Consider the following 72089-nt stretch of genomic DNA (forward strand, 5'->3'; position numbering starts at 1 on the left):
ACAAATCAAGGGTGGTATTGACATAAGAGGAGTAAAGAAAAGGGGTTATCAAACGTGAGAAAGGAATTCTACAAAGAACCTGGTCAAAGTTCTTACAAATGGTAGAATTCTAGTGAATAACATTCTTAAAAGTGAAAAAATGCATTTTTAAGAGCACGTGTGCCAAAAAGCTGACAGTTTTAAATATCCAGTAATAATATAAAATTTATTCTCCCACTCCAACATAACCTTAATATTAACGGCCACCTGCGTACTAACTGCCATTTTCTTCAATGGCTCGCGGCTGCTAAAAACAAGTTTCCCTGTACGTACAGAACTCTCCACTTGCCTTCATCAGCACTACACAAAGACTTCACAACAGGAGTGGGAAATTAGGAGCATCTTACAAGCAGGCCTATAGCCAGAGACATTTTAAATCAATGATACTGAAGTCCCTGCAGCATCTTTTCATGGTGGCTGAATGTGAAATAAGACTGAGAGAATGAGGGCATCCCATTCAAACGGGGTAGAAGAAAAATTTGAATAAACTGCACTGCCCTGAATACCCCAGTCAGGAGAGAACTGGAATTGACGAAGGAGAACAGGTGTAGTGAAATTAATGCATTGTTAGCCAGTAGTTATACATATCAAGATGCATACAGTAAAAAGAACACATGAGAACTAAGAGAGAGTAATTTTAGGACATGTTATAATTGTGGTAGGAGAGGAGAGTAGCATGTTGAGTGATCAAAGATGAGGACCGTGGTATAACAGAGTAAAGTAATGAGACAGCTGATCAGTCAGTCAGTCAGTCAGTCAGTCAGTCAGTCAGTCAGTCAGTCAGAGGTATGAAAACGAGGTCAACTGAAAAACATGTGTGTAGGAGAGTCCTCTAAATGAGCTTCTCAATTTATAAAACACTACGCATTGCAACTTAGGACAGTGACACACAAGGAGCTGTATCAAACCGCCCAGTCTGTACTCACCAGCAATACAACTGCCATACCCTTTATATTTCCTTGGCCAAAAAAACAGATTTAAATAAGAGATTCAGAAGAGACATATGAAAGTTCCTTAATTAATCAACATAAAACTGGGCTCAAAATGCTTGTGAATTGTGAGAATGTTCCTATCCTCTTAATACCTGAATCTCATACTTTAGCATTGCACTTGATGTCAGCTAGTTAGGAAAAAGAGGTGTGAATCAAGAGTTCAACCTCGTTCACAGCAAAAGCAAAGCTTTGCACTGTTAAAGACGCAGAGAATATTGGAAATCATACAGCGGGAAGAAAATACAGTATGAGTAAATTTGCATTCACAACTGGCAAAAAAGCAAAACTTTCAGACTTCAAGAAACAAATAGTAATCACTGGGCATTTCAGAGACAAAAAGAAAATATGCAGACACCAAAATTAAGCCATGCAATCATGTGAATGAAAAATGGCAATACGGATATGCTTATAAGTGAAATGTTTTTCGACCTTGCTGCTAGAGCAGCGTCTGAAGATTATGGCAAGAAATTTTAACCAAAACTGATATTCTATGTAGGATTCATTTTTTGTAAACAAAATGCAAAATCAAACTAATTTTTTATTTTGAGAATTTGCCCATGGTGCACCATTTTTTTTTGCATATACATGGTATGATACGCAGGATGAGAAAAAGCTTTTGCTTCTGGGACAACATTTTTGTATTGTGAAAGTCCTAAAATGTACCGAGATGATTTAGATTTCCAAAATGGTTGCTGCATCAAGGGTACTAATGACATTGATTGACTTTAACGACCTAAGATTTATAAGTAATAATGAAACTAATAATAGAAATTATAATTAAGTTTAAGGTAATCAGTCCTATCTACTCAATAAAGTGGATGAATAAAGTTTGACTAGCAAAAAATGTACGATATCTAATATCCACAGTAAAGGGAAACAGCCACTTAATTCTATGGAGAAAGTACACAGAAACTTGTGTTCAGCTACGATGTATGACAGCTGGTACTTTAAAAGAGGCAACACTTTCAAATATGCAGTAGGAAATAAACCTGGTGTCTCACCTACACCACACATTAGATCATAATTCCCTAACCTACTTCAGTACATAGAGCTCTGCACATGCCATGCTGCAAAGAAGAGAGTTGCCTGTGAGTTGGCAGTCTGCATGAGAGTTCTCAAAAGAGAAACAGCACAGTTGGATAAAGATCAAATGTGCCTGCAGCTGTACAGCGTGGCAGTGTCAGTGAAGTCTTCATGGTGCACGCGAGGAAATTCGTATCATGATTGGTTCTGCACCATCTGATGTAGTTGCAGAAATGGCAACGATACAACATTGCACAAACCCACTTGAGAATGCTACAAACACGAAGGGGAGGCTTTCCTATGCCGTATTATTGCACAGGATGGGACAACTGTATGAGCCGAAAATGAAATGCCAATCAAACGAATGGTGTCATTACAGGTCCCCACAAATATCAGCAATTTGCCAGAACCTCCAGCCATGTGGAAGAGGAAGATTCTGGTGAATGACTGCGATGGCATTATCCAAACAAAATGCACAATATTACCGTTCATCTTTGGAACATAACCTGCGAACAGCATGAGACACACTGCAGAGACTCCTCCCATCACTTTGCAGGACGTGGGGCAGCTGATGGCCGAGTTAAGCACTTTGTAGGGTTGGTAAGTAATATGATATCCCTCCATACTTCCGGGACTTAACCTTTTTAGTGCCAGGCGAAAATGTAAAGGTGAGGTCTAAAAATGCCGGTCTGTTTTAATGAAAAATGTAGGCTTATGGAAAAGAAAAAGAATGAAACTCCCCTGTTTTTAAAGATATGAAAGTGAAACTTAATCAGGGAGTGCAAAAAAATAGTCATCTAAATTCAGGATAACTTTCAGATCATGATGAAATTTATTCCTCACGTTATTAATTAATTTAAATAATTTATTAACGAAAATAAAAGTTGGAACATTTGGTAATTCTTATTACCACACACTTACAAATGGAGTAAAAACGAATACTGTAGGGAACATACACACAATACAAGAACCAAGAAACGCATTTGGTTTCTTCTAAAAATATCTCCAGGGGTGTCAAAAATCCAAACTTCTAAAATCTAGCATATTGAAAAATACATTAACAATGGCAATCACAGACTATTAAATGACAAAACAGAAAATAAACAGCCGTATAGCTGATGAGTGGTGAGTAAACGGCTGACCTCTCAGACTTCGTAGACTGCGATTCCGATCTTGGTGACAAATCAAGTGCCGATTTCGCCTCAGACAATGAACTATCTGCTTGGAATGTGACTGTACATAACCAAGCAAGGGACAGTGATGATGTTGATACTGATAGTGACTGGGAACAAAGGAATGTTGAACAGGACAATCCTGCACAGGCTCCACAATATTTCCTGGACTCGTTAGTTCTTTAACTTCCTCCTCTCTTTCACTTTGACGCCATGCTTTTATGACTTGTGCATAGAAAGTTTATATTCAAAAAGTAAATATTGTTTACTACTCCCCCCCCCCCATCCCTCCCTCTTTGGTTGGCAGTACTGCATAAATGAATGTCCCCACTTCCCTGTAAAGTCAGCAGTCAACAAAACTTGTGCATACAATACTAATCTCATACATATACAGAAAGACTGTGTTAAAGGAAGATATTATTTTAACATAAGAATACAAGAAAGAATTTAAGCAAAACAATCCCACATATTCAGATTCAATATGCACGTGGCAGTCCATGTCCTGGCATTAGACCAGCTACTCAGTCTTGTGCTAGTGAATACAGACATGGGGTAAACTATACTTTAAATCTATTAGATAACTACTATTAACTAGGGCTAGGATTTTGATAAAATACTGTTTTCTTTTTCTGGCAATAAAGAAACATAGCTGCTTTAATATTTAAATGTTTTATGATAAATGGAGTATTTGAGTATTTTAATACACATGTAGGGTGCATCTTTTTGTTACTTTATTTCATTTTGGTGAGAAATCCCCTTTAATGCTTTTTTAAAATTTCCATTGATAATCCACATCTGCAATGAGAATTCGTAAAAACAATGGTAAACCATTTAGAGGGTGTTTCTGGACAAACTAACAAGGCTGTAAACGAAAAGAATGCATTAAAAGTTTTAAATAAAAATGTATGATACTCATGATTTGCTCCATAATATCCAATGTTCTATCAGGAGAACAATTCTAACTTGAGGCAGGAGATAACTGATTCAACAATGAGTGACACTGTGTATTTTCAAGTATGACCCTATTGAGACAGAAAGGACATATTTTATGTATAACTTTTATGTATAAATGCACTGTTAGCCGACAATCATCAGAAATTTCAGTTTTGAAGGCTGTATACTATATACTGCAACTCGGGTATGTGAAAATGGAAGGTAACAACTGGGACAAAATGCTGGAAACTATATCAGTTAAAAAGTAATTTCTGTAAAGTAATTTAGTAAAAAAAAAAAAATGACAAAATTAAACGAGTAATGTAGTATACAGTCTCCTACGTTGGTACCAGAATGCAATCATGAGTATGACAATTGAGGAGCGCCTGAACAGAAACAGATAAATCCACTTGTGCAGTTATTACAGAAAGCAACAAACACCGATCACTGTGTGGTTGCACACACTATGAAAATAAGGATCACACCTTGATACAGTAGCAGGAAACACTATTCTGAGAGTTCAGTCGATAAGATATCTATTTCTATTACCCACATATTAAACACAAGAAAAACGAGATATCTGGTTGTGATCCAACAGCTTTAGTTATTGGATTTTGCTTCGACCGCAGAGGATGTATCAGGTTTTGATGAAACATCACAATATGTCCACTGTTCAGTGCAATGCAGCACAGCAATACTACCTTAAGCAGGAGGTGTATCAACCCTGTCATTTGTTCCCAGTCCAAACAGGTTGAGGCTCTGTAGTATCTACACATACATGGCTGTGATATAGTGAGGTATAAAATGGATGAAGGACACACTGCAGTTAAAAAAAAAAAGGGGGGGGGGGTGGGAACCAGCAATGGAACGAGCAAACCAGTATGTACGGTACACTAGTCCGTACAGTATTTATTGGGTTGCATTGTATTGGGTTTGTAAGGATTGCTTATTTGTAGATACCAGGACACTGATCCTCTTGGATTAAAATTTGCACTGCGGGTATTTATTGGATTGCATTGTACTGATGGGTTTGTAAGGATTGCTTATTATTTGTATATACCGGGACACTGATCCTCTTGGATTAAAAGTTTGCACTGCCTTGCAAACATAGTTCAGCTAAACTACAATGTTCGAGAATATTAACGACTTATGTTCTTCAAAATAGGTACAGACTGTAAAGACTTGTTTCTTACTTGTTTAACTGCACCATATGCACCATGGCAGCAAATACCACCTTCAAATACCATTAGACTGAACCAGGATCAAACTTGCCAAGTTGGGGTCAGAAGGCCAGCGCCTCATCCATATGAGCCACTCAACCCGGCCCACATATTACCAAATGGATGAAGGAAAGAACAAACCTGTACGTAAGAAATCATTTTTGAAGTTTTTTCCTGCAAAAAGGGATAGAGAGCAAGGTGGGGACCGGAAGTTCATAAAGTCAGCCGAGTCAGAAGGCAAAATTGAGAGAATTTTCAGGGAAACTCCCAGTAACCGAAAGCTACTATAACGGGCGGAAATCAAAACGAATGTCTTTTAACTTAAATAAAGGGAAATTAAGGGAACTATACAATTCAGTTCCCCCACATTTACAGGTCAAAATGTTTATGTTTCACAAAGTATTTATGTGCTCTTTTTAATGTGTGTTTTCAGTCACCTTCCTCTTATGCTGGTATTACCTGTACTGTACTAGCACACAGAATAAAGGATGAAACCGATCCTCATAGGAAGAGTATATCAATGATCCAAAAACAAGTACACACAATATGTGCCAAGGCATTTTATAACTTGTGTAAAAGCAATGATCCTGATTCAGAGTTATTCTGTTTCGACTTGCAACAAGTCGAACTCCTTTCCAAGAGTCATTTTATGTACGACAGATCAGTTTATACACCCTCTGCTTTGTCAGAATGGACCGAAGAAATCCAACATTTTATCAATGGATCGAGAACATAGGAAGCAGAGAGCCTATGGAGGTTGGCATCACTTTGATTTGTTGGCATTAGAAGGAAAAGAATGGACGTGGAGGTCAAGACAGAATCTCCCAAATGATAAATACACTCAAAGTTTTAGCTTGTCAACGAATCACCCACACAATTAAAGGAAATAAATTTGACATTTCCAGTAAGAGTCCATAGCTTTCTGCTGGCTGACCATGTGCTTGATCATGCTTAAGAAACACATTAGGGCAATGCTATTTGTTACACAGAAAGAAGAATATGAAACAGAACACAAAGAACACCGTACTGTACTAACTTCAGGAATGAACTATGTATTACAAAATATTAAATCCCTGGGAGAGACCTACAAATATCTCCATGGGATACGGGATATCACATGAGTCAGCTTAAAGAAATCAACAGTCATTCAGGGAAAACGACAGAGAAGACAGACAAAAACATTATTCGCATTAAACTTCAGCGGAAATAACAAGCACATTTCTGTTCAGGAAAGGAAGTGGTTTTGTATTTTAAAAAGGTACCCAAAAACTATCCACAGGCGTTTGAGACTGTACAAATACAACACAGTCTCAAAACAGCAAAGAAACAGGATGTGCAATGTTAACTCGTTGAGCAATTAAGAAAGGACTGGGCGAGTGTTGCTGTTCTGTGGTACAAAACCTGCTTGATGATTGTGAAAACTACAAAGATTCAGGAGAGAAAGTATATGAAGATGAGCAATGTGATTGGTTGTAAGATGAGCTGCCTTCATTAATATAATTAAACGTGTTTATTGTCAAACTGCACTGTGTTCTCAAGTGTGTATTCCCTTACTAGACCACCTACTGTATATCCAGGGCAGTCAGATCAAAGTCTGATTACTCCCAAACAGATGGTTCAAAACCAGATATCTCCCTTTTCTTCTTCCTCCTCCATTGGATGCACTGGGTATTGTGCATATATCTACTGGAGGGGCAAGATGTTCAGCATTGGTTTCTATATTTTGATATACTAGCACTTTCAGGACTTGAGCAACAACAAAGCTAAGTGTTGTTTTTAAAGCCTCTAGCAAGTGCTTTGCGGCAGTTAACAGTTTTTGATCCAATTACACATTTCAAATGACAATGCAAGCTGAATGTAGCATGTTTTGACTAAATATATATATTATGGCAACATGCATTTCCCCCAACTTTCCTGTGAATGCAGCAAAAGTGGTTGTATGGTTTTGTTCTGATGCTCCTCTATTATTAATTACTGTTTTAAAAATATCAGTAACTCTCCTACCAAGTAAATTTAGAACATAAAATTTATTTTCATGTCATCCTTTTGTAATTTTAGGGCACCGAGGGCATTTTTTTTTTTTCTTCATAATTTATAGGTCATCAAAATCCTAGCTCTATTCACACCACAATCAACATATTTACATTTTGATCATGTAAAAGGAGAAGTGAATATACTGTTCTACAATCCTCGACTCTCACATGCTATCAGAGCAACATCCTGCACTCACAAAGTCAACAACTTATTTTCAAATCATAATTTTTTTCTCGGTGAAGTATCAGGGATTAAAACTACCCAAGGCTTCCTATATTTATTTATATATTTGAGCTAAATTATCGCCACATCTTGGAAAAAAGGTGAAATTTAACATGTAGTTTCTCCCACTGATATTCAAAATTTACTAACCAATTTGTTTCCATTATAATCATAACAAGAACATCACCTCTCTGATGTTAAAAAGAAAAACTCCCATCCATGGAATAATAAAGGCAGCAACAGTACACAACTGTGACACATAAAATGACACTTCTCCATTCGTTTCCACTAACACAAATAAAGATGTGAACAGGTTTCTGAATGTATTCAGGTATCATCCTGCTGGACGGTGCACTCCATATGATGGACCAGGTTCCAATGGGACAACTGAAACACACAATGATCCTCAATATTACAATATTATACCACATGACCAGAGACTCAATATACTAAGACAGTAAATGAAATGTCGTATGGCTTTTAGTGCCAGGATATCCCAGGACGGGTTCGGCTCGCCAGATGCAGGTCTTTCTATTTGACACCCGTAGGTGACCTGCGCGTCGTGATGAGGATGAAATGATGATGAAGACAACACATACACCCAGCCCCCGTGCCATTGGAATTAACCAATTAAGGTTAAAATCCCCGACCCGGCCGGGAATCGAACCCGGGACCCTCTGAACCGAAGGCCAGTACGCTGACCGTTCAGCCAACGAGTCGGACTACTAAGACAGTGAAGTGTCAAAACAAGAAGTGATTATCAGAATACCAAAGTAAGGACACTACAGAAATACAACATGAGTTTATAAGCAAAACACTGATCTTTTATGTTGTTGACATTTTTGCACTACCTTATTACACTCATAACTGGCGATATCCATCGAGTCTTAAGAGGTCATTCCAATGACTGGATTTTCTAATTTCAATTTACTTGCCTATGCTCAATAGACAAATTTCATTCAGGTAAAGTGCATAAATATAATTACAGCTACACAACACTAGTCTAGATACTCTAATAAACACAAAATATTCTGAGAGCAATCATCAGCAATTGAAGACCCTGAAAACCTACTTCTCTAAAGTTTCTTAACTTAAAATGTTTTGCTTGTAAACACAAGATATAATATAGTATATAATTATATATTGGGTTTGTGGGGGGGGGAGGGGGGGGGGGTAGGTTGCATTGGAGAAAAACATTATTGGCATGAATACGTCTATGTGGTTTGCAAGCGGCTCACAAAACAATATCAGTGGTGAATTAATTGTTGAGGCTCACAATAACGAAACTCCCTGGAAGAAGCAGATGCCCAAAATGATCAGAAGTGGGAACTAAATAATTAATGAAAAAAGAAGGAAGAACGCATCATCAATATTACACCAGACGCAAGACTGTGAAATAATAACAGGAGTTACTGTTCCAAAGGAAAGCAAGCTTAATAAGAATTGACAACTAGGAATTAGTAATATTTTCATCTGCATTAATAATAAGAGCCACATTGTGATAACTGGATTTCTTCATTTCGACAATTACTTATAAATTGTATAATTTTTAATTTATAAATTGACCTTTTTTCATGAATTATTTAGAAAAGAGAATATTCATTAGGACATATTCTCTATGGAATATTGTACAAGTGTTTCCTTGACGACTGCTTTCAATTGTAGAAATAATTTATATATTTTCTCTTGAGATTTTTTGTTTGTTTTAATGTTGTCAATCTCATGTTAATTTTAAGGACACTTCTTCCAAAGCATTACTTTGTCAATTTATGTATTTTTCATCTAAACAGTGTTATGTGGCAGAAGATGTTGATAATATACAAAACATGTACCACTTTTAACCATTAAATTGCCTTAGGCAATTCACTGTATCAACTAGGTGGAAAATAAATAAATAGTTGTGAATCTATTGAAGTGCGATACGGACCATGAAGCTAATTTTATGTAATCTTCTAGAGGTGCCAACGAGACAATTTATTATTGGGCCTTTGAGATATGTCTAACTGTGCAGGTTTTATTAACAAGTCTCCAATAATGAAGTGAGTAAACAAAAATACATAAACTTCTAATGCAGCCTCCATAAGAAAACACATCCCCAATAGTCACGAAGTTCTTCACACAAGTAACTCCTGCAACAGAGAAAATGAGTATGGAAAACTGACCCACCAGGAAGCTGGATCAAGACATGTTGAAACAAGCCACTGGAAAAATTTGGAAACCTCAACAAAACCACGGGGAATACAATAAAATTCACTCATACAGCCACCAAACTGAAGATAAGGCGGCATGTAGTAATATGGAAATATGGTTCAGCAGGGAATGCTATATGGAAAGAAAAGAAATACAACGGACTCTACGTAAAAGCCAAAATACAGAAGGCGAGAACACCTAACCTACTAGGCAGAGAAGAGAAAAATATACATCTATTAAAGAGGAAAAGAGTAGACCACATGGAGAAACAGACAAAGAAGCTGGCAGAGGAAGCGAGGGCTGATCCGTTCCTAGCACTTAAGAAGAAAACCCCACGCACTACAGGATAAATGTCAGTGGAAAAATGGAAGGTGCATTTCACAAGTATTTTAAATAAACAGCAGAGAGACTAAGCATAAGATATCTCTACAACAAAGAATTAACATATTCTGCCATTTCACTGCCCTAAGATGATAATTCAATGGAGCTAAAATGGTCGCAATTGCCGATATCGAAGTTAAACATAATACATAAAATCAGTCATTCATATAAAGGAAATACGATATAATGCAAGATTAGAATAGTAAAGATCAACATGGCAGTGGCCGAGACAAAAAAGGACTCAGAATTGTTAAGGCACTGTACTATTGCAAAATAATAATTGGATGAGCAAGCTGAAGAGCGAACGTGTTAATCTGAAGAGACTGGAAATGCGTACATAATCTCAAGATTTGGAAGAAAATTATTAGAGGAAGAAGATTTGCGAGGTCTATATTAATTAGAGGACGCATAACTACAAAAGCAGCGACTGAAACCGCCAAATAAGATAATTATGAAGAAATTCATATATTGAAATTTCATCATGGCGAAGACTAGGCCTTGACTCATTTACAAGGAGAATTCGATACTACGCAGCAATAGCTAAATCAACTTCTAAAACAATAATTACAATATATAAAGCTGAGACAAGGGTAGACATACTGGTGATATGCAAACGTTATTAAGATTAAATTCAAGGTAAAAAAAATTATCAGTGAAACTATAATGTTAGAAGGCTTTCGATTCAACATTATGACACAACTAACTTAATATATGTATATTTGTATCCCATTTGCGCAAAACCTGGCTGCCATGCATTTCTAAGAAGACTATGGTGAGACTGTCCGGAGGAGGCTGAGCTGAGATGACTGCACTGAAGGGCTTCATTTCCTAAAGCATCCCGATGACCAACAGAAGGATGCGATTGCCAAGCCAGAACCGCAGATGTCGAGGAAAAACTAATCCAATCCCGGAGGAGCCGAAGGAAAAAGATAACTTTTTCAGTAAAGTAAGGTAAATAAATTTTATAAATTCCAATGTAATCATCTTAATTGTTTGTGAATAGATGGTTGATCGATCGTTTTAGTCTTCAAAATATCTCAAATATGTTAGATTCTCGCGGAATAATTTTACATTTGTGTCAAAATACATGGATATAAGTAGTCATTTTTAAGACATAACCAATCCTGGTTAGGGAGTGTGAAGTGAATTATTATTATTAGTGCCATTGCTATGACATTTAAGCATACTGAAAGGTTATTCTATATGAATTGTGAGATTTATATCGGTAGAATATTGAAGGTTATATGTGAGTGATAATATTATGGAGTATGAAGGTTGAACGGTGCCATAGGAAGTCAGAGTAAGATAATATATGGATATGAGAATAATTCGAAGAGGTGATGAGAATAATTAAGAAGAGATTGGATTAATCATGTGTATAATTAAGAATTAAATGACTCCAAATGTCAAAATGACGTACGTATGAGAATTATTGGGAAGAAAAGGAAGAAATATATGATATATGAGAAGAAAATGATACTGAAGTATTAAATGAATATAAGGAAGTATAGAGAGTTGGAATGTGTGTTGCTACGTCGGTAAAGAAGAAAATGATTCATTATGAAGAAAAAGAGGATATATGATGCAATCCAGGATCATTAATATTCATGATAAAATGATTATCAATCACTGACAAGTAATTCACATCCTATGATGGTGAAAACATACTGTGGTGTATATAATAAGTTATGGCATAAGTTGATCATCGCAATGAATCATTTTAGGAAGTGTTGAATAGCGATATATCTACCGTAATGTTGAATTTTCCTTAAAGATAAGCATGGCATACACCAAATCATATGCATAGGCATTATTATTTCTTTATAAATAATTCCAGGATGTTAGATAATTCATAGACTCTTCATGAATGATATCCTTTACCTATTTTAGTAAATGACAAGGTAATGTGTTAGAATTCAGATATTCATGTAAGAATATATCTCTTTAGTTGCATTTTTATGGTCAAATTGAATTGAAGATTGATGTGATGAATGATATATTTATGTTGACAAATGATATTAGATATTAATGTGAATATTAGCACATGTTATTGCTAACTTGATATACTTATCTTTTTCCTGACATTTTTAAATGAATTAACAATCCTACAACAAACGAAACCTAATGCCCATCCTAAGTAATTACAAGAAGAAGAGTTGAAGAGTTGATGCTGAAATATACTTTCCAAGATGATTTGTAAATAATTTAAAGAGACTTTGATTTTGATTTATGAACATTTTTATAATGTGGTTAATGTGAAGATGTTATGCAAATTCATTTCAAATTTCAGTCATTTTTATTGTATACAATTATCATATGTTTGATCAACAATCCTAGTTATTACGACGAAGCAGAATTAATGAATTTAATATCAAATTATAATTTTCCTTTAGTTACATTTTTCTCTTCTCAATTTTCAGAATTTGAATAAATAATTATGATTAAGATATATTGGTATTCCTATTCATCATCTAGCTTGAGCATTACATATTTTTAGATTTAAGGTATAATATGAATTATTTCCTTGTATGCTAGTCTGGACATCTTCGTGACTGGCCCTGACGCAGGAAAGGCGCAATATGCACAACCTAACAACAAAAGAAGAGGTACAGATAGCAATAAAACATGGGGAAAATAAAAAGGCTGCAGGACCAGATAATATCCACGCAGAACACCTAAAGGATTCCATGGATATGATTCCAGATCTCTGGGGGAATTTAATGCATACATGTCGGGAAGTAGAGGAAATACCTGAAAGCTGGAAAACACGTCCTGTATAAGGGGAAAAGAGAGACAGCAATTCTAAACTCATTCAGAAATGTAGTATTGGAAAATACTACATTTAAACTGTTCACAAAAATCCTCAACTAGACTCCTAGCAATGACCTACCAATATATACCAGAATGCCAGTTTGGCTTCAGGAAAGCAAGAAGCAACCTTCAAGCTGTTGCACACCTATTGGTGCAAATGGGGGAAGTGCTAAGACATCCCAGAGAAAAGTACTACAGGGTCTTCTTAGAATTCAAGAAAGTTTTTGATCTGATAAACAGGGAAATACTAATGGTGAAAACAGGAAGGAAAGATTGGGAGCAACCACGGTATAACGAGAATACTAGGAAAAAAAGTTCTGGCGTATAATCACATCCAAATAAATAACAATGTGACAACCTCAAAGAAAATCACTCAAACAAATGGAGTGTTGCAGTGTTTCATATCTACATGGCAGACATCACGAAAATAAAAACAGCAGAATCAAAGGCAACTATAATCTTACATGCAGATGACATGGTGATAGGTTCTAAAAGCAAGAAGGAAGTACAAGTAGCAATTGATGAACTCAAGAAATGGGCAAGAGAAAATGACCTCATAGTCAACTAGAAGACTGTACAGATGACCTTCAGGAAGGGAGGGGAAACTGCAGCTGGTGGTAACATATCACTACTAGGTAACAATAAAATTGAGATTATTAAGGGTCCACCTATTCAATACAATGACATTTATTAGTGTGAATTAATTACATGTCGTTTACATAAGGTACTAGTTTCGGTACATATTGTGCCATCATCAGCCACAGAGTCAAACTGGGCAATCACAAACAATCTTAAAACAATTTAGCACACATGATAACACCTGAATGTTAAACCAAATTAAAAGTTATAGTATGAGAAGATGTTGTACTCTTAATATAAACTTCATTAAAATTCCCACTTCAATATGTGGCTTGGAACCTGAAGAAGAAATTAAAAATCTTTGGTCAAACTAGACTTTCACATGACAGTTTGTCTTTTCGGAACCACCTAAACTACAGACCAAACAAGTGTCAACTTCATATAGACAATACAATATTAAATTTTGCAGCTTATATTTAACAAGACTTCAAGCTGGACTATACATGTGTGTATAAAACAACGAAGTCGTCACCGATCTTTCTATCAGCGGGGTAATGTCACCATTCAACAGAGCAATAGCTCCTACTGTTACTTAAGGAATTCACATCATATGGAAAGATCTTACAATAGGTGATTTGATCAAAACTTAAAATGTCAAAATTATGTTTATGGAAAGAGCAATGGGGGGGGTAGGAAAAACAGCACCCTCACAACTAGTATATGAGCTTATGAGACAAACCTATTTCGTTGAGGATATCAGAGCATAACACCATCTACTGCCCACAAGGCCATACCAAGAGCTTGTAAATATCAGAAACGGAAAAAGGGAAGAGAGAGAGCTGGAATTCTGCAGCACGTCTGTTATGCTGAACTAGAGAGTGCCAAGAACAAAGACATGTGACAGCCTGACTGGCCATACATGGTTTTCACCATAAAATCTGTGTAAACGCAAGATACCACAAACCCGACAAAGATTCTGTTTGTATACTGTGCGGGAAGAGTAGTGATATGTATCGCATAACAAAGTGCAAAAACAGACTAAAATCAATAACTGAATAGCAAGGAATAACTTGTGTACAAATGCTCACTTGAGTGCACCTTTTTCATTTATTATTAATCATGAAGCGAGGTGTCAAAATTAAAAAAATTGTTTGGGTCGTTCAATGAGGGTGTCAAGGGACACTAGTTTAACACTGCTTATATGTCACCAAGTATGGAATGTGTCTCTTCAAAAATTAAAACTCATCCTTCCAACCAAGGAACAAAATGCCATTTCATCATCGTAACTGCTTCCTCCCACAAGCATCCAAAATGTGGTGAGCATGGAGGCATGAAATGCTACCTGATCTGCTGTTATGTGAGACAGGGGGCAACATTCGACGATTCTTCCTCCAGGAAAGACTGAATATTATTTAATGCATTTGCTGTTCGAATAAAGTTCCTCTCATTACCTGCAAAAAGTTGTTTGTGTAATCCTAGTTGTGTTGTGAAATGTTGCAATACAGCGAAAAATTCCTTGGTAATGAACTCCAACACAAGCTCTTCCACAAATTTCTCGAATAGATATTAGACCTGCATGACTGGGATGACACTTTCCTTTGGCAAGTCTCCAATACGGACCTCTGCCATTATAGGACTGAAACAAATACTTCAAACACCTCTTAATGATCTTCCTGCTTCTCTTTGATCACTGGTGGGCCAATATCTCTGAGACAGACCGAATGTAAAACTGTTCTGGCAGACAGTGCTGAAGACAATTTTGTTCTTCCACATTATCTTTGTGATGTGAAGATTTTCAGCTAAGAGAACAGCTTTGGTCTTTGTCACCTCAGACAATTCAACTCTCCTTCCTACTTTAATCAGACCATCACTGTGTAGGAAAGAGCTATGCAACTTCAGCAAAGTTCTTTTTAAAAAATCTTGGTTATTTTCCTAACTCGTCGCGAGTTTGTAAGAATGCTTCTAGCCAAGACCATTCAATCCTCATCTTTCCTACTTGCCTAATTTCTTCTTGTTCTCACGAATCAGTTTTCCTCTCATGCGAATGTTTACAATTGTAGAGGAAGCTCTGACAATACACCATGATACAACAACTCAGAAAATGATAAAAATCTAGTCGGAAGATTCTCAGCGAACATAGCAGTGAAGTGTTACTGCTGTATCTTTCATCTGTGGCAAGTTGGTTTCAGGAACTTCTGAGCATTTACGATATCGATCTGGTGTGCTGAGCCATGAAGGTCCGTTTCAGTAAAGGGTTTTGTCCTTCAGTTCTGCTACTGACGCAACACCCCTTGAAAGAAGATCGGACAGATTTTCTTCCAAGGAAAGAAGTTTGCTTCTTGTATTTTGGCCATGATTTTCTACAAATGTTTAGCACAACTGTTGTACTATGCTAATCCATCCCAACGGAACAGTGCTGTCAATCTGCGGTTGGATCTAACCAACTCTTTCTCCCAAGGTGCTTTCTGTTCTCTTCGTAAGTTGTGCAAGGAGGAGGGCTGTCTCAAACTTGAGCCAAGGGTGCCTTAGAGAGGTTGTGGCCCTCATTCGTTTGACAGAGTAAATGCAGGCTCCAAATGCCTTTTCGAAAGTATCACTGAATGTAGGATGCTAAAAGGTTTATTTTGTCACCTATTCAATACATATAAATTTTACATTTAGGAATTTATTGTTAATTCCACTTGAGACATGTTTCGCCCTTCATTGAGGGCATCATCAGTCAAATTACCTCCTCAAGGCAAAAATCAGGTACCTGATTAGTATTTAACTTGCACATATTAATACACATTACAATGGGAAATTAAGTACGAGAAACACTTGTACAATGGTGATGGTTAAACAATATAAGTTTATCACTTGCAAGTATCACTGAATCCGAATAAATAAAATTGTGCTGTTTTGATAATTGTGTTTCTCATCTTTTTAACTTCATTTAGTTGTTCTATTCAAATCTGGAAGTACTCTAATTGCTCATGACATTTTAGCCAGTGTGACCACAAGTGTTACATTAACAATTTCCTTAGATCAGCATTGGATGCAATCTCTCTTTCTAGATTTCAGCGTCTTCTTCAGCAACTAGATGTGAAACTGATAAGTCTCTCGCTGAATCCTCTAATAGCTTCTTCTTTGTCAAGAACCAACAGAGTTCCCTTTCTCCAAATCTCTCAGAATCTGCTTGTTCTTGGACCTCATTTGCGAAATTGCATGCCTCATTTCATTAGTATCCTTTGTAGCTGTTGTATTAAGCAAGTTAGGTCTTCCAGAGAGTTTCCTCCACTCAGGCAGTTTCCCATGTAGAAATCATTATGGACAGCTCTAGCGGCTGCTGGAAAATTGTTCTCATGAAAATTATATAAATTGTTGAGGCTCTTCATGGCATAATATGGTGCCGATTCCATGCCATACCTTAACATCTCAAGGTCTTAAATCTTCACCGATGCTCAAGGCTCTTCTTTAAACAAAACCAGTTGCGTACTCAGTCTTCAGGGTGTATAAAGATTTGCGTAAACATTTTCTCAAAATTGGCTAAATGGCTGTGAAACCTAAGAATGGTTTGGAAGAGATCTGTCTGAAAATTACGTCCAGTCATGAAGTTGTTACCAAGTGATGTGCCGCGCTACACAAACGCCGAGGCATCAAACACAACTCTGACTTTAGCAGCGTCGCTGCCAGGACGTAAACTGCCTGATGGGGTATGGGGTATGAATAACATACTCCCTGTTTTTTTATCCTCCTTGACCAAAGTCATGTGCTCAAGCCTTTGATATTCATGAAGTCTAAATAGGCAGCTCTAAGCTCTGATTTTTTGGAAAGGCTCATTCACAATGACTCCAGTCTCTTGCTTGCCAGTTCTTTGATTCTCCAAGAAAGACTTTAGATTTACTGTAAGACTGCCAATAAAGCCAATCATTGCATCTCTAGAGACAACAGTCCAAGAACAGTCTTTTGCATCTTCTGTGTAGTGCTGACTTTCCAGAATCGATCTGTTGAGCTATTTCTTCACTGGCGATCTTTAAGTATTTGGTTTGTTCTTGTGGAAGTCCACTTATTTTTGCCTCCAATGACTCACCCGAAACGAGTATTTTGTAGGCTGGCTGTCCAACGCTATTCCTTGACTGACCAATCACTATTTTGCAATGAAGTCCTGTGCCAATAAGCACTTTGATACCTCTGGGTTTGTTGAATGTTGGATTGGCAACATGAATGTCCGAGCAATTACCTTCTCCATCCCTCTGAGGGTAGAGGCGGTAGAACACCCTCACGGTAACCCCTGCATCTCTTAAGAGGCAACTAAAAGCGCCCCATGGGCTCTTAACTTGGGAATGTGGGTTGGCAACCACACGGCCAATAGCTGAGTCCTGGAATTGCTTCCAGGCTCCTCACTTTCATATATCCCATCTGACCTCCCTTGATCAACTCTTGGTCTTCCCCGATCCTGACGTTACTAGGTTCCTTGTCTTTCTTTAACTGATAACTTCATTTTTCGAGGTGATGGACCCCTTCCATTTTTTCCTCTGATTAGCGCTGATTCTGCTCTAACGTGGTGAATTCCATTGATGCGAATGCTTCTCTCTGTGCTAAACAACTCAAGCCTTTCAAACACATTTGACTGTGACCCTGGATCTAACAGGGCTAGACATGCTTTCTTTTTGTTTGCGATTGGATACAATCAGCATTTAGCCTTCAGAAATCACGCATACCACAACTCACACCAGTGTTCAACAGGCAGAGACCTTATGACGACTGAAGAACCTAACAGTTATGCACTTCGATCATCATTGTCACCGTATTGCATTTATATCCCGTGTTTCTATCTTTTAAACACATTTATGTGCCCGATGAGAAGGTCGTAAATATTATCTAGAAAAGCATTTTGTATGAGACTTATATTCGCGGGCCACCTTAATATAACTACTTTCATCCTTCAGAAATAGACACAGAGCTAGTTTTACGTAAGAATCTTCATTCAATGGGTATTTTGAGAAACTGGTTGCAATTTAAAAAAGTATGACTCCACACAAATGACGGCTTGATTGTGTTGCCATCATAACTTAATTGCTTTGATTTTTTTCCTTTCATTTTAGTTTCATATTTAAAGTATTTTTATTCTGTAGCAATTACATGTATGACTGTGTTCCGCCAGAAACTTCAAAAGGTCTTCCAGGGTGAGCATTTATTTCAGATGATACCCTCTCCTGTCAATCACTCTGCTGAACAAAATCTAAATTACAATGTGCCTGTACTGCATGGGCAGCTTCATTGTTTTTAATGAAGTCATGTGATTTTTGATTTAGAAGTGGAGCCATCTTGGAGGTTTGGATTTATTCTTCTTTGAATCTGCAAGAACAACTTTTCGAAATGAGTCTATAATAATCATTTGATTGTTGTTCATCTTCTTCTTCCTCCTCCTCCTCCTCCTCCTCTTAGGCTGCGTTTGTCCCATAGTGTGGCAGGGTCCGCTTTCTTGACTTTGTTTCTCCACTTGGCATGATCATATGCTTGGTCAGGGTCTGTACAAACAAATTCCAAGTATTTATGTCATTTTCCTCAGAAATCTTAAATCCCTAGACCACTTTTTACATTCTGCTCTGAGGCACGCCTATCAAATATTGTTTTTGGATGTTTGTTAACTGCTCATCATTATGGGTGGTTGCTTCAAACCTGTTCTGAAAGAAGGGCCACTCAGTGAATTCTATTGAATTTGGGTAGTTTAATTTCAGTCAACTTCTGAATTGTCGATTGTGGGTTCCTGTAACTTTCTGATTATGAATGGTGCAACTAGCTTCTTGAGTGAGTGCGCTACCACGTTCCGTTAAAGGTCCTGTGCTTTGTCAATGACCGCCTGTAATGATGCAACTGTTTTAAAATAAACTGCTTCATTCACCTTTATATTCCTTCTGAAGTATTTCTGCCATGGAAGCATTGATTTCCATATCTTCTATTTTGTTTGTGAGTGCTCAAAACTATTCACCGGGCGAGTTGGCCGTGCGATTAGGGACGCGCGGCTGTGAGCTTGCATCCGGGTGATAATGGGTTCAAATCCCACTGTCAGCAGCCCTGAAGATGGTTTCCCATTTTCACACCAGGAAAATGCTGGGGCTGTACCTCAATTAAGGCCACGGTTGCTTCCTTCCCATTCCTAGGCCTTTCCTATCCCATCGTCACCATAAGACCTCTGTGTCGGTGCGACGTAAAGCATACAGCAAAATAAAAAAACTTTCATTGACTTCTGCTTTAGATTTTAACATATCTTTAGGTAAAGAATTTGCTATTCGTGTTGAGGAAAGCTTTCCTCTGCCATACGCTTGTATTAATTCTGCGAGAAGAGAGATTCTTAAAGCGAGGTTTTCCCGAAGGTTGTGTGAACTGAACGCTTATAGAGTACATTAAAAAATGACAAGCTTTCAAAGCGAATAATTATCACAGAAATAATGTTTGGACTTACAGTGAAACTCTGTTAAGTTTTTCAAGGGACTGCAAAAAAAAAAAAAAAGTCTTAAGCAGGAAACTCCTTAAAAAGGGTAATGCCCAAAAACTTATTCTGTACTTTGAAATACATGTGAAACACATAGCCAACAGATTTCCTTGTTTGTGAACAATACCGAAATAGGCCAATATATAAGAGCTGCTAACAGAAAGCCACAATATAAAAATTCGATTATCATGACAATATTTTTAGAGATAAAGTAAAATAATTGAACATATCGTATTATAAATATATTTTACTTAATTTTACCCCGTGGCAAGATTCTCCCTTCAAAACTAGAGACATATCCGGAATAAGCCAGTAAAAAAGTGCGAATTCATCGAATTTAAAAACGTTGCAAGGTTTGCTTATTTTAGCAGGCAGAACCATTTCCTTCCACGTTTCCCTTTCCTCCGCACACACACTCTCTGCTTCGCCACAAATTGTTTTGTTAACGATGCCGGCTCGATTTTTAAAGCGGTCCAGCCACCAGTTCGACGCGGTTAAAGGTACCCTTAATTTGCATGCAATTTTTCGGCTTTCTCCTTCAACAATAGTCCCACTGAAAGGTATGATTAAACTTTGCTGCTGTTTAAACCATATTAGCAGAGCTTGTTCTATTTCATCGTACTTTTCAGATTTAACTTCCTTGCAATTTGCTAAAGTATTCCCTGCAGAAGCAAAGATCTCTTCTTTCTTCGCTATAATGCCGTTCAAAGTAGACGGCGGCATCCCCAGCTCCTTTGCCAAAGCAACACGGGACAGTGTAGATGACTCCACTTTCCTTATAATCTCCACTTTGTCGATTATTGTTAGTGCATTTCACTTGATCTCTTTCCTCTGAGTTCCGCTCATTTTCACTTAAAACGTTTGTACATTGATATTACAAGTACAACTACCTTCGTGACTCCTATTCATACTAATTACGACACTACACTATGCATGGCAATCCATAGCTTAGGTTTACAAGACGCAAAGACAAGGCGTGTACTACAGTTTGTTAGCATGTGCTTTCTATCTTCCTCACACCCCCGACACCTGCTTCAAGGATAACGGCAGCAAATGGGAAATCTGACAACTTATTCTTAGAGATTCTTAGAACCTAGGCCTAAATCGCCCCTGCATTCCTAATGGTTGTCACAGCAACGGGTGTAGTTTCTGGCTGTTTCGCAAGTACCGCATGGCCAAGCCAGTATTGAGTTTATTTTCCCGCTCCAATCCCCTTCATGTTATAGGTAATGAAGAAAAGAAACACAGGTTCGAAGTTGCAGAAGTGAGTGCATGCAAAAGTATCTGGGGTATTACGTGGGAGTGTTAAAGGCGCAGTAGCAACGCTAGCACATCTAAACATAAACAGTTTCTTTCCCCGCAAGAATTTTATTTAATGTGTCCTCATCCTTGTGCTGCGTTCTAATAATGCAATGTAATAATTACGAGTGACATGATAATACTATGTTTAGCTCGTACGATGGTAAAATTAAAAATAACTTTCAATTTTATGCCAACACGTGGTATTGCAATAACTCTGTGTGCCTCCCACCAACACCCAGTTGACTATCAACATTCGTTCAACTTCATAGACGATCGGGATCTTTTGGCCGGCTGTTTGGTGGCATGTGTATCCGCTGGCTGCTGGCAAGTCTGCTGTTTCCTGCATAAAGTCGGGAAGCTGTTTTTGTTCACCTCATTAATAATGGACAAGGAAAATCTTATCAGTTTAGTTCAAAAACGTAATTTTCTCTACGCCAAGACCCATAAGTATTATTGCAACAATATAAGAGAGAATGCCTGGAAGGAAATAAGGAAATGAAAAATTAAACAGCTTAGAATATTCAATTTTGTGGTAGGGTAACAATAATGCTGTGGAAAAATAAACTTTATGGTTTTTAATTAATGTTTAGGCCACCTCGATTAACGACTTCACCCTGTCGCGGCCCGCAAATTGTTGCATTAAAGTTTTATCAAACCATCCATTGCGTGCTTTATGTTTCCCCGTTCGATTCTATTTCGCTAGATGGAACGGTGGAGTGAAAATTTCGACTGATGGGTTCGATTCGATTCCACAAGGTGAGAGTGAGCATCTGGTGTCCGTGTTGTCATAGCGTGACGTCGTATGGCCGCACAGGTTCCGTGACACCAGAGACACACAGCGAGCGCGCGAACAGTCTAACACAGGGTGCAACTTGCGCGGAGACTGGAGGGTGCCAACCATGGGCTGCTTTGAGCGGACATTTTCTATCTCAAGGGGCTCTAAAATCTGAACTGTTTAACTGGGAAATAAGTTTACAACAGAACACTTTAAACGGGAAAAATATACATATATCTTAATGCAACTGATCAAGGGACCAAGAATATCACACTTCTTATGCGGGAATTTCTTAACCGAGTTTCACTGAATTCAATTTGGCAATTCACTTACCCCTTTTCAAATTTATTTTTTAATCTACTGTCTTGGAGGACAATGATTTCTTGATACTCTCTAAATGATTTAATGATGTCTCCTCGTGCACGCTGAATTGAGTCTTGCTTGTGTGTTCTTTTGCCAATAAATCAACTTACTGAGCCATAGGTTGGATGCCTATGTATTATAACCTGCTCTTCATAGTCTTTCAAACTTTACTGCATCTGACCACCATCTGTTTCTCTAACCATTAGGCTCTCCTTTTTCTTTACAAAAAACACATACATATATATGCACGAGCTGCAACAGTCTGTTCAGTTTAATTTGAGTCTGGAATATTTCCTAGCTAGTAATCTAAACTGAGAACAATCGACTAGTTTAACATCCTACATCCAGCATCATAATATACAATTTCACACACAGCTTACTGTAAGTATTTCCAGTGCTTAACACTACGGCTTACAATACTATAGGTTGAGCTTACTAATAGCTTAGCATTACAAGTGATAATAAATTCAAGTTCAACAACAACAACAACAACAACAACAACAACAACAACAACAACAACAACAACAGGAGTACAACAAGCAATTCAATGGAAAGAAAATATTACAAGAACTACCAGTTTAACATTCTAAATCCAGCAGAAAATCACAAATTCAGTGTCCACCATTCACAGCTGTTCACTTTACACTAGCACTAATGATCTTAAATGTCTAGATACCGGAAGGGAATCTATCAAAGACTGCTGCAGGTAATTTATTCCAACCCTTAGGGTCCTGTTTACAAAGGAAAACTTGCCCACAGTGTGTATGCCCTTCTCTGGCCCTAATTTTATGCTTGTGATCATTTCTCGATAAGTACGAGTGAGGTTCCAACCTATTCCTAATAGTACTCCAGGCAGCCCTTCCCATATAGCTCTTTCTTTCCATGGAATTGCTTGTTGTCCTCTTGTTTTTGTTGCTGTTGTGTAATTATGTTTTAACTTTACTTTATTATCACACTACTGAAAGTGACCATTGCCACCGGGATATTTTCCAATTACGATGTATTTGTTAATAATAATAATAATAATAATAATAATAATAAATAAAAAAGAATTAAATAAATGATAAGTGTGTTACAGTATGTTAGAATTAAGATGTATATAGTGACAGCATTTTCTGTTATCCAGTTCACTGGCAGAAAATACCTCCACAGCATCTGACAGTTAAACCTGCAGCAGATCTAGGGTTAAATGAAAAATCTTATTATTAATAAACATGTAACTCAATGTGATTGTTACCTGACACATTTCAGTGCAATAGCACTTCTGCAGACAGCCCGAACAGATCACCTCAGCCCGCCGGCCGCACACTGCGCACGGGAAATCATCACCATCTACTTCATTCTGAAATGATCAATTATCCTGCCTGTAGTTAACAGATCTGAGCACTATTTGAGCATATAAATTTAAGCAAAATCAAATTTGTGGAACTCCTTAATGATTCTTAAACACAATCTGAACATAAGTGTGTGTATTTTCAACCAAAGGCCCAGGAAACTCATGAAAATCATTTTTTTTTTAATTAATTCAGTTAGATTTTGTGTAGAAGAGTGGAATGCCAGAATCTGAATGTAAAAATCTCTATTAGCTTGCGAGATATGAAGATCGTAAGTTTTGGGTAGAGGACAGCATGACGCCACATCACTGTTGCCTTACGACAGGAAATCGCGTGCCACCTTCGTCTGTCTATGACTACTTCTCACTGTCAGCAAATTGTTTGGCAGGAATAATCACATTCAGAAAAGTGAAGCCTTATAAATTTGAACCAAGTGCACCACATCTCGACTAGAAAACAAACCACCGGCATCTGTTATTTTGGAAAGACAGGGAAACACAGACTGGTGTAAGTGTGGACATGTGAAGCGATGCCCACTGCTGCTGAAAGTTTCTGCTATAAAGAGTGAAACAATAAATGAAATGCATGGAAGCGTGACGTGTATTGCTTGCACGAAGACTTGTCTAATGTGTTAAATACAAGTACTGCACGTTGTCTTCATATGGCTAAAATGAATATTCCCGATGTGAGGGAAAGACTGGCAACGAAAATCAATGCTCTGGTGATCCATAACCTTTCAGCAGTTTGTGTACTGGGTCAATTCATGGACTCCTTTAGGAAGAGAGAAGTTATACCTTCTTGTGTAGTGAAGGCAATCCAAGAACAGTATCTCCAAGAAGGAGGTACATACGTAGGATTCAAGGCTGCCAAGCAGCAAGAACTAGAATGCTTTAATTAATAACAAATTTAAAAGCATCTTTTGCTACCACTTTTTCCACATCTGTGTTGCACATCGATCTGGCCCCGTTTTACAGCTGGATGCCCTTCCTGATGCCAACCGCATATGGAGGGATGTAATCACTATCGCGTGTTTCTGTGGTGGTTGGTAGTATAGCGTGTTGTCTGAATATGAAGAGGAAAGTGTTGGGACAAACACGAACACCCAGTCCCAGAGCCAGAAGAATTAATCAGACGCGATTAAACTCCCAGACCCGGCCGGGAATCAAACCAGCTGACCATTCAGCCAAGGAGTCTGACAACAGATTTGAAAGTATTATTAGAATATTTCAAATTACTTCATAATATATGTAGATGCACACTTGCAACAGGAACAGATTTCATTTCCCTCGTATTTAGTGCAGGCTCAGAACCTGTTTTTAACATCTTTTCTATTTTATCTCAGCAGTTCGGCTTTATATTAAAAATCAATACTTCATAGCCCTGATCTCTGAAATGTGTACAGCATACAAAACTATGTCGGGTTGGTGACAAATTAGCGTGACTATATTTTTATAGCCAAGCTCTTTATTTCTCTGGAGATTTCTCTCGATTGGGAAATTTGCGAAAAGCTACACCTTCCTCCTTTAAAGGTTTCGAAGTGCTTGTGTGGTTGCAACCATACAGAACACAGTAAACCATGTTTTCACTTAGGTATCGTTTACCGTAGTTAAATATGTCGAACCAACAATTGCACTGCCTGAGTCTGCTACACCTAAAGCGCGCAGGAGGCGGCTCGCCAGCAGTGACATCACTCGCTCAAGTGCTGTGCCCATTTTCTGGTTATATCTCCTTGACAATGTAAAATAATGCAACAGGGTTTCCAGCAAACTGATTAAAATTTAATCTTACATTCAATGAGTTAACAAAATAAAAATCCAAATTAAGTTGCCTGGGCCTTTAATTCCTATTCCTTAACTACAGCAGACATGGGCAAAGGATACATGCTATGAAACAGTAGTGTGTGTATAATCAATCTTCACTGCTAAAAAAGAAAAAATATTGGAATATTGTTAAATCATCAAGTCTTTATGGTTGACCCACATGCGCGAATGGTTATCCACATCCGCAACTGGTTATCCATGGATATTTGAAGTATTTAACTACAGTATACTACAGAGATAAGTTTTAGTAAGGTTGAACCTTTTCATTACAAATTGCAAGTTGTATAAGATGTTATCTACAACATTTATTCAATAGTGGTAGCAGTTTCGACATAAATGTCATCATCAGCCTAAATCATACAAATGACACAAATTAAGCAAGTACATATTAATTAATATTGCCGTGGTGACATATCAGCACGTTAGTTTGCACCTCATTTTCACAGGTCAAACTTCTCAGCACGCTGTTCCAAGGCTTCTTTAAATCTTCCCGATTGGACTGAGAAATTCTAGATCACCTGTATTACCCCAAAGACAAGAATGGAAGGACAAACAACTACCGTATTTAAACGATACCATTTTATACTAAACAATTTTATATATGTCTCAGTGTAAATTGATGTTTTTTGGGTTATCCTTATACCATTCCATAATTATATATTCCAAAGCACAGTTGAGTAGCAGTGGTGACAAGCAATCTCCCTGTCTTAAACCAGTCCTATGAGGAATGGCTTAGAAAATTACCCTCTGAACTTTACTTTTCATTGTATGTTAGTTAGGGCGAGTTCAATCAGTTTGATTAGTTTCGGGTGCAGTCCAAAATTTCTTAATATTTTCAATATTGAAGGTCTATGAATACAGTCATTTGCCTTCTTAAAGTCTACAAACGTTATTGTGAGAGGTTTGTTTTGTTTTCTGTAATATGCCATACCTAATTTTAATGTGAGTATTGGTTCTGCACAGTTTCTCCAAGATCTGAAGCCTCCTGGTATTCACCTAATTCTTGCTCTGATTGTTTTTTAATTCTGCCATACATAATTCTAGTAAATATTTTGTATGTAGAGTCCAAGTACAGTAGCTATCTGGATTGCTACTTTTTTGCTAGTAGCTTTACGTCGCACCGACACAGATGGGTCTTATGGCAACAATGGGATAGGAAAGGGCTTGGAGTTGGAAGGAAGCGGCCGTGGCCTTAAGGTACAGCCCCAGCATTTGTCTTGTGTGAAAATGGGAAACCACAGAAAACCATTTTTATCTGGATGTCTTATCTCCTTTTTTGTGAAGCGAGTGGATGATAGCTGTTATCCAGTGTTCGGGAAAATGTTCTGTTGTCCATATTTTCGATAGAGCCATGTGTAGGGAGATTCGAACTCTGTCACTGGCATATTTGCAGATTTCTGCAAAAACATGATCTTCTCCGTATGCCTTGTAGGTTTTCATCTCCTCGACTTCTGTTTCCACCTCTTGGAATGTTGGGGGGTTTAAAGTACTCAGGTTTGATTTTTACTGTGGCATCTGTGTTCATTTTTGAAAGTTCTTCCAAACTCTTCACAGTTCAAAAGTTTATTGAATGCTTTTGCCATAATTTTGGCGTTTTCCTTATTAGTGTGCGCCATTTTTCAATCTTCATTTTTCAACATTAATGTAGGGGGTTGAATTTCTTTAGTTGTCTACCAAGGATTTTATAGTAATCTCTAGAATAGGTTTTATGGTAGTTTCTTTCTACCAAGGTAATTATATCTTTCCGAAATTGTCTCTTAATTTTTCTAATAGTTTGGGTGAATTTTTTCCTAATATTTTTTAGATTGACTGCATTTTCTTCTGTTTTGTGAATTTGAAATTTTAACCAAGCCTGGTGTCTTTCTTCATGACATTTGTCACATTCTCGTGTATTAATATTATGAAACTAGCATATATCTAGGGTATGTTAGCCGGGCAGTATGTAAAAACGGCAGGGCAGTACACCCATTAAAAAGGTCCTAGGGAGAAATCTGAGCAGCAAGTGCATGTAACTTAATGCTGATTCATCTGTCAGATGGAGACTTTAAGCATTGATCAGTTCCCTTGGTGTAATTCAACAGGAATAGGTTATGTGCCAACCTCTGGTCTCATTATCTTCCTGGCCGCCGACTCGCAGCGAGCACATTGCATCTCCAGCAAGAATGAAGACAAGTCCATGTTCATTAATTTCCACTCTCGAATGTAAGATGCACTGCTGTCCCTTTTTAGCAATAAAGCAGACCAACGGTCTGGCGAGGAAGAACAAGAGGCCTGTACGCCACTCTGAGGCAGCTGATGTGAGGACTTGCGTCCCCAGACCCCACTTTGCTTGCCGTGAAAATAAACTTTTGTCCTCTCTCCAACACAGAATGCATTACTGTGTAGATTAATGTGGCAACGTTCGCTATCATCCGAACCATGCCATGCTGGATCTATAGCTTATCATTGGTGACTCCACAGCTGAATGCCGTATAATGGTAGCAGACAACAATTCCTGGCCATTCTTTGGCATATCTTGAGTCCGATGTAATCATTGCCAAACGCCGTCCGACTCATTGGCTGAACGGTCAGCGTACTGGCCTTCGGTTCAGAGGGTCACGGGTTCGATTCCCGGCCAGGTCGGGGATTTTAACCTAATTGGTTAATTCCTACGGCACGGGGTCTGGGTGTATGTGTTGTCTTCACCATCATTTCATCCTCATTACGACGCGCAGGTTGCCTACAGGAGTCAAATAGAAAGACCTGCACCTGGCGAGCCGAACCCGTCCTGGGATATCCCAGCACTAAAAGCCATACGACATTTCATTTCATTTCCAAATGCCAATTTGACCTTGTTAAATGCTGCCCTACCCATTTTGATGCAGCAGTGAATTTCGTGTGTAGGATTAAAGTTGTCTGAAATGAAGCATCCCAGGTAATTAAAAGTGTAAGTGTTGAATTTCTTTAATATCCACTGATTTTACACTGCTTTAATGGGAGTCTTTTACAGTTTTCTGTACTATCATATCCAATACCATATTCTTCAGTTATTTTTCTGAAATCCTTTGGGAAACTTTACAATACACAACTTCCTTCTTGCCTGGTAAATGCTGATTAATCTGCATTCGTTACAATCCCAAAATACCCTGGGTTGATATTCATATATGGTTTGCACAAATTTTTGAACCTGAATGTAAGTAAAATCTGAACATGCAGTAACTCTTCTTTCTGGAATTCTATTATGAATTATCTTATAATAATAGAAATGCTACAGGTTACCATTTGCTACATGTAGGCAATGTACATAGATGTATAGAAAAGTTAAAAGACAGGTTGTGAGTTTCACAAATAGGAAAAATTCTCTCAATTACTGCGCTGATGGGGTGAAAGTACCTTTTGGGGATCATTGTATGTACATGGGTGTTAATGCAAGGAAAGACCTTCATTGGGGTAATCACATAAATATTTTTGTTAATAAAGGGTACAGATCTCTGCACATGGTTATGAAAGTATTTAGGGGTTGTAGTAAGGATGTAAAGGAGAGGGCATTGGTAAGACCCCAACTAGAGTATGGTTCCAGTGTATGGGACCCTCACCAGGATTACTTTATTCAAGAACTGGAAAAAATCCAAAGAAAAGCTGCTCGATTTGTTCTAGGTGATTTCCGGCAAAAGAGTAGAGTTACAAAAATGTTGCAAAGTTTGGGCTGGGAAGACTTGGGAGAAAGGAGACAAGGTGCTTAATTAAGTGGTATGTTCCGAGCTGTCAGTGGAGAGATGGCGTGGGACGACATCAGTAGACGAATATTTATTTATTTATTTTTTTTAATTTTTTTTTTGCTAGTTGCTTTACGTCGCACCGAAACAGATAGGTCTTATGGCAACGATGGGACAGGGAAGGGCTAGGGGTGGGAAGGAAGCGGCCGTGGCCTTAATTAAGATACAGCCCCAGCATTTGCCTGGTGTGAAAATGGGAAACCACGGAAAACCATTTTCAGGGTTGCCGACAGTGGGGTTCGAACCTACGAATAATTTTGAGTGTTGTCTTTAAAAGTAGGAAAGATCACAGTATGAAGAAAAAGTTGGAATTCAAGAGGACAAATTGGGGCAAATATTCATTTATAAAAAGGGGAGTTAGGGATTGGAATAACTTACCAAGAGAGATGTTCAATAATTTTCCAATTTCTTTGCGATCATTTAAGAAAAGGCTAGGAAAACAACAGGTAGGGAATCTGCCACCTGGGCGACTGCCCTAAATGCAGATAAGTAGTGACTGATTTGAAGAGCATCGCAGCAAAAGTCGAGTCACTTATCGAGTGCTAAGAAAACCTGGATCATTAGTACTGGCCGACAAAACAAAAATATCCAATTGATAAATATTTCACCAAGTATTGAATGATGGAAATATAAAAGATTAAATCTAAAGGAATAATTATTTTATTAAAGCAAAAATGTGTCAAAAGTCTTCACCAGCAAGGATTGAACCCAGGACCGTTGGACACAAAGCCTTCGCACTACACAGTCAGCTATATTTGCTTGCCTGCCCATTACATGGTTGACACAACCTTTGAGTTCCCAGGGTAGGGAGGTATCCAGAGTATCAGAGAATTTACGGGCCCTTCACAGTGTATCGCATAAGCCTATTCCCTAACACTGCAGTTAACGACACAGTTGTTAATAATACATATGGCCGGTTTCACCAAGCTTCGTTTATGAATTTGACGACTGTTTAACTTTGACGATTCGTTTATCGTCCATTTTTTCGTTTCTTCAATGTCTGTTTACTTTGACGATCGTCAAACGCACCATCAATTTTGACGCGCCGATTTTCGACCTTCAAATATGACGATTCGTTTAAAATGGTGTATCCGTGTTGTAAACATTGCAGTGTTCAATAGTAGTTGGAAATTATAGATCTCTTTTAAAATGTTTTAAGCGTTCCGACATTTTACAGGAAGTGTTAAAGCATTTCACAGAACGTTATTTAGAAGATCATGAATGTGGGAGACAACTTTGATGCTGAATTACTGTATATAGTATTATTGGAAAATCTGGGACCTGAACGTGCAATTTCTGACCGTAATGATCATTTCTTCTCAATGGATGACTTCAATTTTGTAACTAGGTACAGACTTTCCAAGAGAGTAGTACTGAAACTTTTAGAGCAAATTGAAAATAGACTGGAATATCCTACTAATAGAAACCGTCCGTTAACACCGATACAACAACTACTTTTAACTCTACGTTTTTATGCTACTGGTACTTTTCAATTGGTACTAGCAGATGTGAATAGTGTATCTAAATCAACAATTTGTCGCTATATTAGAAAAGTTTCCGAAGCAATTGGTTCCTTGAGACCCCTGTATGTGAATTTTCCTGAAGGTGACGAAGCTCGTTCAGTTATTCGCGATTTTATTTGATAAGCAACTTCCCTGGAGTAATAGGTGCCATCGACTGCACACATATACCTATACTGTCTCCTGGTGGACATAATGCAGAAGTTTTCCGCAACAGAAAGTCCTATTTCTCAATTAATGTACAGACTGTTTGTGATGCTGATTTACTAATAAGGAATATTGTTGCTAGATGGCCTGGTCGGTTCATGACAGTTTTATTTTTGATAATTCTGAAATAAGAATGAAATTTGAGACGGGAAGAATCCAAGACGGACATCTCCTAGGAGATAATGGATATCGGCTAACACGTTTTCTACTTACGCCATTCTTAAATCCACGAAATCAAGGCGAGGAAAACTACAACATAGCGCATATTAAGACAAGAAACACTGTTGAACGACAATATGGATTATGGAAAAGGAGATTTCCGGCCTTATCACTGGGTTTAAAAACAACAGTAACAACATCTTTGTCTGTCATAGTGGCTACCGCTGTGCTACATAATATTGCTATGCAAACAAAGGAAGATGAACCCCCGGAAGATGAAGTACTCCATCACTATCTAGAAGAAAAAAGACGACTTAACAGGAATTATTTAGTCTTTGAGGAAATTAATGTAGGCCTACCTGGCTTAGCTAATCAAGATGGTCCTCCAGTTGTTAATCGGAACAGAATCGTTGAAAACCATTTCCGTTAAGACACTACTTTAAAAGTGGAATACATTTAAAACACACAAGTTCTGTATCACTAATATTACAAAAACAAGCACACACTTTATTGTTTTCTATAGCATATAACAGGCAATATTTAATGCGACTGTATGTTTGTTACTAATAGGTCATTGGTTAATAATGTTACTTAAGTTTATAGGTTAATACATTCGTAGATCATTATTACGTTATTATTATTATTATTATTATTATTATTATTATTATTATTATTAAATTTAGTCTATTGTTTCTTCAAATAAAAGGAAAGTTTTGCCTCTAGCACTGCACTTCTCTCAGTTTTTCATTTTCTTGCTTAATTTTTTCGGTTTCTTTTTTCATGTGTATTAAGGCGAGTTCTTCGTTATGCCTTAATTGCAGCATGTTTAATTCTTGCTTGCAGAGATCCCTTCTTGCTTCTGACAATTCAATAACTTTTTCATGAGCTTTCAATGCTTCTGATTTCTTTGTCTTCTTAAAAGAAGGCCGGTTTCTTGATGCCCACGATATATTGCTACCGCTAGTTGATGGTGGAAGGTCATGGATTGTATTCGGGACCGTTTCTTCACTGATAGGAATAAGGATCTCTGTACTAGGTTCTTCTTCAAACGTCACCAGTACATTGCATGTTTCAATAGTGTTGCTACTGGATGCGGTTAGGCCTATGTATGCAGAGTCGCTATCCAAGTTGTTGGGAAGAGGCTCTACTTGGTCCCTGATTATTTCTAGGAGTTGTGATGATGTTTGATCTAATGAAGGGGTTACAGCAACTCCACCTCCAGTTTTAAACATATTCACCTTATTCTGGCATTTTTTTTTGCTTAGCCCTTCTTTTGAAGTTGTCATAAAACATTTTCAGTTGTTTCACTGACCTCTTACAAACAAATTCATGAGAATTAAAACAATTTGCAAGTTCTCTTTATCACGCAACGTTATGCCATCGGTTTTCTTGTTTTCGATTGTCTCCTTTCGGCAACAAGACTCACGAACAAACTCTTCTCGTCTTCAGAGAATTTGGATCCTCTCTTCTTTGACGAAATATTATTATTATCTTCCATTTTTGAGACCACTCTTACAACAGAAAATTAAATTACAAAACAAGTCTATTTTTAACCACGGCTCAGTACTTTAATTATTAATCGAGAAATGGCAATCCGAACGTACGATAAAACTCGATATATCGCGATATAACGTCGTTTTGAAATGCGAGATCGTGTCAAAATAAACGGAGCGTCTATTCCAGCTCACTAGTGATGATGAAATGTAAAAGCTTTTGACGAAGCGTCAAAAAGGAACGGGTCGTCATTTTTGACAGCCGTCAAGCATATTATGACAAAGCTTGGTGAAACCGGCCATTAATCTTAAGAAATTTTTTTTATTATATACACTTCTAAATATGATGTTCAGTAGTATTTAAAAAAAAATATTTTAAGCCAACATTGGAGCACTTTAATCAATCGATATACATGTAAGTCTTAAGAGTATTAGTGATAAATTTGGCTTATGTTTCTTCTTCTGCTCCCAGAACTTCATTCTTTCCGACCTGGCTGCCCTTTCGTCAGTTATGGTGTACAGTTTGTGTGTAAAAGTTTTCAGTTTAAGTCTCAAGTCTTTGTTTCTCAGGATCCTCTTCTCTTCTCGGTCTTCAGTTTGCCGCATTGTCAAGCCTAACTCATCTAAATCATATTGGACTTCTTTGAACCACTTATTCTTGGTTTTATTTTTCCAAAAGTAGTTGAATAGATCGTTTTCTCAGTACTCTGGTTTCTGGTAGTCTTGATATGTGGCAGAAAAATGCAACCCTCCTTTTCCGCATTGTGTCTATTATTGACTCAGTTTCCTGGTATATAACTTCATTAGGTAATAATCACCATTGTCCATCTACTTTGTGTTTTTTGTTTATGATTGTTCTAAAGATTCTTCTTTCTATCTTTTGTATATATCTGTTGTTGATTTGGTATTCAAATTGAATAGTGTTTCACTGGCAGAGGTTGCTTCAGGTTTAATAACGGAGTTGTAGTGTTTGAATTTTACATTTATCGAGAGAGATTTCTTCTTGTAGGTTGACCTACCAAGACGCATGGCTAGTGCATACTGAATGATGAGCCCAATTTAGCACACTGGGGCAAAACGCTGGCAACCAAGAATGAGTTAGCTAGAAAATTTATAATATCCAATAACGGACCAACTACATTGGTATTATAAATTTACTCATTCGGGACAAATATTTCAGGTTCCCTATGGAAATCAACATCTATATCATCTGATGGCCAGGCAAGTATCAATTTTTGAAAATGAGAAAGTTTATCATAGTGCACTGCCATTGCCGGTGGCTCCAAGTAGCGTACGCTGTGCCTCAACCCCCCGGCTCCTACAGTCTGCAGATGATACAGCCATCCTGCACTCCACCCCCTCCCATACTCAGTCCAAACCATTAACCGAACCATTGAACATTACCTTGAGACCTTCATCTCCTGGTGCGACCGGTGGCACCCGAAACTCAACCCTGATAAAATCCAACCCATCCTTTTCCGACGCAACTGCGGCAAATCCAGCACCACTCGCAATCCCGACCACCTCAACCTCAAAGTACGGGACACCCGCATCTGCATCCAATGCACCTAAAAATACCTTGGCATCCTTTCTGACCAGCACCTAACCTTCCGTCCCCACTTCCAACACCTCAAATCCAACACTGCCAACAGTGCCTGACTGGCCGGCACATAACTAAATACAACCCTAACCTCCATCATCCCATCCTTTCCATAGAAGGACGCACCGTACGCCACAATGGCCTCTGGCTCCCATTCCACTATCACACCTCGGACCTCCACAACATCTTTCTCTTCCCAAAACTAGACACCTACATCCTCACCCAATCCTAGCGCACCTACCGACAAGCCCTCGACCAAGACCACCCCTCCCTAAACCACCACCTCAACGGCCTACCTCCCGTGACCACATATTTCATCCAAACACCTTTTCATCTACACCGATCCATTCCCCCCACCAAATGCCTCCCTGAGGTGTGTGATTAAACCACCTCCCAATGTTCAGCCCCCACCTCCCCACTCACACCAGCTACCATCCCCCAATAGCAATAGTAGAATACTCTATACCCTTGGGAATTCTCACACCTACCCTTATCATTCTCCCTGCAATAGTCATGATCTCTCTCTCTGCATCAGATGTCCTCCCGCCCTGCGTGCTCATCAGTAATGCAGTAACAATCTCAACACAGAACATAAGAAATAAATACCGGTGTAGAAACTAACACTCCTATTTATAACAATTCTTTCATTGCAACCAAAGTGTTTAAACAAACTTCGCAGCTATGTTGAGAAATAGAGTAAAGTATGTAGAATCTGCAAATAAATGTGGTGTTTGAAAATTGTCTTTTATTTATTTGTATTTTATTTTCAACATTGTAACCAAACAATACTGTATATAACTACATTGCAACTTTATATGTATTATTTATTTTCTTTTTACATAACCAAACAATCCTGTATATAACAGTCTTGCATATACAAGGAGTGTTTTTTTAAGTAAGGGTCATTTTGTTGTAGACACTAGTAGTTTGCGCGTGTGTCGCAACAAGTTTGACTCGCCCGCCCCATGCCAAACATTGAGAAAGCTACGCAGAGCGATACAAAACAAAAGATGCGGTGGGCTGACAAAGGGAATTGACCTTCTCCACGACAATGAGAGCCCTCACACTGCAGCTCAGACCCGAGGTTTGACACTTTCGGCTGGGAAGTTTTAGCGCACCCACCCTACAGCCCTTACCTTGCACCGAGTGATTACCATCTGTTCCGCCACATCATACATCACCTCACTTACAACCACTACAATGATGACAACAAAGTGAAAACGGCCGTGAACTCTTGGTTATCGGAGCAGGCAGCAAGTTTCTATGAAGACGGTATTCAAAACTTAGTTGTAAGTATGATAAGTGTTTAAACAAACTTCGCAGCTATGTTGAGAAATAGAGTAAAGTATGTAGAATCTGCAAATAAATGTGGTGTTTGAAAATTGTCTTTTGTTGTGTAGTTATTTTCAAACGGCCCTTATTTATTTATTTATTTTCTTTTTACATTGTAACCAAACAATCTTGTATATAACTTCACAGCATCCAAATATGAATTTTTTAAATGTATTTATTTTATTTTCTACACAGTAGCAAAATCAGTATTAATTGTGATTTTATTTGAAGAAAAAAAAAGTAGCATCTGTATATATTGTAATATATTGCACGACCACATTGTAAACAAATATGTATTATTTTCAAATTACTTTTGCAGTAGAAACTAATTGTACTGTAAAATGTAATATGCTCTAGCTCAACCTGTATATAACCACTAAACTAGTAACTCTTGTATATATTGTATTGTAGAATATTGTAATGAACTCTGTATAGTGCATTGTTAACCTGTTAATGAACCTCTCATCCAGACAATAGTAATCTCAACTGTATAATATAAATTGTAACCAATTAAAGGAAATAAAGCAATAAGAGGTAAAAAATCCCCTCCTTACCTTCCTCAACCAAGTCAAACCTCAACACCCATCACCCTACCCCTGTAAACCCCCAAACCCGCCAAATCTCCTGGCCCGCTCCTCGCCCCTCCAGCAGGGATATGAAAACCTCTCAGTTGAACTGAATTGGCCTCCACGGCAGGCACTAGCCATGCGTCTTGGTAGGTGTGCTACTTACCAACTGATGAGCCCAAATTAGCACACTGGGGTGAAACGCAGGCAACCAGGAACGAATTAACTGGAAAATTTATAATGGCCAATAACAGACCAACTATATTGGTATTAATACCAGTCTTTACCATATCCATCCAGCAACCAACTATACTTTGGCAACTCTCTCGTAGGCTCCATCCTTATCACGTGTCTGAACCACTGTAGCCTGTATGGACTGACTAGTCAACAATAGAGATGTCTTAATCCCAGCTTTCTGCATCACACTTCATTTCTTAAGGCTGAGCAATCAAAAAATTAAACTTTGTTTTTATCCTTAATCTCTCGTATAGGTCTCTGTAGCATATTGTATGCTCTTTTGCCGAGGACATGGCTTCAAAGTGGCTATTTTGAGGGTTAAAGGTACATACATCAAGATGAAACTAATAATCGGAAGATATCGTCATTTTTGTGCAACAACCCCTGTAATAGTACCACCACCACCACCACCACCACCACCACCACCACCACCACCACCTCCTTGTTTATTTAATTTTTTACAACTTGCTTTATGTTGGACCGACTGAGACAGGTCTTATGGCGACGATGGGATAGGGAAGGCCTAGGAGTGGGAAGGAATCGGCTGTGGCCTTAATTAAGGACCAGCCCCAGCATTTGCCTGGTGTGAAAATAGGAAGCCACAGAAAACCATCTTCAGGGCTGCCGACAGTGGGGCTCGAATCCACTACCTCCCAGAAGCAAGCTCACAGCTGTGCGCCCCTAACCGCACGGCCAACTTGCCGTTTAAAATTCTCCAATAGTCAACACTGTCAAACAGCACACCATTCTATCCATCCTGACCATTATACCCTCGTCTACCCTGCAAGAGTAAACTAACTAAACTAACCCAGTGTTCTCCTTAGGGCCTTTCTAATAGGCACGTCGCCCTGTTTTACAGCCCATCCTGCTAGCATAACCTAGATATGTTCTAGTTGCATAATATTAATACATTTGAGTCAATGGGTGTTCCAAAAAATATATAAATACTGTAAAACCATTTATTTAAATGAAAAATCTTCATTATTGTCAGCATAATTCCATCAATTACTTTGGAGTTTAAATGTTTAGCTTGATTATCACTCAGTATCATGCGCAAGCAGATGTCTGGATTAGCGTGGAATTGCATGCGAGCACTCTATTCCACTTGGCACTCCACAGCAACAGGAGTGGTGATTCTCTGTGTTACATCACTACTAACAAGCAGTAGAACACTAGAAGTTCAAAATAATCTGTTCATGATAACACTAAAATAGTTCAAATTTGTAATGTTTACCTGCCTGATATTATTAATGTCCTAAGTGGAATAAATTGAAATGTTATATTCATTTTTTATGTAGTATTTCCTGCCTGGCTACTCATTCCTGCCACCCGTCTAAAATTTCTGGAGAGAACGCTGTAACCCAACAGAGAAACTGATACAAAAGATTTCCAGTGGGAAATTACATATGTCTCTGCATTATCATTTTGCAACCAGCTGTAGGTATATAATGTTTCAGATGATGATGATTATGACTGTTGTTTAAAGGGGCCTAATAGCTAGGTCATAGGCCTTTAATGGTACGAGGGGCAACGAAATGAAACAATAATTAAAACTTAAAAATGTACCCACTGGTTAAAATATAAAATGAATTATAACAAAATGACCATGAATCCAGAACAATCAGTGGATCCAATTTACAAGACTTTCTTTTCTGAGATGACCTGTTATAAAAAGGGGCCCAAAATCCAGGTCACTGGCCCCTCATAATAATCCTAATCACTGGTATAGCAAAACCATGGTGTTCCTCCTATAGTGGTACAAACCACAGGTAACGTAGACTCATGGTGTTCCTTACATAGGGGTACTAATCAGAGGTAACGCAGACCCGTGGTGTTCTTCATATAATGGTTCTACTCATAGGTAACACAGACCCATTCTGAATACATGGGAACCAACACATTCCAGTGCACCATACGGCACCTTGTCTTGTATGGCCATTAGTCCGCACAGCCGAGTGCCCACCCCTACGCCTCTGTGGGTTACCCAGAATGGTACTAACACCACAGGCAATGCCCAGACCCGTAGTGTTCCTCACATAAGGGTAAGTAACGTAGATGCATGGCGTTCCTCACATGGTGGTACTAATCACAAGTAGTCTCTGGTTCTAATTTCATCATCTCTTGGTCGCCCCTTTTAGTAGTCTCTTACGACGGCAGGAGATACTGTGGATGTATTCTTTGTCTGTGTCCCCCACCGGCACGGGGTATGTTTCAGATGAGTGGCCAAACTACTTTGGGTGGAAGTAAACTGTTGACAACCAAAGAACAGACATGAGTTCTAAGGAAGCTTAAATGCAAATCAGAAGTTGAAAGCCAACTATCCAGTACGGTGGTAGCATTGCATTCTTCACTCTGTAGATCACAATTTAAATCCCTGTCAAGATCTCCAAGACTTAGTTTTCAGAACTGGAAAGAGTGAACACTACTATACAGAATATTCTAATGCCTAATTTAGACAATGCATGTCAGTGTACCAATGGCTGGAAGTGAGCAGCAATTCATACATATAAATAGGTTGGCTCAATCACTGCCACCACTGATCCCAAAGACCATCTCAGCGTCTAGCCTCGTGTAAACACTACTTTTATGAAATCCTTCAAGGCGACGTAGATATTGTACAAAATGGAAATTATATCTAATGTGAAGGATCTGGAGACACGATAAACACTGATACAATTAAGAAATTATACTGAGCGAGTTGGCTGCGTGGTTTGCGTCACGTAGCTATCTATGAACATGAATTCTGGAGATGGTGGATTTGAATCCCACCATCGGCAGCCCTGAAGATGATTTACCACTGTGTCCCATTTTTACAGCCACACAATGGCTGTGTACTTTAATTAAAGCCACAGCCACTTCTTTCCCAATTCTAGCCTTTTCTCCACCCTTATTAGCAAGAACCTCCCATGTGTCAGTGTGTTGTTAAATCAAAAGCAAAAATATTTAAATACAGGGTGGGTTTGATGTAGCTCCCTAGTTTTAAATGTCCATAAGTTTTTGTTAACGAATATTTTCAAAGAGAACAAGTTGTGGTCAGTTCTCAGGACCATGGTCCTGAGAACGTGTACCACACTAAAATTGCACATACGTTCCCGCATTGTTGACCAAATGACGTAAACGTATAGGAATGTCGCCAGCCCCGTGGTGTAGGGGTAGCGTGCCTGCCTTTTACCCGGAGGCCCCGGGTTCGATTCCTGGCCAGGTCAGGGATTTTTACTTAGACCTGAGGGCTGGTTCGAGGTCCACTCCATGATTAGAATTGAGGAACTATCTGACGGTGAGATGGCGTCCCCGGTCTAGAAAGCCAAGAATAACGGCCGAGAGGATTTGTCGTGCTGACCACACGACACCTCGTAATCTGCAGGCCTTCGGGCTGAGCAGCGGTCGCTTGGTAGGCCAAGGCCCTTCAAGGGCTGTAGTGCCAGGGGGAGGGGGTATAGGAATGTCATCAATTGACATCTGCAGGAAAATCTGAGGTACATTTCCAAGGACAACTCTGATTCTCTCCTCTAATTCGTTCAGAGTGCATAATTTTGATAACTTCTTCTTTGGCCTAACCTCACGAAAAGAAGTCACAAAGGGTATGTTGTTAAACCGATAGCTAAAACATTTAAATACAATTTGGAAATTAGTTCCTGAAGCTAAAAGAGCTGGGTATTCTCCAATTTCACTTTTGCTGGCAGTGCAACGCACATCTCAGTATCAGAACATATGGGAGTAGTGTAAACCTTCCACCGCGCCTAGTCTAGTCCCAGCTGGGGACTGGTTCTGAAATTAGCAGGGCCAGTCATTACTCTTCAGGGAACAGATTGGGATGGGGGCCTCAACCCCAACACAGCGCGTCCCAATGGCTGATATGGGAAATTCCTGTAGATATGCAGGGCAGGTGCGAATAAGGTTATACCAAATAAGCACCCGTGGATCAATTGAGGCAATCCACTGCCTTGTGGATAGGGTTTTGACTCAAAGGCTATGAGAGTAAACCCAGAAAGAAAATCAAGCAAGGACAAAGGCTGTAATGGAGCAGCCCTCTCACTGTCCTAGCTCCATCACAGGGTTAATTACCCGTATGGAGTGAATTTCAAAACAATTCACAGAAATATTAGATTTGAAGCCAGACGGATCACAAGACGATGAATTGGCGAGAAAGTGAATATGAGAATCGGAACGTGGCATATTACCTCTTTGACAGGCAAGGAAGTGGAAGTGGTAGAGGAGAAGTACAAACTCAAAATTCTCAGGATCAGCAAAGTGAGGAAAAGGGGAACAGGGGAGATGGAACTGGACCAGAGATATGTTCTGAGATATTCAGGAGTAGGTAAGAGAAGTAGAGCTAAAGAAGGAGTCAGAATTATCACAAGTGAACAATTAAGTAATAAAGTGGTGAACTGGAAGGTAGTAAGCCCAGGGATAATGAGATTAGATCTGGATAATAACCGAAAAGTTGCTCCCTTACAAATATATGCTCCTACTGAAGATAGTGATGAGATAGAAAAGGAGATATTTTACTCTGCCCTCCAGGAGATTGGACAAAGCTAGACATACCACAGAATCGGTAATGAGAGACTGGAATGCTAGAGTTGGAAATAAGACGAGTTCTGGTCGTGGAAGCTTGGGAAGGTATGGGGCAGAGAGAAGTCTGAACAGCAATAGGAAGAGAATGCTTGAGTTCTGCATAGTCATAGATAATGAAATGTGAATAGGGAATTCTTTCTTCCCTCATAAACAGATCCACCAAATTACCTTCGAGGCAATAAACAGAAATGTACAAAGTACAATAGACTACTACGTGTACACAAAAAATACCCAACACTGAACATCGTTTATTGGTAATGGAAACCCGGTTCAGATATATACGATAATCAACAAAAATGAATTATGCCAATGTGAAAGTATCTGCCTTAGAGGATATCTCCAAGTGACAGGAGTATGAGAATAAGTTGAGCAAAAAACTCATACAGAAGGAGCAAAACCACAGTGGTATGTGGGACGTGGAAGACAAATGGAAGGTGATGAAAGAGACGATTAACCAGGTAGCTACAGAGGTGTGCAGGATCAGCAGAGTCAAAGGAAATAGGTGACAGACAAGATGGTGAGGCGAAACAGTAAAGGAAGCGGTTGCAGCCAAGAAGAAAGCATGGGAAAGATATATGAACTCCAAAAGTGAGGAAGGCAAAGGAACTCAGAAATGCAGCAGAGAGAACAGTCAAGGAAGCTAAAAAGGAATCCTGGGAACAGTTCAGAAGGGAAATAGAAGAAAGTTACAAAGAAAACCAAAGAAAGTTCTGGCACGTGGTGAAAAGCTTGAAGAGAAAAAGGGGAAAGAAAATCAGAAACATTAAGGATAAAAATAACAGGCTGAAAACCAACATAAATGACATCCTGGAAGTGTGGTGCGAATATTACTCAGAAACCTTCAAGGAAAGCAATAGAATGGTGGGCATGACACCACCGGAAAAGGGTAACAGTGGAGAGAAGGAAAAGGAAGAAGGTATTAGTTTGAAGGAAGTGCATGAGGCAATTAAGGCAATCAAACCTGGTAAAGCAGCAGGCTGGGATAATATTCACCCAGAGTTTGTGAAAATTGGAGGAAGAGAACTAGAGAGATGGATCTGGGATCTCTTTCAAGTTAGTTTGGGACTTTGAGAAAATACCAGAAGATTGGGAGCGGAACATCATAGTTCCCATTCACAAGACGGGAAGCTCAACTGACTGTCATAATTACAGAGCGATATGCTTATCATTAGTTTTACAGAAGTTATATTCAAGTATAATAGAGAAGAGACTTAGCGAGTAAGTGGAGGAAGAACTGGAAGAAGACAGGCTGGATTTAGACCCCATCAGCAAACACAAGATTGGACCTTTTGTTTGAGAAATGCAGCAGAAAAGATCCTAAATCGGGAAGGAGAACCATTTGCAGCATTTATCGATTTGAAGTCGGCATTTGACAGAGTACCGAGAGAAGAGCTATGGACGGCTTTACAGAAGGCACATATTACCCCCAAACTGATTAGGGTGATTAAAAGTATATACAGGAGGGTTATAGGTATAGTGAGAATAAATGGTCAAACCTCAAAGGAATTTACTATGGAAAGAGGTGTCAAGCAAGGTGATGGGCTTAGTCCTCTACTCTTTATAATATTCATGGATCAAGTAATTAGACAATGAAAGAGGCGAACAAGTAAATGCAAAGTTGGAAATTTCAAGATGAGACCAGTGTGGATACAGGCACTAGTACGCAGATGATATCGCACTTTTGGCAACAGATAAAGATAAATTAGAGGGCAGTGATGGAATGGGGGTGCTGCACTCCAAGACAGGGAGATGGAAGTTAATGTTAGTAAAAGTAAAGTTATGCATCTTACTAGGAAAGAAAAAAAAGACCTTAACACTGAGTGGCAGAATGAGATTTTAGAACAGGTTCAGCAGTTTGAATATTTAGGCAGCATCATAACAGCAGATGGGAAAGTGGATTCTGAAATAAACCACAGAATCCATAAAGCTAACAATCTATATTATAATAATATTAGTAACACCATCATAGGAAAGAGAGAAGTTACTAGGAAAACAAAAATGAGAATATACTGATCAGCATACCTTCCAGTGCTGCATACGGATCTGAAAGCTGGACATTGCAGAGTCATTTAGAGAGCAGACTCACTGCCACAAAAATGAAGTATTTGTGTAAAACAGTTGGAAGGACAAGAAGAGATATGGTTAGAAATACTATGACAAGGAAAGAGTGTCTTAACCAAGAACCATTGATCAGTTTAATTGAACAGAAGGAATTTGGAGCACCTGGTGAGGATGGAAGAGGAAAGGAAGCCTAAACAAATATTCCAAGCAAGACCAGAGGAAAAAAGAGCGAGGGGGTGACCAAGGCTGGAATGGGACACCTACACTACGTCTTTGACCTGGCACAAAAGAGGGGAAAGACTCCAGCAGAATTGAGAAGATTGGCAACGGACCGGACTTCATATGGGAAGTGGCCGAAGGATCCGACACCAGCGAGGGTATAAAGGGAAAAGAGATAGAAGAAGAAGTAAACCTTCCACACCTTTCTACTCCTTTTGTCCATACTGTCATATCGAAATTGACAATGAAATTTTGCAGGGACGATGAGGAGACCCATAAAAGAGAGATGTACAAAAATTTAGCTGTCATTTCGAACTGGAAGGTTTTGAAATCTTAATACAAAATCCATGTGACAACGTAGCTTACTGGACAACCCCTGCTTCTTGCTTGATCATGCAGTGCACAGCGAAGTGGAGTTGCAGCTGTGCTGGAGAAAGACAGAAAGATGATGATGCTTGTTGTTTTAAGGGGCCTAACATCGAAGGTCATCGCCCCGACAGAGAAAGAGAGAGAATGAACTGGCAGGCTGCCACGTGCCAAGATGACTTTATTGTTACGGAACGAATGTGAAACATAAATGAGTTGCGTATAATAATAATTTTGTGTGGCTATTTCTAGCCGAGTGCAGCCCTTGTAAGGCAGACCCTCCGATGAGGGTGGGCGGCATCTGCCATGTGTAGGTAACTGCGTGTTATTGTGGTGGAGGATAGTGTTATGTGTGGTAAGTGAGTTACAGAAATGTTGGGGACAGCACAAACACCCAGCTCCCGAGCTACTGGAATTAACCAATGAAGGTTAAAATCCCCGACCCTGCCAGGAATCGAACCCGGGACCCTCTGAACCGAAGGCCAGTACGCTGACCATTCAGCCAACGAGTCGGACAATGAGGTGCGTTAATCGCATGATCCGAGAAGGGAAGATCTTTAATTCAAAAGGCAGCGATATGTTTTACTTTAGTGTTGTATGGAGAGTTGGTCAAAGAGAGAAGGAGAAAAGGAAGAATGGGAGTATGAGACTGAGCAGGTGTTGTAAGATGCTCAGGAATACAAAAGTGTGGAAGGTTTACACTACCCCTATATATTCTGATATTATGATGTGCGATGTACTGCCAGCAAGAGTGAAGTTGGAGAATACGTAGCTTTTCTAGCTTCAGGAACTAATTTCCAAATTGTATTTAAATATTTTAGCTATTGGTTTAACAACATACCGACACATGGGTACAAAGGTACAGCACAAGCATTTTCTGGGCATTAAAATGGAAAACAACGGAAAACCACCTTCAGGCCTGCCGACAAATTCAAAATGATTCCTCCCTAGCGAAATAATTTACGTCACTTTGGCGTCTTCACTATTTTCAGGATAACCATTTCAAAATACTTTTCAAAGTAGGGAAATGCTTTAACCCCTTCACCATCACATGTTTATTTCGGCACCCTGTGGGTGGGGGTGGTAGAATAACATCCACCGTATCCCTGCCTGTCAAAAGAAGCAACCACAGTTCCACTAGCCAAGTCTGGCATTTCTTCCACTTGTGCCAGTATCCTCCTATCCGACCTCCCTTGGTCAACTATTATTCTTTCCCGACCTTGACAGTATTAGGTTTTCGAGGCCTAGGGTTTGTTATTTTCACATCCTTCGGGACCCTTCCCTTTATTTTGTTGATTCCTTTACTTTTTCGAAGTGTCGGACCTTCTGATTAGTGTTACAAGGGTGGTAGCCGAGTACTTCCCCTGTCACCACGACCGTCTCGACTGCGTAGTATAGAATGTCTAACATCAGCAGCCACGACAAGCTGCAAGAAAGTGAACAAGTGCACGTCGTATCCTGCAATATACCCTTGCCTTGCGAGTGCTGGGGCTCCAAAGTCCCCAAGCTTTGCAGTATACTGTATATCGATTACTACAATGTAACAATTTCAGTTTTATTTCCAGAAGTTAATTAGGAGTAAAAATTGCAGTTTGTGAAAAATAAGAACAGTATGTGAAAAATAAGAATTACAAATACAAAAATATTTAAAAGTAATCATTATAACTAATTAGAATTAAATTACAAGTAATTTGATTATTTTTACTTGATTATTTACCAACTCTACTCGTAAATGACTATCGACAGTATCTGTCTTCCCAGTTGAATACCTGGCTATTGTTCAACTGACATACCAGTCCCTGGTATCGTGTAAATTGCACTTAAAGAAGTGTCAGGAAATTTGGGAATTCCTAATTACTCTAGATCTTAAAAGATCATTAAATGCAAGTCTCTAAACTCATCTACCCACCACAAGTTCACAGAACTATGAACTGTAATAATCTAATGTTCAAACCTGATTGTGGTCCATGTCCCCAGCCGCTACAACTGGTGATGGAGTGGTATAGCCACTGTCGCGAGACACTGTCCTTGACGGGCCGACGACTTCGTACAGCTACAATGAAAAGGACAGTGTGAGCATATCTGCGATATTTTTACCTTGTCATATAAAAAAAAATGTTGAGAACAAATGTGATTATGAAAATTATACTGAAGACAAACAATATACCAGAAAAATGAACTAACTTTTGGCGTACGGTACCCAAATTACCGTAAGAAAATCTGTATGATATAGTAGTCAAAATGGCTACTGTGCTGGGTGTGACAATGCAGTTTTGTATCACTGATATTTTGAACTATCATTTACAGGTACAAATACAAAGGTGATCATTGTAAAATGTATAAACAGGTGGAAGAAAAAAAAAGGAACTAATTGAGAAAAGAATATTGAACACCGCAGAACTAGGTTATCAGGGAGCTCCACAGAAAATGTTTATCAATGACCATCTGTCGTCGTACAATGCTGGAATTGCAGAGAGATGTAGGAGCCTAAGGCAAAATCTTTGCAATGTGGACCGGGGACTGTAAAATATATGTCCAAGAGGTGAGAGATGGTCCAACTTTGCATATATAACGAACGCAAAATAAATGAACTGGATTGAAAATACCCATTTTAAAAATGACATTAAGTGTGCAGGAAGTAGGCTATTACAATATACAAAACTACCAAAGAGAGCAATTATCTCGGGGAACTAATTTGATTACATGTTATGAGTCTCATTAATTTTATTATGAAATTTTATGAACAAGCATCAATTTTAAAGTGCTTGTATGCTTATGCATTAATGCACGCAATATTAGAAATAAGTTTAACGAGGTGAAATTAACAATGGGTCAGGCAGGTTTCCCAGAAACATAGTCATCACTAGTCTAGGTTACAAGGTATTGAGGCAGATTATTTCAATATTTCAGGGTTTAGATTATCACACTTATCAAGAAAGGGAAGAGGTGGGGACTGTTGATATACACGTCTGCAACATTATCAGTTAAAGATAGTAAAGAAGTGAACGAGTACCATAGTATTCTTGAATTCTATTTAATAAAACATGATCAACACTTTACAGTAATTTGATACTATAACCCAACAGAAAGTAACATAACAGAATCCATTAATGACCTAGAAAGTATACTAGCAGGAAGCATAAAACTAAATACTGTATCATTACAGGTGATATAAATTTTCTTGAAGATGTGCTTCATAAAACTTGTCTTCAAATATTAAAATGTTAGATTTTGACATCTGTAATAAGATCAATTCTAGTAAAATATCACTCTCACTGAGAGAGATAAATTTGCAGAAAAGGAACAAAATTAAATTATGCCAGCATCAATCAGTACTTCGCGTTTAACCCTAAACACACTTCAACAACAGACATAAAGCCTATGAGAGCCTGTGCCAGTGTTAGCAATTCAATAAAATGTTTATACATTACATAAAAATAAAAACCCATCAGCCGAAATAATAATAATATGAAGCAAGTAGCAGACAAGTAATCAAATTGAAGAGAGAACATAAAAAATATATATTATTGAAAAAAAATTGGAAAATCATACTTTCAATCTCCCACCCCCAAAATAAATTTCATTTCTTGAGAATTTACCTTGTCAGTGAATGTTTCTTAGACCGGCTACAGAAACTGAAATTACGGGTATTATAAAATTCTTGATGTACAAAGATAATATTGCCGACGATGGAATCAATAACATCTTTTTGAAAAAGTGTGGTAATCATTTATTATCATTGTTCATCCTTTCGATCACCATGTCATTCCCACTCATTACCAATTCACCGCTTCACAAGAAACTTGTGTGTTCGTTTTTAGAGAAGAGAGTTCCCCAATGTTTAATAACTTTAAATATATTGTAATGTAACATTCAACTGCCATAGAAATAATTACACTTACATGGCGCTGCGTACCAGAAGACCTCAATGTAACTTTTAATGTGTTTCCTTCAGACATTTTATCTTGACCTTATTTTAATGAACATTCGTCAATCATTTGGTAATACTTTTTTATTTATGTGCACTTCCTACAATGACAGGCTGCCTTACTCTTACAAAGTATACCCTAAAACTAGAATATTGAATGTATGTGTAACGAAGAGTTTTCTAGAGTTCATCCTTCTCGTATGCAGTACTATAGAGAATATTTCTAACAATTTGGGCGGAGCCTTTAATGGCTAAATGATAGTACAGATTCTTGATGATTATGATGATGATGATGATGCTTGTTGTTTAAAGGGGCCTACCATCGAGGTCATCGGCCCCTAATGGTACGAAATGAGACAAAATGAAATGACAAATTAAAAGTCCAAAAGCCTCCACTGACAGGAATTCAAAACGTGAGGGCAAAGAATGCATGGATGGAGATGAATAATCAGTGGATCCTACACGCAAAGTCTCGCATTCACAAAAACTGACGTGAAACAATAGTATTACTGACCAAGGGACTGCGTCTATAGCATAATACTAAATCGACAACGATGTTAGTCCAAAATGGTCCAAAATCCAAGTCATCGGCCTCTCATAATGGTACTTATAGTTAGGAAAGTAGAACCATGGCGTTTGTCATGTTGCGGTACTAATCTAAAGTAGCTTAGACTCGCGGCATTCCACACAGTATGGTACTAAACACAGGTAATGAAATTTGCACAGGGAATACAGACCAACGGTGTTTCGCACACTGCGGCGCTATTTACAGGCAACACAAACCTATGATGTTCCTCACAAAATTTGACTAACCACAGGAACCCGCGCTATCCCGGGGTGTTCCTCACATAGTGGATACTAAGCATAGGCAAGGCAGAACCGTGGTGTCGCTCATCCCATGGTGTTGCTCATATAGGGGTACGAATCACAGGTACTGTAGAAGCCGCCAACATACTCTATTGCTACTAATCACAAACCTATATGGTACCCAACATAGTGGTACTACGCACAAGCAAAAGCGTCTCGTGGTGTTAACCGCGTGGTGGTACAAAGCACAAGTAGTCTCATGGTTCTAATTTGATCATCCCTTGGTCGCCCCTTTTAGTCGCCTCTTACGGCAGGCAGGGAATACCGTGGGTGTATTCTTCATCTGCTTCCTCCCCCCACAGGGGGAAAGTGTGTTTGGTCCGCGAGAGGTATTTTATTTCCCTCAAATCCGCCAGCAAGCTGGTTAGGAACCCCCTATCCGCCACCTGGGACGCGCCACGTGGAAGTATCGCCTCTCCCCTTGCTACGCCAACGTAGTAGGTTCCTCGTACCGATTGTTGGGATACCCACACTTTTGAAAACTCTGCTAAATATTGATATGGTTCCTCTTGCTCTGATGAAAAGTCCTACAACCCTTATACAGGAGGTGTTGTATGATTCTATGAAGTAGCTGATGGTTGGTTCATAGAGGGTTCGCTTCGCATCTACCTCTGCTGGCTGACTGGAATCAACCTCGCATCTAATGGTGGGGTCCAGAATATATGAAAGTTTATTTCTTTGTCAATTGCAATTATTTCTCCAGTTGCTTCCACCGTCAACAATACATGGCATCTCTTCATGTACCTTATATTCTTTCTGAGAGAATGTTGCTGCAATTCAAAATCTTATTCTGTTGTGCCAAACATTCCTGAGCATGTCCCCCCGTGGACATGAACCAAGAACATGAGCTAGGCTTTCAGGCTCACTGCAGTATCTGTAGTGGACCCCATCCCAGCTACATCCAGAGAGGGACCCATACAGGAAACCACGTTGTATTGCATTTTCAGCAAGAAACAAGAGTGGGACAATTTAAGACATTTGTGGAAGCAGCAATTGAGGTATGCGAGAAAACAAAAGCAACGGTTAAGGGAAAGGAGACACGGTGGTGGACAGACAAAATAAAAAAACAAAATAAAAGGAAGGAACAAGGTGAAGAAAGAAATGGATAAGGAAAAGCAAAAAAAGTATCAGAGAGATGAGAATAAGATAGAAAGGTTACATGTGGAATACAAAAGATAGAAACTACAAGTAAAGAGGAGTATCAAGGAAGAAAAGGAGAAATGTTGGGGAGAGTTTACAAACAAAGTTGAGTAAGATAGTCGAGGAAATCAGAAACTACTATACAGAATAATAAAATCGAAAATAGTAAATCAAGGGGGAAAAAAAAAAAAAAAATCAAGGCATTAGAGGGAGAAGATGGATCTATAGCAGGCCTACATGACGAAAAGGGTCTTCAGAAGGTGATGGCAAAATATTTTGAAAAACTTGATGAGGATGACTGCTCGGAGGAAGAAGATAAGGAAATGTAAATAATAGATGGAGAAAAGAAGATAACCCGATAACATGGTTGAAACTTGAAAGGGCAGTCAAAGCAATGACCAAAGGTAAAGCAAGTGGAAAAGACTAATTCAATGCTGACATGATTAAGGCAACAGGAAGCAGTGGACTACAGTGACTATACCGAGCCTGCAATGCCATATGGAAGGATGAAAGGATACCTGAAGATTGGCAACAAGGAAGCATTGTACTATTGTTCAAAAAAGGAAATAGGAAGAAATTTGAAAATTATAGAGGTACAACCCTATTTTCACATGGGCTAAAAATAATGGAGAAAATCATAGACAAAAGACTGAGTGATATAGTAGAAACACAGAGGAAGAACAATATGGCTATAGACCGAATAGATCAACAATAGACTTTATATTTACAGTGCGAATGATAATGGAAAAACATCTGGAAAGGAACAAGGAAATCATATTCGTATTTTTGGATTTGGAAAAAGCTTATGATACAGTTAAGAGAAAACATGTATGGAAATGCCTACGGAAAAGGAATGTACTAAAATAATTAACAAGATAAAAATGTTGTATCATGAGAGTAAAAGCAGTGTACACATGGGGAGTGGTGACTCTGAAACATTTTATACAAAAAAGGGTCTGAAGCAAGGAAGTGCACGGTCACCATTATTGTCTATTATACTGATGGATGAAATCATAAAACTTGTAAAACAGAGTATTAGTAGTGATGAAGTGAATGCTTTGGTATTTGCAGATGATGTGATTTGGGGAAAGGGAGAAAAGAAAGTACAAAGGGGACTGGACATTGGGAATGAAAATCTGAAGGAGTTTGGAATGGTAATTAGTAAAAAGAAAACTATAGTCATGCACTGTGGAAAAGAGAAAAAGATGATGATGATGCTTGTTGTTTAAAGGGGCCTAACAGCGAAGGTCATCGACCCAAAGAGAAAAAGAGAAGCCAAGTGAACATGGACGGAGAACGGTTAGAGAATGTAGAAGAGTTTACATATCTGGGTAGCATTATTAATGGAAGTAATGAAATCAACCCTGAAATTAATAACAGACTAAGTAAAGGTACAACATTTTACCATTAAGTCAGAGAGCTTTTATGGGATGACAAAGTACCCAAGAGAACAGAATTAACATTATATAAACAGTATTTCATACAAATTGTAACATACTGACTAGAAATGCTGGTAACTAATAAGAGACAAGATAGTAAGATCCAAGCAGTAGAAATAAAATTTTTAAGAACGTTGGTTAAAAAAGACAAGAAAAGAGAGAATCCAAAATATTAAAATCAGAGAACAGCTAAATACAGAACCACTAGTACAGAACATACAGAAAGCAAGACCGAGATGGTTCAGAGATGTAAAAAGAATTGGAAAGGAACGGGTAGGGAATTGGAAAGAGGAGTTAAGGGAAAGAGACCAGTTGGAAGACCGAGAAGAAGGTGGATGGATCAGATCTGGAAGGACATTAAGAGAAGCTGGATTGATGTGACAGAAGTAATGGAGCAGGAAAAGTGGAAGGACAGAAACGAGTGGAGGAAGCTTGTTAACCACACCCGGGCAACTGGTGTGGGACACTGATGATGATGATGATGATGATTTGCACTCTGATCCGGAGAGTCCAATTATGGTGTCTATCTATCAGTTGGCCGGTGTGTATTCCTGATAGAGGTTGGCTCCCTTACCGTGAGTTCTTAATGCACACCATTTGCTATATACTCCTTTTTATCCTTAGCGTTTCTCTTAACTTCCTTGCGCTAAGTTCTTCGAGTTGGGTCTACATTTCTTAGGTCAAGTCTCTCTCAAGTTACTCTTTGCAGTTGGATTTGGCAAAAAAAAAAAAACACATCCGTACAGTGTTCATATTATTGTTCATGCCTTATTTTATACTTCTGTCTGCCTGCTGTCATTTGTTGATGGATGCAGTACTTTTGCATCCACCTCTTGGCACAGGCCACAGCAAAATGTAGCTTCCACTGAAGTCTCAGTCTCATCCTTGGCTGTGACAATATGGAAGCTTTTGGGGTATGGGTGGCACCAAGTAATGGCATTCGGAGCACAACAATAAATTAAAAACTTCTGACACAAATCTTTGCAAAGTAATTTTAAAAATATACCGGCATCTGGTCCGCAATACAAGATGGTGGGAGTAAATACGAATATCCCTGGCAAAACCGATAACAACTCATTTAAAGTTAAAAACTTTAAGATTGTTCCGTATTGAATAGAGAAATAAGAAGATGTACAATATTATAGGGAAGGATCCACCTTTCAATACTCCGTAGTAAAAAGTAGTTACAACCTGTTTATTGGGACCGGTTTCAACACATTTCAAGTGTCATCATCAGCCAATTAGCGAAGATCTTAAAACAACTAATATATTGAACACAGGCAAAATATCGTGTTTTGAACATTAACTGAATTGCTACGATATGATACAATGTTAATATTTTGCCTGTGTTCAATATATTAGTTGTTTTAAGATCTTCGCTAATTGGCTGATGATGACACTTGAAATGTGTTGAAACCGGTCCCAATAAACAGGTTGTAACTACTTTTTACTACGGAGTATTGAAAGGTGGATCCTTCCCTATAATATTGTACATCATCTTATTTCGATAACAACTCTGCGGAAATTCAAAATTTTTTGTTCATAATTTGTTGAGACAAAGTTTTTTACAAAAACTGATGTTATTTTGTTCAAAAACACATGTGAGCTGTCCACGGCTAGCCTTAAAACAGACATATTCAGCCTGTGACTGCTCGTCAAAACTGTTCTTTTCAATCACAGATTCGCATATCATGTTTTCAATTTCTGGAAACTCTGCCTTTTGATATAGATGTTTATTCCCATAGAGAACCTGAAATATTTGTCCCGAATGAGTAAATACATAATACCAATATAGTTGGTCCATTATTGGACATTATAAATTTTCCAGCTAACTCATTCTTGGTTGCCAGTGTTTCGCACCACATTCCAACGGCAATCAACATCTACCGGTATATCATCTGATGGCCAGGCAGGCATCAATGTTTGAAAATGAGAAAGTCTCTCATAGTGCATTGGCATTCCCGGTGGCTCCAAGTAGCCTACACAGTTGCCTCCACGGTATGCACTAGTCATGCATCCTGTTAGGTGTGCTATTTATCAACTGATGAGCCCAAATTAGCATACTGGAGCGAAACTCTGACAATCAGGAATGAGTTAGCTGAAAAACTGATAATGTCCAATAATGGACCAACTATATTGGTATTACAATGCTGCCTCTTGTCCACGAAAAGTCTAGCAGCAGATACAATTTGTATGTTCAAGACAAGCTTTGGTTTCCATCCATAACTCTTGTCTGATTCACTCTTTCTTCCCAAGTGAGATTAGCAATTTGATCTGCCTCTCCAATAATGTGGAGCTTTTCTTTAACCGTGGACGACTTGTGACAAGAACTCACGCCAGCCATCCTGAACGCATACCACCACTGAAACTGATGCCATGCAAAAGACGCAATATGTATGCAGCTCACTTCTCCCTTGTGGCAGAAACAGAGTTGCCATCAGAAAAATACTGACTTCCAGAGCATGTCAAATGCACTGTAAAAAAAAAAAAAAAAAAAACATACACTACAGCCCTTGAAGGGCCTTGGCGTACCAAGCAACCGCTGCTCAGCCTGAAGGCCTGCAGATAACGAGGTGTCGTGTGGTCAGCACAACTAATCCTTTCGGTCGTTATTCTTGGCTTTCTAGACGAGGGCCGCTGCCTCACCGTCGGATAGCTCCTCAATTTTAATCACATAGGTTGAGTGGACCTCGAACCAGCCCTCATGTCCAGGTACATATCACTGACCTGGCCGGGAATCAAACCCGGGGCCTCCGGGTAAGAGGCAGGCACACTACCCCTACACCACAAGGCCGGCGCACTGTACCAACCTTGATGCAAATATCTGCATCCCACCTTTTTAACACCAAATTTAGAAATATATATGACCGAGCTCGATAGCTGCAGTCGCTTAAGTTCGGCCAGTATCCAGTATTTGGGAGATAGTACGTTCGAACCCCACTGTCGGCAGCCCTGAAGATGGTTTTCCGTGGTTTCCCATTTTCACACCAGGCAAATGCTGGGGCTGTACCTTAATTAAGGCCACGGCCGCTTCCCACTCCTAGCCCTTCTCTGTGCCATCGTCGCCATAAGACCTATCTGTGTCGGTGTGATGTAAAGCAACTAGCAAAAAAAATAAAATATATGTGGGGCATTTTCACATACATACTTAAGATTACAGCTTGTAAACTTATAGGGTATAAAAAATGGCTTAAAACAAGAACTGATGCAGTAAATGAAAGAAACAGAGCAAAATAAATCATTGGCAAATTGAAGAAATAATGGTGAGAAAGCGCAGCATGGAATAACAGAAGCAGACAAGTATGAAGTTGGAATTCCATGAAAACAATTTGGTGTAATATTCATTTATAGGAAGAGGAAATACGGATTTGAATAATTTACCAAGGGATGTGCAAAAGACTACGTAAACAACTGATAGATCAGTGGTAAATGAATGGAAATCAGTTGATGTCGCTAACAACCAAGTTCATGGGGAAGAAAACGATGATGGCAGTAAAATTAAGCTTGAGGTAGTATGGTATAAAAGATGGCAAATATACTGTAGTGTCATAAAGCAGCAAGAAGAGATGAAATTAGATCTGAAATATTGAAATATATCCAGTAGGGAGCAATGAAATGGCTTCATAGAGTAACAGGATGAGCGTGGAATGTTAGTAAGGTGCCTTCTGTTTAGACCAAGGCAGTAACTGCACCTATCTATAAGCAAGAGAACAAGAAGAATTGCAAAAACCAACGCGGTATTTCATTGAACAGTTGTTGTCCAACATCCACTCCCCTCATATACGAAGGGAAAAAAGCTCTGGTATGAGAATGGAAGAAATGTCGCAGCAACCCTCAACTATACTTACATCCGGACTGCAAATTTCAGAAACCAGTGAGATTGAAAACAAGAAACCCATCATGGAAAATAGCAGAAAGGCTTACTAAATCACCTTATAATGCAGATCAGACCTATAAAGAAAAATGGTCTTCATTTCCCGATCACCTAGGTTTAAAGCTCCGCCTGGTTTCAATTTACCTAGAAAGGCATGGACATCTTTAAACAGAATTAGGACAAACCACGGAAGATGCAAATTGTGCCTTTGCAAGTGGGGTAAAGCTGAAGACTCATTCTGCGACTGTGACAATGTCCCCACACCATCCAACATGTTGCTACGGAGTGCTCAAGAAGATGATTTGAAGGAACTATTCAAGACATACACAGTGTCACCGATGAAGTTGTGAACTGGTTGATTACACTGGACATTACATTTTAATTTACCTGATCTGTAAATACTGTATACAGCTTATTGCAATATTTAAATTTCCAATGTATCCTTATTTTTCCATACAAAATAATAATAATCAGATTCTATTGAGTGACACTCAATATTTGGAAATATTTATTTTTATTTCTGTCCAGAAACACACAGGAATTTGAAATTTCGAACTTATCTTAATTTTATTATTTTTATTCCTCGTTTAACTCTTTGGCATCCCTAACGCTCCAGATTACTCAAATATTATCACCTGCCCGACATGCTGAACCCTCCAAAGCACTCTTCACACTCACGTTCATTAGAAGCGTGTTGAGAGAAATATTGAAGGGTCTTGTGAAACCATACTGTATTCCCTTGACACAGCAAGCTGTCAGAACCTTGTTGACAGCATTACCTGTGTATATTTGCCAAGCAGACCTACTTTATAACGCCTTTAATTAGAGATTATTCTTGTTCAAGTTCCCACCATGTCGTCTAATCGCGAAGTTGTGTCAAAAGGTTCTTATGCTGTCAACGAATTCCGATTCTGTGAATGATTGTACAGTGAAACGAAAAACCGGTAAAGGTAATGAAGAAATAGAAATTTCGTGTCCTTGTGCTGTCATAAATTACACAAAACATATGGGTGGCGTGGACATCAGTGATCAGTTATGAGAATAATACAGGGTGGGCGATCGTCTAAACAATGGTGGAAATTTATTTTTCATTTTGTGATCAATGTGTGCGTTGGGAACAGTTTCAGAGTAACCGACCAGCTCTCGCAGCTCATGGAAACACAGCTGAATTTTAGGCGCAACTTGGTGAAACAGCTGATCGGGAACTTCACATCTCACAAACGTACAGACAGGAAAAGAAGTTTACCCATCGGCTATCCATTCCCTAAATTATTTCATTCTCTTGTGAAGATACCTGGCTGTGCCAAAGTGTGTGCTTTGGGTTTACAAATGAAAAACACGGCAGCTTCTGGGAGAAAAACATTCAAATGTAAGCAGTGCAATCTACCACTGTGCAGGACGGGGTGCTTTTTGGAATACCATCAGGAACGAAATGTGGATATTCAAAATTAGGGTGAGTACAGATTTATATGCACGAATCATTTAGGAACAAAATGCAACAGAAATTACATTTATCTCTTTATTCGTTTGACTTCTAGTTATTCTCTTTTAAATGGTGGTTTATGCTGCTGTGCCTATTGGGATTTAAAGGACTGTCAGAAAGCACGGTAATTACGGCCGGGCATGTGCCTATAAATGGGAACGGCAAAGGATTAATAGTGTGTTTTTTACAGGTATCTTACAGTGTAATATTTATGTTGAACTTGCGTGTTCGACAAGCTGAAAAGCTTTTAAGGTACATCCAACCAAGTTGATACTACTTGGTTCGAAGCAGTTACAGGGGATTGATAATGCTATATTTCAACTTTGTTGTTCATAGTTTACATAGATCATTTACTGAAAGATTTAAAATGGCAGGGAGGGATTCAATTGGGTGGAAATGTATTAAGCAGTTTGGTCTACGCTGACAACTTACCATAGTTTTAAAGGCAGACAGTGGTGAAAGCCGTTAATCTAATATCTAATACCTGAAAATATGTGCAGCAAGTATGATCTGAAAATGAACATCACCATAACCATACGAAATAAACCTAGGATGATTCAATATGATTGGGAATTTAAAAGTAAAACAGGACCATTTCAAGTACTTAGAATGTGTATTCTCGTAGGATGGTAGTATAGTAAGTGAATCAAGGTGCAGTAACGCTAATGCAGCGAGCTCACAGTTGAGATCACTGTATTCTGTATGAAAGAAGTCAGCATCTAAACAATACTATATGTACACCAGTCTGTTTTCAGACAACACTTGCTGTACAAGAGTCCAAGAAGTAACAGACCCAAAAGTACCAAGAATGATTGCAGGTACATACAGGAGGGAACAATGGCAGGGTACTACTCGGAATGAGAAGATAAAGGCTAATTACGAATAAATTCAACAGATGAAGCAGGAAGCATAAACCAGCTTCCGTGGTAGGTTCAAGTGAGAATGAAGAAAGATAGAACACCCAGGAGAATAATGGACTCTGTAAAGAGAAGTAGAGTGTGACCAAGGCAATGAATGATTTGAAAATAATAATAATAATAATAATAATAATAATAGAACTAAACGAGGTCCCACAAACAAAGGATTGCTGAGGTGCATAGTCAATTCACAGAGGTCTGCAGACTGAGTGCTGATAGGCATAACAGTTTACAATGAAGATGTAAGTTACTAATATTACCACATCTGAACAGTCATAGTTAGCTGTGATTTACTTTTGAGGAAGAAGAACATCGTTTTCATGAAACCAAGTTTCCTGTAGTTTGTCTCCTACATGGTATAAACACAAAATATTATAGCCATCAATCTTTAATAATGAATATTGAATGAATATGATCATTTAATCATTTGTTCACCATTCCTTTATTTATTTATCTATTTAATAGATTATTTGAAACCTGATTCTATGACTTTCAAACTAAATTCTCTCAAAAAATAAATCATAATTCTGCACGTCTACTGACCAAACTATAATACGGAAACATACATTGTGGAAATATAACTTACCAATTCAACATCAGGCCAGTTCTCCTCAGGATCCAGCACTGCAACTTCCGGGGATAAGATTATCCTCACATCATCAGGAGACACTGAACTCGTTAAATTATCTTCAATCAGCACCTGCTGCTGACCCGATCTATTCGAGACGTCACTGGAATTCTCTTGTATCGAAGACTGGAGCACAGCAGACTGTGATGAAGCAGAAGCAGCCGAGTTTTGTTCACGTGCAACATCCTGCACTGAGGTGGATAAAGGAACCTGTGTTGTGCTGCATTCCGAAGTAGCAGATCTACACATCTGTTCATAACCTGTTGAACTACTGTGTGTAGTCAAAGAGGACAGGGGAATGTTCTGCTCCGTCTCCGTCAGGTCATTCTGCCTAGCTGCAGACTGTTCTGCCGATGCTTGAGATGAATTTTCTACCCTTGATAAGTTAGGTTGTTTTGCAGAGGACAAGGAATGATTCTGTTCCATACCCAACAAGCCTGACGTGCTTGGTATGAAATGTGATGAGTTATCCTGTTCTGTTACAGAATTTATTCTCGTAGAACACAATGGGAGGTCAGGTTGAGTCTCCAGTGAATTATCTTGTCTTTGATATGACGACACTGGAGGAAGATGCTGGTGAATATTTGAAGAGTTAATCTGGTGCGGTACTAACCGTGATGGAAAATTTTGTATATTCGTTCCTGAGAAAGAATTTCTTCCAGATGTCAACAGGTTATTATGTTCACCCTCCAATGAAGTGCTGCTTCTTTGAGATAATTTATCCTGCACACCTGTCAAGATGATCTGGTTTGACGAGGGAAGTGACGAACAAGTATCTTGCATACCTGATGAAATGTCTGGTTGAGAGATGGGACACGATGAAAGACTATGCTCAGCATCCAATGGTCCTGTTTGTTGCGACATGGAATGGGACGATAGATTCTGCTCCATTTGCGATGAAATTATTCTTCCACCGCTTAATTGAGGATGTTTCTGACTTTCTGATGTAAAGATTTGTCTTGAAGAAGATGACAGACTTGCGTGTTGCAATGAAGGCTGTGCAAGGAGAAGAGGTCCGGAACCAGAAGAGGATTTTGTTCCAGTAGTCAATGGCAAGCTTGATTGTACCTCAGATAAACTGGTTCTTTCCACGTTTGATGGAAGATTTGGCTGCATGTCTGGTAATCTAGTCATGGGATGTAATGAACGACTTTGTTGCACTTGTGAGGTGCTCGTTAATCCTACAGAAGTTGACAGACGATTATGCTGCATTTTCAAACCACTGTGCCTTCTTGACTCAGTCGAATTTGCAACCAGCTGTTGCACACCTGGTATGTTGTTCTGATCCATTTCTGCGACATTAGATTGCCTGCCAGAGAGCTGTGATTCTGTTAGGGTCTTTCTACCTGCACGTGATGAAATATTCTGCTGCTTGTCCAACATCACAGTTTGTCTCAAATCAAGCGATAGATTAGTCTGCTCTTTATCCAATATGCTTAATGACCTCCCTGAATTCAGTGAATGATGAGAGAAAGTACTCGTATTTGGATGCGAAGATAACATATCCTGCTGAATATTTGGCAACTCTCCTTGATTTGATACAGAATGTGATTGTGCCTCAGATACACTGGCTTGTGTCTGGCTATGTGAGAGTGGGGGGATAGCTAGCAAAGTAGAGCCACTTAATTGTCTCGACTCAGAAATTGCCAAGAGATTCTGTTCCACTTCAGAAGAACTCATCCGCCTTCCAGGTACTGTGGGAGGATTCTCTCTCTCAGAAATAGTTTCTTTGGATAAAGACTGTAAAATATTTTGCCCAACTCCTGATGATCTCAGTAATTCTTTCAAACTCGAGGTAAACAGATGGTTCTGCAATGCTTCTAACAAACCTGTCTGCCTGGCTGATGAGGCAACATCCGACACACTGGTTCTGGTAGTTGATGAGAAATTCTGACTCCTCTCATTATCTGCCTCTTGTGAGACAGATGGAACTGTGTTTGAATTAATATCTTGGGGATTACTAAGAGATGGTAAGGTGTGTGTATGCTTCCTAGAGTAAGTACGAATACTCTTATGAACTGATGCTGCAGTATTTGATATATCTGTGTTTTTGTCTAGAGATTCATTTTTATCAGAATTCACCTTCCTTACTTTCTCAGACACCTTTCTGTTAACTGCAGCAAGTGGTGGGTTTGATGCATGAGCCTGATTATTAGTATTCTGCTGAGATTGCTGCTCATATCCTTTTGCATGCTGAGACACATTCATTCTGTTACATAACACACTGGATAAAGAACCTGAGACTAGTTCTCCTTCCTGACTATGTCTTCGATTACTTGAACCATTAATCCGCTGATGGGATTGGATGGCAGATGCATTAGAAACACTGCTGATGTTTTGGTTATTATGAGGAGACTGCATTTCCTGACTATGTCTTCGATTACTTGAACCATTAATCTGCTGATGGGAATGGATAGCAGATGCATTAGACACACTTCTCATGTTTTGGATATTATGAGGAGATTGCATTTCCTGACTAGGCCTTTGATTGCTTGAACCATTACTCTGTTGGTGGGAATTGAAAGCAGATGCATTAGCGGCAATGCTTATGTTTTGGTTGTTTTCAGGAGGTCCCATATCCTGACTAGGTCTTCGACTGTTTGTACCATTGATCTGTTGGCGGGAAATTGAAGCAGATGAATAAGAGACACTGCTAATATTTAGGTTTTTTTGAAGAGGTTGCGTTTCCTGACTAGGTCTTCGACTGTTTGAACAAGTAATCTGTTGGGAACTGGAAGTAGAAGCATTAACACCAATGCTATTGTTTTGAGGAGAATGCATCTCCTGACTAGGCCTTCGACTGTTTAAACCATTAATCTGTTGATGGGAACTAAAAACAGATGTATTAGGGACAAGGTTGATTTGAGAAAGTTGCATCTGCTGACTAGGTCTTTGACTGTTCAAACCATTAATATGTTGGTGGGAACTGATGGATGTATTAATGATACTGCTTATGTTTTGGTTGTTTTGAGGACGCTGCATTTCCTGACTAGGTCTTCGATTGCTTGAACTACTAATCTGTTGTTGAGAACTGAAAGTAGATGCATTAGAGACACTGCTACTGTTTTGGCTGTTTTGAGTAGGTTGCATTTCCTTTCGTCCTCCATTATGTATCCCCTCCGCTGGAACCGAGGCCTGCAATAGCGTAGGATTCCTTCCTTGAACTCTCTGCTCATGTCCTGATGCATGGTGGGATACAATCATGCCCTGACATCCATGGTGCAGATTAAATGATGAACCTTCTTGACTAGACTGATTGTTCATACCTCTGACCTGTTGCTGAGAACTGAAGCCAGCTGCATTGGGGATGTAACTAATGGTATTGCTGTACTGAGGCAGTTGCCTTTCGTTCTGACTTCTGTGACTCATCTGATTTGTCTGAATTCTACTCTGGCACAAATTACTACTTGGACCTTGTGCACTGTAATTCAAATTTCCATTTCCCATATAAGGAGGTGGAGGTCTACCTTGGTTCTGAGAAGAATTCTGAGAAACATCGCCGTAAGGAGCTAAATAAGGATGGTGAGCATTGTCAGAAACTGAGTTACCCCACCTAGTAACAGGAAGTTGACCGTTTTCTCCAGCATATACATACATTCCCTCACTTGTAACTTGTGGCTGATTCACTGCACCTCTGATATTATATCCATAATGTCTACTCAACGATGGATTATGTGATGGATTCCACTGAGGTTGAACTACTGCTGAATTGGATGACTGATATTGATTATAAGTACTATGATTAGGAAAACGGGTATTGGGAACTGTTTGATGACTGCAGAGAGACTGCTGGGCACGAAAAGAATTCTGTTCCCATAAAGTATTTTGACGTAGCAGGTGAATGGATGATTCTCTTGGTCTAACTATGTTCTGCTGTTGTGCAGATGCATGCACTGCCACATTCTGGGGATAACATGTTCCACTGCTTTGAAATCTAACAGCCTGAGAACTGGGAAGGAGGTTACTCCGCCTGACAGGCATGCGAGAGAGAGCACTCAACGGCAATGGCGGTGGGACCGGAGACTGGGCCAGAGGACCAATAAGCTCTGGTGATAGGGTCACATTTGGTGGTCCTCGATTCATCGCCGAACCAGATTTAGAATGTTGAAGAACAGAACTAGAAGCCACTCTGGCATGCTGTAAACTTTGTGCATTTGTCTGCAAAAGTTCCTTGTCAATATTACAAGCTTCCCTATTTGCGAAGTTTTGAATCATATTCATAGTTTGAGCCTCAGTACGCAATTGTCCTGAACGTGCTAAAGCAGTCATTTGTCCAGCACTACCAGTTCCATGAGAATGATTTCCTGGTCCACTTGTAGAGTTGTTAAGAGGTCTGTTCACACAATCAGTATTACAGGATATATTTGCAGTCACCTGGCGTTCGCTATTCTGGGCCACAGCTTGAGGAGTAAACACGGACGGATAAAGTCTAGCTAGTTCCCTCAACAACATGGCAACTTGCTCGAAGTTCTGGGTTGTGCAACAATGGCCATCAACAGTTGCAGCAAGAGCAGCAAATATGTAATGCTTGAAATAATTGTAGACAACGGGAAAACATTTACGAAGTGTCTGATAGCGGATAGCTACCATTTGAAACGTACTGTTGCGCTTTACATGAAGTTCACGTTCACGTGTACATTCATGTTCTACTCCACTCTCAATCCCCAAACTTGATGCAACTTCACAACATGCCGCAGAATCTCCTGGAGTATCCATCATTTTCTTCCGCAGTAAAGGAGCATCTTTGTAAATGCTAGCCATAAGATTAGCCAACAGCTTTAAAGGAACCTTCAAGTTATCAGGAATATTAGTCAGCAGATTTCTAAGTTCATTATTATTTAATTCTACAGACGGTACACCACCTGAATGTATTCTATCCCCAACGCCTGTAGTTTCTTTATCCAAGACTCGGTCATCACCACACTGCTCAGCAGTATGGCCCCCCCTCTCCAATGCTATAAGTGGTGGTGGTGGTACTGCTGCTGCTCCTGTTGGTGGTGGTGGCTGTTGTCGCTGTTGTTCCAAAAACTGTTTACTATACTCTGAGCTAACTCCTAGACTTTCAGGTTTCCTAACTCTAATTGCACCAACAATTGAATTATTAGAAGAATTTTCATCAGATTCACCGACATTTTCCACCGATAAGCTGTTGGGCTTAGAAGCCGTAATGGCTGATGATGAACAAGTGGCACTCTTCACTGGTAATACACCGGCACTGTCCAAACTTTCAGTATTTGATGACAAAATGCTTAAACAAGAACCATCATCTATACTTGACTGGAATTTTTTTCCACAAGACACAACATTATGTTCTGCATTAACTTTTGATGGTTCTGCTGTAGAAGCAGCGGGTGAAATATTACCAACTCTATTGTCCTCTCTCAAATTATCACCATCAGAATATTCTGAACACAGACTTCTTCCTCCTTCATTGACTTTTCCCTGAACATCTGCCAAATTTTCCTCCATTTTCTTTGAAGATGAATAGAACTTGGAGGATCCATTATTATAATTGTCATTAGGTAAATTGGTTATCTTCATACCTGATTCGCTCCTAGGTTCTGATTCTCTAACGACCGAGGCAGTTGTAGCATCTATCAAGGGAGATGTTCCTGTGCAACTAGAAGTAGTTTCATTGGTGGTGGTGGTAGTAGTAGTAGTAGGAGGAGGAGGAGGAGGAGTACTGGTGGTGGTGGTAGTAGTAGTAGTAGTAGTAGTAGTAGTAGTAGTAGCAGCAGCAGCAGTTGTAGTAGTCAAACTGTTTGAAGAAAGATGATCACTGGTATTCGAGCTGGCCAGTAAAGGAGTCAAAATCGGTGAAGTTGGCACAGCTGATTTTGAGGTTGGTGTCCTAATTTCTTTTGAATTCAGGACAGGAGATGACTCTGTTTTACTAGGAGAACTACAATTAGAAGCTTTATTTCCAATTAAAGAAGGTGCAAAAATGTTTGACGATTGCTCTTTGAGTTTCTTCGGATCATTTGTAACAGCACCACCTGATGAGATTGTTATTTTAAGAGGTAATTCTTGGGAAATCCCTGAACTTTCCACAGGGTTAGAAAGTATTGTTATTTTAAAAGGTAATTCTTGGGAAATCCTTGTATTTTCCATTACGTCAGAAAGTGTAGCATTTTCAACTGGTGGGTCATAGTCATTACCTTGAGCTGCCTTTGAAGATTCGCAAGACTCCTTTCTGTTCTCTTCCATTTCCATCAGTAACGGCATGCTGGGAGGAACACCTGCAGGGTTCATTTGTCCTTTATCAATCGTCCTAAATGACTCCTTACATGTAGATCTTTCTGGAATATTATTCTGTTTAATACCGACTGTTCTACATGAAGGGACCAGAACTTCTGGAAGATTTCTGTGACTTTTTACTGCTGTGGTTGATGAATGCTTGTTGGATACAATTCTAGGAAGGATTTTCTTTCCCCCATCACCTGTCTGGAGCAACTGCTTTCTGGTCAGAATTGCTGGGAGGTATTTATGTTTCGTATTAACTGCAGGTTGATTCTTCTCTTTGAACAAAATCTCTGGAAGGCTTTTGTGCTTCACTTGTGTGCTTAATGAACACTTTTGAGGAACTTCAGAGACTCTCTTGTGCTCCACATCAACTGAGCTTAGTGATCGCTTTAGAGATACAACTCCTGGAGTTTTCTTGGATTCCAAATCAACTGTGCTTAATGATCCCTCACTGGAAGTATCAGGATGATTTTTGAGTTTGTCATCCACCATACTAGACACAACAACTGCTGATGCATTAGACAGAACGGTACAAGGATGCAACTGTACCTCATCCACACTGTGTTTATTCTCAGCACAAATTTCTCCTTTAAAATTAGGCATGGATAAATCACGTGAATGTTCAGTCTCGCTACTTTTTGCATCCTCTCCAGCGTCATCTGCAGCATACAAAGTCAGAGTTCCATCACTATCAGAACCTGAATACAAACCTTCAAGAAGTTCCAAATTATCTGCAGGATGAGAGTTACTACTGAGAGTTCCCTTTCGGTCCACAGTATCAGTACACATTGACATATCGTTGCTGTATAAGTTTTGCTCTTCGAAGGAGTTCTTTCTATCACTGCAGACAGTATTTACATTTTCCAAATCAGGATCTGCCCTGGATTCATTATCAAGAGGGGTAACAACCTTAGGACATTTCTGAATTGCATCAGTTTGTGCAGACAATGTATCATTCTTTCTTCGCATTCGATTAGCAACTCTAAGCTGAGCTGAAATTTCAACTTCAATCTTTTTCAGTACCCAAGGCATACTTTCAACAGATTTCTTTTCTGTATCACTACCGTTTCCAGAATCGGGAACAGGAATGTTCTGCAGTTTTTCAAAGTCAAATGTTGACGAATCATTTGTACCACCATGCTCTTTCCCAAATAATTCTTCATAACGTTTGTTTATTTTCATTTCTCTACTTTCAATGGTATTTTGACATTCCACAGAATTTTGAAGATCAACAGTACTTGCAATTGGGTTTAAGCAAAACTTTTTATATTGTGTTTGAGGAATTTTGACTGCTCTGTATTTCTTACGTTTATTACGCTCAATTAATCTTTTCTCATCAACCGATTTCCTGAGAGACCCAGAAAGTGTAACTTCCTGAAGAGAGAATTTATTCACATCCTCATCACAATCACTTCTGGAATTGGGGTCTTTCCCAATGTTACTGCTGCAAAGGGATTCAGAGTTACGTGAATCAACTTTGATGCCTCCATCACAAGAATTGACCAACTTCTTACTTTCCAGGGATGAAGCCCCTCTGATCTTAGTATCACAAGTTTTATTTGGTAATAAAGCACTGACAGCGAACTTTGCATCAATATGAGAGATTACTGTGCCGTGCACATTAATATTACTTTCTCCAATAGATACAGTCTTATGTTCAATTTCTGATTGGTTTTGTACTTTAGAATCATCACCCTCTTTATTTATCACGCATTTACTGTGTGATCCCTGTTCTTGTATGAAACATTCCATCTGTACTGCCTTTACAGAGCTACTACTAGGAAAAATAACCTTTGTACTTCTAGATTCTTCATTCCTGAACTTTGTTACTGTTTTCTCGTGTGGCTGATTACATGTGGTCTTCAAAGCTTCTTGTTCTTTACCACTTATGTTCTCTTGCCTACTTTCTGCCTCTATCTGGGCTATACCTAGCTTCCGCTTGGCAAATATAAAGCCTGCTTTCCTCTTTAAAGTCCTCTTATGTTTCCCTGCTTTCCTGTTTAAAGTCTTCTTATGTTTCTTTGTTTTAAAGAACTTCCCTTGATGACTACGGATCACAGAGAGTGAATTGCCCTCATTCTTCAATTTCACCCTACATTTCTTTGGACGGATGCAATTAGATTTGTCCTCAGCTTTTTCCAACACAGTACCACTAGTTACAATTTTGTGTTCTTTTGTGGAGACTGCCTCCAACTTTTTTAATACTGTATCGCCTGATTTTGCCTTAACATCATCCACGTTGCCTCGCTGTGATTCCTCACCTTGATTTGAAGTAATACTCCCTGGTTCACCTAGACCTTTCTCCAACAGACATTTACCTGATATAGACATGTCTCTCGACTCGGCTTCTACATACTCTTCATTAGTACAACTTGGTTTGCATTTCAGTTTCACGTCACATCTCGCTTCTTTTGGATTTGCTCCCGAGAAGAGCAATTCTGATGCTTTTCTTTTTATGCAAGGACTTGATTTGGCATCTTCTACATCCAACTTCTCACTGTGCAAACTGACTTCCTTAGGGTCCAAATTGCTCGACTTTACATCGTTTAATCTTTTACAAGCACTTGTCTTAACTATCTCCTGACTGATCTTCTCATTACATAATTTGGATTTACTTTGCTTAGAATTCACACACTCTGACGCGAGATCACTTTTTATCAGAGAAACACTTGACAAAACTAATTCAGGATCCACAATGACATGTTCAGATATAATCTCTCCTTGTTTCTTGTGCTTTACTTTTTCTTTATGTAATTCGATTTCTATTTTAGGCTTGGTACTGACAAGTTTGGACTCCAATTGTTCCAGACAAGAATCTGATCTGACCACTCCATGCTGCTTCTGATTTGATCTTTCACTAGCCAATTTTGGTTCCTCTTGATTAGATTTGTCATCCAAGAGGCTTTTTGCTTCTTGATGAATATTGACACCAGGTTTACTTGTTACTCCTTCCAGCTTTATATTATGGAAGTTTGTTTTGCTTGTTTTCAATCCCCTATCAACACATACAACATTCTTTGGCTGCAGAACGCCAGATTTGGTTGAATCCAAATTTTTATCACATAATGTAATTTCATTAGGTTCAGTGTGTAAAGCAAAGACCGACTCGACTGTCCTAAAATTTCCCTCGTTGTCGACAAAAACAAACCGAGTCTCTTCACGTCCCAACTTGTCACTGTTCAATACAGGTCCTTTATGTTCCACCTGCGGGTCACAGCTGCTAGCAAAAATATGTGGTTTAGACTCGGCAAACTCTTGATCCTCAGGACCACTACCCTTCTTCATTACAACATCATCGTGAATGTCATCAAACCCTCTCTCTTGATGCATAGAGTCAACTGCACTGTGTGGTTTACAATATTTTTTTAATGCATCCTTTTCCAAATATGCATTCTGGGACAAGTTTCCATTCATGCTTTCAGGACTCAACTTTTCTGGCCGCAAGTTGTCATATTCTGATTTCACCTTACTGGGCTGTATCTGAGATTCTGATTTCACCTTACTAGGCTGCACATGAGATTCACACATTCTGATGTTTACCTGATGATTACTCAACTCGCATTTGATCCTATTAACGTCCTCCCCTTCCATTTTAACTGTACTAATGTTCTCCTCAAGATAATTAGGTTCTGATTTGACTATACTGATATCTAGGTTGGAATTATTAGATTCTAATTTCATGCTGTGGACACCAACATCAGAAACACTTCCGCAGAGTTTATCATTCTTACTAACATCCACTGGTAATTCACACTGTGAAGGAACGTCAGCATTTTTTGTATAATCATTAGACTCTGATTTGACAGAGTCATTTTTCTTTTTCAGATCATGAGATTCTAATACAACCTGGCAAGCTTTTACTTCCAGATCATTTAATTTCAAAATGTCTTTATCAGACTGTTTTGATTCTGGTTCACAAATTTTCTCTTGCAGACCACTAGATTTAAATGCAACCTTCTCAGATGTCACTAAATCCTGAAGGCTGGTTTCCACAGAAAGGACATTGTTCTTTTCCTCTACATTTTCCACTGGCAGTTCAAATCTATCACTACAATGCTCCGATATTGCCGAGGTCCTCTCCTTTGACGTATCTACAGAAAAAAGGTTGGCTCCATTTTGTATCTTATAATTTAATTGAAAAGTAATGCCAGAATTACCATCCACTCCTGCAGTACACGTCTTTCCTCCATCAGCATTACCATCCACTCCTGCAGCGCAAGTCCTTTCTCCATCTTTACACAGAGTTTTTTTTGTTTCATCTACCAGTATTGAGCAGCTGTCCTTTCGGCTTTCTTTAATAACAGAAGGTGTTGAATCTGGCTCATTAACCTGTCCAAATATACTTTTGGAATGTTTATCAGTAAACCGTTTGGTCTCCGAGACCACACTATCACACTGATTACCTTCAAACCTTCGTTTATCTGAGCTACTATTTTCATACTCACTTTTAATACCACATACCTTTTCATTCTTGCCTTCACCACTATTCGCACTTTTATGCAATTTTTCTTTACACAATGAAGTCTTCTCCCTTACAGAACAATTCTCTGCAATAGAATGGTGTGAATGCTTCCTGACCGGCTCTGCATTCCTGAAACTTAAAGAATGTCTGTTCTTACTAATCTTTGGTGTTGATTCAAAGCTTTCAGAATCATCCCCATCACTTATTCTATCAGTCTTCTTTAGTCTGTCACAGTCCTTCCTGTCTTTCACTGCAACATATTTACTTTTTCCATGATCAAAACGGTCATGAAAATTCTGATACTTCGGTTCACTTTTTGTCTTGCTGTCATGATCGAATTTTCCACAATTTGGTCTACTGCCTGTTCTATGATTATCACCAAATCTTTTACAACTCTGTTCACTTCTTTTACTAAGATCATAAGATCTCCTAAAATTTTCATCACTTCCCCTACTGTCATTAAATTTTCTGCATTTTTTTTCACGTCTTTTATCAAAATTGCTAGAATTTGATTCACGTCTATTACAAAAATTATTATAATTTGTATCACTTCTGTAACTAATATCATTAAAACTCCTAAAATGATGTTCACTTCTGTCATCAAAACCAAAGCTGGTAACATCTGGTTCACTTCCTCCCCACTCTGAGTACATACTAGATCTATTTCCCATTCCACTAGCTCTGTCACACTCGCTCTGCACTCCACTTCGGCTGCGACGAGCTTCCCTCATCTTTCTAAATCTTGCCCACATACCCAACTTGTCTTCATTGCCAATCCTCCTCCGATCAGAACGTATTCCATTTCCATTCCTCTCTTCCAGATGTGGATGAATGTCATCTCTCCAACTGTTCCTGAATGCATGACGTTCTTGATGCCTGAAAGCAAATTAAATAAAGCAATAAAAAAAGGAACTCCAAAATGAGCATTACATCTTCCACTAAAGTCACAAAATATAGCCTTCATTGTTAATTTTATCACCTGGACCAGTGGTCTATGGGTAGAATGCCTACCGCTTACCTGGAGCTCTGGGTTTGATTTCCAGCCAGATTGGGGATTTTTACTTGAACCTGAGGGCTGGTTCAAGGTCCACTCAGCCCAGGTGGGAACAACTGAAGAGGTATGGAAGCAAGGTGGAAGACCCAGTCTAGAAAGCCAAGAGGATCCGTCGCACCAAGCAAAACCTAATCTGCATGCCTTTCGACTAGGTAGGTCAAGGTTCACAAGGTTGGTTTGTACGTGTTGTGGGGTTAGGACTCCCTGCCCCCCTTAAATGTACTGATCACAGGGTGGATTATCCAATTCTTACTGGTAACTTCCCAAAAGAAGCAGGCAAATATGCACTAAGAAACCAACCCGAATACACCATCTCCTTAGCATTTAAAATTACTCAGCAAATGCGAATCATGCCACTTCACTCTCAGCTAAAGGTTTTATGCCAAAGAACAAGTGGTCTCACCAGAATCAGGAAAAGGTAAAAATTCTAAGTAAGTTATCTTTTCCAGAGAAAGATTCTGTCAAAAGGACACTTCATACGGATCTTAGTCAGCACGTTACAATGTATACCAGACAATGTTCCAAATTATGGACAATATAACTTTGCCTGTTGTCAGCTAATACATTTTTAAATTGAAAAAATGACCTTTCCACTTTGCATGAGGTCAGGGGACAATATGAAAGATGTAACTAGCTCTACTGGGATGAAACTTTGTGGCGGTGCTACTTTTTTCCCTTCGAGAACAGCAGCAATGGTCACAGCTGTTATATTCTGAACATTCTACTACAATATATATGTATTCAGTACTTACCATTATTTTATTTGGATATGCATTTGCTGCATAACATGGTGTATCTATTCATTACAATTAAAGTCCCGATGAGAAGAACAGCTGTTCTCTCCAGAGATTATACATCTCTGTGTCCTTACATTGATGTTACAAACGCACTCAATGTTTTAAAAATACACTACAGTCTCCCCTACTTAGACTCGTGTTAGACAGTGAATTTAAAATAAACACTTTGAAGCTGTGAACAAACCCGGATACCTAACATTTTTCTTCTCGGCTGTTCTGCGAGAAGCGAGGTTCCTTTTTCAAAATTCCACAGATTATCTGTACTCCCTCCTATGTAATTAGACTTTCTCTCTCTCAGCTGCTTTATTTTGGAAGGTAGCTGTTCAAACTTGGAAGAAATGTATGCAAGACCACTGAAAATCTTGAGGTTGGCCAGTGCAGGATGCAGAATGTAGGCCAGCTCGCTCCAAGTAGAATGAGAGGACAGAAAAAACGCTATTGTTCTTTAATCACATTTAAGTGCCTGTCTTAAGTAGCTACTGGCAAAGAATGCCTGCTTTCAGCAACTACCTAGTAAAGAAATTTATCAAAGCAGGAGATGGGTGGAAAATACAATTTGAAAACTTAATATTTGTCGTTTTAGGCACTTAAGGTGCAAATATCTTCCAAATAGGCATTTATTGGCACTGTAAAACCCAAGCATTTCCTTCACAAATCCACTGAAACAGATTTTAGAGTTATGAGCCTACAATTCTGGGTTGAGGATAAAAGTAGGCATTTATGATGAAATCCTCGCCTTACTGATAACTTAATTCTGGACAACTATGGGAAATAACAGATGTTGGGAGAAGAAGGCACCCTCACCATGTTCGCGAACATCAAACGTGCCCAAGCCGCGAAAGTCGTAATTTAACAACTGAAAGCTACAGTAAACATTAATTCTAAAGCGACACAGGAATTGAAAGAGGTGCTAGAGTCTTGAAAAGAGGGCCATCAAGCATGTCAAACAAGAACTGGAAGAGTAACAATGGTTCTCCAAAGTAGGACCGGCCAAACTACGGCCCTCAGACCACATCGGCCCGCCCGGGTATTCAGTGCTTTTTTTTCTTCTTTTCTCTTTGAATGGGCTAACTAAGGACCACGATGTTCAACTTTTCTCATTGGAGAGGGACTTGATATCTGCCCAATACTCGCGCATTCTCTGGCTATGCTTCTCCCTTCTTTCCTTTGTCCAAACGGCGCCTCTTTTTTACATGATGGTCTGTCCTGAAACTTCTTTTGTTTGATTATTCAGTGCTTTATTTTATTTTCTGAATTCGCTTTACGTCGCACCGGCACAGATAGGTCTTAATTAAGGTACAGCCCGAGCATTTGCCTCGTGTGGAAAGAGGAAACCACGGAAAACCATCCTCAGGGCTGCCGACAGTGGGGTTCGAACCCAATATCTCTCGAACGCAAGAAGTGCTGGGCGGGCAAAGTTGGTCTCTGCGCTGCTATGCGGGTATAGCGATTTTGACGTGGCGTTGTCATCCTCGGTCTGTTTGTCACGTTAATGATCACAC

At 39.0% G+C, this 72089-nt stretch overlaps 1 protein-coding gene across 1 annotated transcript; it reads right to left on the minus strand.

Moving 5' to 3' along the window:
• Positions 1-7433: 7433 nt before the first annotated feature.
• On the minus strand, positions 7434-59041 carry LOC137501885 (uncharacterized). Its single transcript, XM_068229026.1, has 4 exons — positions 57990-59041; positions 45710-45808; positions 23749-23853; positions 7434-8022 (listed from the first exon to the last, which is right to left on the minus strand). The coding sequence occupies exons 1-4, from the start codon at positions 58920-58922 to the stop codon at positions 7963-7965; spliced, it is 1197 nt and encodes a 398-aa protein (XP_068085127.1). The 5' UTR covers positions 58923-59041; the 3' UTR covers positions 7434-7962.
• Between the last annotated feature and the right edge of the window lie 13048 nt (positions 59042-72089).

This window comes from Anabrus simplex, chromosome 8 (genome assembly GCF_040414725.1).
Source record: "Anabrus simplex isolate iqAnaSimp1 chromosome 8, ASM4041472v1, whole genome shotgun sequence".
Taxonomy (NCBI): Eukaryota; Metazoa; Arthropoda; class Insecta; order Orthoptera; family Tettigoniidae; genus Anabrus; species Anabrus simplex.

Excerpts from the sequence above, each read along its gene's own strand:
- LOC137501885 (XM_068229026.1), bottom strand. The coding sequence starts at position 58,922 with ATGGAGCAGAATCTATCGTCCCATTCCATGTCGCAACAAACAGGACCA. Across the intron at positions 45,809-57,989 it reads ACTGGCCTGATGTTGAATTG|CTGTACGAAGTCGTCGGCCC; the intron begins GTAAGTTATATT and ends TTTTCATTGTAG. Across the intron at positions 8,023-23,748 it reads ATTGCACTGAAATGTGTCAG|TTGTCCCATTGGAACCTGGT; the intron begins GTAACAATCACA and ends TGTGTGTTTCAG.